The 54,533-nt window shown below is 42.8% G+C and overlaps 1 protein-coding gene across 2 annotated transcripts; it reads left to right on the plus strand.

The window, feature by feature from the left end:
* Nucleotides 1-11,574: 11,574 nt before the first annotated feature.
* gpm6bb (glycoprotein M6Bb) lies at nt 11,575-49,732 on the plus strand. Of its 2 annotated transcripts, none has more exons than XM_080456554.1 (7): nt 11,575-11,714; nt 39,770-39,956; nt 41,284-41,440; nt 41,735-41,906; nt 42,445-42,518; nt 43,008-43,073; nt 46,298-49,732. In XM_080456554.1, exons 1-7 carry the CDS (start codon nt 11,711-11,713, stop codon nt 46,451-46,453), a joined length of 816 nt encoding a protein of 271 aa, XP_080312680.1. In that variant the 5' UTR covers nt 11,575-11,710; the 3' UTR covers nt 46,454-49,732. The 2 variants fall into 2 exon arrangements, with proteins under 2 accessions (XP_080312680.1, XP_080312681.1); XM_080456555.1 differs by lacking the exon at nt 46,298-49,732 and adding an exon at nt 44,300-46,271.
* Nucleotides 49,733-54,533: the final 4,801 nt, after the last annotated feature.

Raw genomic sequence — 54,533 nt, forward strand, 5'->3', positions numbered from 1 at the left:
ACACAACCTATAGGCTGACAAATATAAAAACTAAAAGTTTACACCTGTAGACTAGCTGTGAAATAATCCACACCAGCTGATATTTTACCAATTTAGTTTGAAAGGCTTCATCATGGCTGTAGTCAAAACAAAAGTACAACCAATCTGCAGAACCAACTCTGAGGTTTTCATTGACAAGAACATCAGTGGTGTTAGCTGTTACATTAGAGAACACTTCTGAGTCCACACTACACAGGTTAAACATGCTCGGCTTTACAGTGGAATTCTTATAAAGCCTATTGGAAGACCTGAAAGCTTTTTATCTTTTGATATCAGAGCCACTATTCTGTAATGCCTACATGTGTAAAGCCCACTGTATGCATGGCAACCATTAAATATGTTAGACATATTCAACTATCTGTGTGTGTGTGTGTGTGTGTGTGTGTGTGTGTGTGTGTGTGTGTGTGTGTGTGTGTGTGTGTGTGTGTGTGTGTGTGTGTGTGTGTATATACCCATGTGTGCGCACACGCACGTGCACACACGCGCACGCACGCACGCACGCACGCACGCACACACACACACACACACACACACACACACACACACACACACACACACACACACACACACACACACACACACACACACACACACACACACACACACACACACACACACACACACACACACACACACACACACACACACACACACACACACACACACACACACACACGAACGACATATATACATGTTTCATCCTGTTGCTCTGCTGAATGTCAATCATTGTTGGTGAGATTTACTTATTTCTCTTTGGCAGGTTAAAGGCTCTGTTTTTTAATGAAGCAAGGCCCTAAGAAGAAGTGATGACACACTATACTGCCACCTGGCACAGAGTGCAGGTAATGTTTAATTTCCCCACTTTCAGCGTGTGACACTGGTGGGACGACGTATAAATCAGGCTTTAGCCAAGCACACCGTTCATCTGCAAACCTCCCTTTGCACTGTAAGTACTTGGAGTAGAAAATATGACCATATTATTCAAAGACGTGAAGGTATTATCAACCTGAAAAGGCCATTTTCCACAGCCAAAGAGGTGGGACAGAGAACAAGTAGTGTAAAATATGTTTGAGATAAGTTCTTCTTTTGGAAATCTTTGATTCTTAAATTGCTATATCAAAAGCAAATAAATCTAGGTCAGAGTTGTACTTTGTCCCACAGATTGAAATCACAGCAACATTTAAATGCTTCAGTCAGCGCTTTGTAAAAAATAATTGAAAATGGCAATGAGTGCCTGCGTCAGCCAGGTCAGCAGAAGACCAACTATTTTTTGCTCACAACATCAAAGAGATATGTTTCCATCCTTCCCTCCATCACACACCAGCATTAATGTATGCATACCCTGTAAAGTTGAGAGTGTACAAATGAAACATTTATTACATTGCTATTCACCTGTTTCCTAGGCTTTCCACTTCCTGTGTGTTTTCCACTTCCTGTCGATTTGATCCAATGAAATCCAATGAAACTGGTCAGATGACTAATGATATCCAATGAAATCCAACAGGAAGTGGAAAACACACAGCCTAGGAAACAGGTGAATATGTTTTATGTGTACTCTCTCTGAGATTCAAATGGACAAATTAACACTGAGGATTATATTCATCATAAATAATGTAAGGAAAAACATGGACTATGCTGACGACTTCACAAAGACATGCTTTTATAAATTGATTTGAAATGCCCATAACGAAGACCCAAATTAGTTTCCAATCCCAACAGTTCTTGTACATCATATTGATATTAATTGTGACTAACCGACACAGATGTAGCCATGCCTGCATTAGTGGCTCTTTCCCTGCAAACAGCACACACTTTTATGGCGCCTACATTTAATCTTTGGTAAAGCAGTAATCACTTGACACAATGTAAGGAGCATACAAACTGCACCGTAATGGTTTGCGGCTTACTGATGATCTCCATTTCTCAGAAGTATTCCCAGTTCCAGTAAGTACACATAATCAGACTGCAGGAAACACCATTTGGAAGAGTGTTCAACAAACCGTAAAATGAATAAAATATGAGAGGCATGCATTTATCTCTAATTAGTATTGACATTAAGTTTGAGAAAGATTACCAACACTGTTGGGAAATTATGTTCAGGAGTGACATTTTATAATTACATTCAAATGGATGCTATGATGTATTACTTTAATATAAAACTTGAATTATTGCTACTATTCAATTTGACAGAATTGCAATTGGGCTGAAGTAGATTCAACGATAACAAAATGTTTACAGAGGAACAATTGATGGCTACATATGTACAAAACTGTTCAATACATGTAATCATTAACAAATATCTACATTCATTTTTACGTACAGATCATTGATTCTACAAACCTACATAATAAATCTACAGGTGAGTTGAAAAAATTATGTTAACGCAAGGTCAACCTTGTTACTTCAGAGGTGATCTAGAGAAGATAAAGATATAGAAAAACTGTGAAATATGTCAATAGAATACACAACTGTTTGATGGCTTCATAATACAGGACACCAAACCAAAGTGGAGTTGCCTGACCTCTTAGGATGCTTGAGGAGGTGCCCAAAAGCTTCATAGATTTGCTCTGATTTTCACTTTTCATATAAATGTACATACTGTACTCTACACGTTATATTGTTGTAAGTATCCCTTTCTCCCCTATGTTGTAAGGCTGGGGGCCAGATTGCATCTCACTGTGATAAGACTCACTTCTTATGTATTCTTATGTGGGATGTATACTCCCACTGAATGAACTGATGAAGGAACTGAAACTGGATAAACACAAAGCCTACCATTGCCTGACTCCGCATTACAGTGCTTTGCTGTCACATGTTTGTGTACATTTGTGCATAAGCATGTGTGCATGTTTGTGTGTATGTGTGAATGCATACACACAACATGTGTCTGTATGAGTAAGGACCTTGTAAACAACATCAAGTTGTCTCTAGTATTTGCCAGCATACAGACCAATGTGACATGTCTCTCATTGTTAAATGATTATATATTTCTTCCCCACAGGTAAAAAGTCCTCCTTCATTTTGTGGATTTATTTGTTTTATTTTATTTTATTTATCTTTGATGTGTCAATGTATGTACTGTATGTGGCAATTTACCACTTAAACTCTCTAGTCTTAGTGAAATGGACTTGAGTTACAACTGCAGTACTTTTTGAGTCTACACCACATCTTTTCACCAAAAACAGCCGATCTACATTGTAGATCGGCTATCTGCAAGGCGCTGTGAGCTTGCAGATTGGCTATTTTTGGCAAATGTTCCCCCCAGAATATGGATAATGGGGTCCAAGGATTAATAATATACTAATTTTTCAGAATTGGAAGGAGGTTGTGAGATATGGCTACAGTAGGTATTAGCTGAGAGACCCAGAGTGACAGCTGAAGTCTAAGCTAATAGCCATCCATGTGACAGCTGGCCCAGCAACACTCCTGAGGCCTAGAAGAAGAAATGGTTCTAATCTTCTTCAACATTGTAATTTCAGGTATAAGGACATATTTATCTGTTTGTCTGAAAGAAAGAAAATGTCTCTAGGTTCAGTAGTTAATTTCATGTCTGAATAATGATAGGCAGAAGAGTAAGCTTGAAGATGGGCTATTTTCGCGTTGTGATGAGTTTGTAGAGTCACTATTTTCACAGCATGTTTGCCTATCTTCGTCAAACGATGGTCTATTATGGGGGGTTCTTGTGGTTAAATCGATGCCCCCGTCTATGTAGGTAGCTACTCAGCATGGCCAGAGGGGTCTGTCTCCAGCTGTCAGTTGACAGTCTGTTAGATGCACAATGCCATCAGACATCCTGAATGCCCCCCCCCCCCCGCACACACACACACACACACACACACACACACACACACACACACACACACACACACACACACACACACACACACACACACACACACCATCAGGATTCTTCAGGGCGACGATAAACATTCAGAAGCGATTTCACATTTGATATCTTACGATATAAGCAAAGTATTTGTTTACATTCTAAACTTAAAACCAGTGAAACCAAGAGCATCAGTGAAACCATTCAGATAATAAAATGCATTGAATGGCCTACAGTACATGTTATGATTGATAAAATGACAGGCGAAGTACAAATCTCAGCCTGGCTGCACACACCATGTTCAGGCTATGTTACTGAACATGGTGTGTGCGTGCGTGTGTGCGTGCGTGTGTGCGTGCGTGCGTGCGTGCGTGCGTGCGTGCGTGCGTGCAGATTGGGGGAAGGGGGAGGCAAAGTCACATACAAACCTACACTCACACGCACGCACGCACGCACGCACGCACGCACGCACGCACGCACGCACACACACACACACACACACACACACACACACACACACACACACACACACACACACACACACACACACACACACACACACACACACACACACACACACACACACACACACACACACACACACACATTCTTTCATTCTGTGGTAGACTCTGAGCTGATGCAACAGGAGAGCGGCTGCCGGGAGGTGATACCATTCAAGTAACATAAGTCTCCTTTCTGCCAATAAATTGATAATTTCCCTGAGGTAAACTCAAGTGTGCTAGTTTATTAATCCATCTAATAACATAACAGGAGAGAAATTCAAATTATGACTGTTTAGGTGGGAAGAAAAGAAATGCTTTAATGCCATTTGTTACATTGAAATGCTGACTTCACTATTGACAAATTTAATTATACTTATGTGTAAACTACAGTACATGCACCTATTTAGGCCTGCAACACGACTAATGAGTGAGTAGTTGCAAAGGTTCAATACAGACTTCACACATATTTCCACTTTATTACACCTGCAGTTTTTATTCTAGAATATCTTGGTGAAAAGCTGTATGTTTTTCCCTCTCTCTGTTGTGTTTGGATCCAAAGAGAATGGTAACTCTACTTGCCGATATCCAATATAACCACAAGATGGCACTATGGACTAATGATGATAGATATCTCCCTTCCAACACAATTGGCCAAGAAAGTCACATGGTAAACACACACACGCGCGCACGCATGCACGCCCCCCCCCAACACACACACACACACACACACACACACACACAGTAAGTTAAACAGCATAACAGAGGCATATCATAAGGACAAAAGTCAAGAGATTGTCCCACAATAGCACAAGACCAACTTTCTACCATGTGAAAACTAAACACATGTTGATCTGCTGGAACTGAATGTGGAATCTGATGGCTATATTTGCCAAACAACAAATAAAAGGAGAGGTCGGGGAGAATTCAGCATGGCTCAGAACTAGGCTAATCCTAATTGTCCTGACAGGGCATATGAAATACACATCTATCCAGCTGAGATTCCCTCCATCATCTGTCAGAGTGTAAACACTTAAATGACTAAACAGTCAGCCCTAAACATTCAAAACAGTTTTCGTTGTGCACAATGCAGACTGGTAGAGCTGACCTGATTATCTTTAGGAAGAACAGTCACAAGGCTCTGCATAGATACTCTTTGTTTTTGTGTCCTCAGAGCAAGGCTGTCTGTTGATTTCTCAGACTCTTGCCACTCTGAGCCCCCTTTTGTCCCCTCTGCTTGCAATCAAGGGCAGCATGCAACAGGATTTTTAAGTGCTGTTACATTGCCTGCAGCTGGTAATGTTTTCTCATCATTCTATCCTTGGACTAAGTCTCTTCTGCCTCTCTCTCTCTCTCTCTCTCTCTCTCTCTCTCTTTCTCTCTCATGCAAAGCACGCATGCAAGTACGCACGCACGCGCACATGCACATGCACACGCACACACACGCACAGAAGACTCCACTCTATACTTCAACTTTGTGCATGTCAGGAGGGCTCATAGCAGAACCTTTACACACACAGGGCCTTGGATATAGAGATGCTGCTAAGATATGACTTCCTCCCCAGCCCCCAACTGTGGAGCTCCCTGGGGCTATATGGGTGCAATAAATTACATGAGCTCGGCTCAGCATATATGAACACCACTTCCTCCTGACCTCTTGGAGTAGGTCACTGCCCCCTTACTACTGTCTCTTTTGACATTCACACAAACCACCCCTCAATGGTGCTGCTCTGTGCTGGCAGAATGTGTTCCAAACCGCTTTCAGATATTCAGGGAATTTTGTTATGCTTTTCCTCCACGGGCTAAAATCCTACCAGAACTTAGTTTTTGGAATGCCACATGAACAATAGCTGTTCCTCGCAGTTAAAATAGGATTATATGGTCCCTTGTTGGACAAAGGCTCACTCTTCAGTCAAACTCTGGTGCTGACATATGTCACTCATTCCAGAGTTTCAGCCTTGACCAATACGTCAGTACTCCAAAAAGTATTTGATTTTTATCCAGCACCTCAATTACTAACTTTCAGCAGCAACTAGCAGTATTAAGCTCTAAGGCATCATGTTCAATTTCAATAATATGTAAAAATTGAGGTTCAGTGAAGCTTCTCAATATCATAAAAACAAAATTAAGTTTGCAAGACAATTGGACAAAACATTCTGAAACGATAACGAAGCAGCAGATGTTTTAAATGTATGTCTTTTTATAGGCAGTTTGCATGTATTCGTTTGATAGGCTATTGTGGTAACTAGTAAACAATATATTTTCTCTCTCCAGGATCTGGTTTCAGCGGCCAATGACACAATCTTTTCCACTTGTTCTCAAATGCTAAACCAGATGTTGGTTCCACGCTATACTTCATATGTGGTTTACTTCAAAAACTAGGTCAAATCTTAGAATTGTTGTAATATATTCTCTGTCATACGCTGTTTTTCTTCATTCAGAACTATTCAGACATTTAATGCCATGGTAACTGGTTTATATAGTTATTGCGGGGGTGAAATAAGCTCTCTCTGTCCCTCCCCCTCTCCCCCTCTCCCCCTCTCCATCTATCTATCTATGTATCTGTATCTGTCTGTCTGTCTGTCTGTCTGTCTGAATTGCGCTGATGTCGAGGGATATGTTATGTTAACCCGGTTACACAGACACACAAACCTACAGAAAGACAGACAGACAGAGAATTTTTACTTTATATCATTATTGTTTGAACTGGTGCAATACCAGTCGGAAAGCATATCCCCCTTTGGGTCCTCAGTAATACACATGAGTCGATTGGTTGAACAGTTCTTGTGATACGTGAAGGACACACACACACACACACACACACACACACACACACACACACACACACACACACACACACACACACACACACACACTGTGCACACATGCAGAGATTCTATGAATTTATTGATAAATTGTCCTTTTGTGTAATTCCCTTATGTTCAGATAAACAAAGTAATTCTTTACATAAAATGTCATGTCATATGTTCCATGGAGTTGGGCTGATGTGATGACAGCCAGCAAAAGTGATTCATTTCACAAAATGAACTCTGTTCAAGAAGGAAAATAACGCAATTCATCAACATTTGCAATGAGTCATAATATGCTATAAACCTAGTGACACTGTGATAGAACACTTTTCATGTATTACTGGAAGAAAGTATGTTTGATACCATTGTTGTGTTTGCAGGATCTTTCTTGTTCTTATACTCCGTCTCTTTATGGAGTTTGGAAACCAGTGACCTTACAAAATGCAAGGCCATTGGCTACGTACCAAAATATTTCACTTGGAAGAATTTTGTCCACGCTTAAGTCATTATAAGTCTTACATCATTCAAGGGAGTTGAGTAAATTAACAGTTGATGAGTCATGTAGTCTGTGTTGTAACTCTAACCTCTGGTGTCATCGAAAAGAATTAGGAAAAAACAAACCTGGGGAAATTCCATGGCACTTATGGCACTTATCTCATTAGCCTTCGTGCTTGTACCAATCAATAATACAACGCACACCCAATAATTATTACACCAAATGGTGACATTCTTTGTTTTTGTGAAATTAGACACCCTTGTGTGTATAATTGGATATGGGAGAACACACAAATTAAAAGAGTGTATGAATTGACCCTACACAGTCTGAGTTAAATTAACAATGTGTTTTGCTTTGCAGACACAACAGCTGAACAGACACGTTACAGTTTGAGGCACAGGGCTTTTCTATTCTCCCCATGCAGGCCCATAAGTTGTTCAACCAAGTCATGAAATATTCCGTCTGATTCCAAGTTCAGCTCAACAAGTGTGCATTAAGTCACCTCTTGCGTCTCTGCCATTCACCATGTCTGTGGCCTGTCATTTTCTTACAGGCTTTGTAACCATGGTGTATGTTGTGTTTGGTTCAGCATTGCAATAGTTCCTTTTTCTTCCTTTGCATGCCAATTACAAGTATAGCAGGATTACTTAATTTTGCCCCTACTGCCTTCCACCCTCCATGTTTAGCTGAACTTACTTTTAATCAAAAACATATCTACAGTATATTATCTATATAATAGACTAGAGGAAAAATGTTTTAACCACTTAAACCCTGGCATCATAGGTGAATATTTTCAAAATTCTTCAAAACCTCTTTGAAAATGAGCCTGTAGATACTGACCATGATACTGTCATGATACTGACAATGATACTGACAATGATACTGACCATGATACTGACATCATACTGACCATGATACTGACACATCTATTTGGGTAAACTAGCATCATTAGAGAATGTATCACTTAAGGTTACTCATTAAGTGGGAATGTTATTGTTCTTACATAGTTAGGGTTACCGTCTGGTTCACCATAAGGACAATCCAATTTAAGGTCACTGCCTTTGTGTAATAACAGCATGTATTGTTTTTGTCGGGTGGAAACCTTGTACTGTATGTCCAAAACCATAACTTTTCATGACATGGAAAAAAGAACCTGCAGTGTGTTCCAATGGATCCCATGTCGTTATTATTTAGTCACAAGCTCCTCAGCTTGTAGATCTGCTCATTTCGCTATACTTTTGTGAGGCACTCTTGAATGACGAAGCAGTAGGGCATTGGCATTCATTTAAACAGTAGAAATATGTAGATAAGAGGTTTCTGCGCAACACGACAGCAACTATATGTATTCCACTGTTGATTTGACATAAATATGTTTTCTGCACCACTGTCCCTCCTACTAACAGTTGCATGACTGCTGTCTCACAGCTGTTGGGTCCTACTAACAGGCAGCATAGTGCTGGAATGTTCCCATGCAGATCCCCTATTCACACACGGTACATGCAATACAGGGTGGAAGCCCTAAAGCACACCCAGACATTACATGGAAATTCCAGTATTGGGGTGCGGAATCAAAATCTTTTCTGACATAGTTATATCAAATCCATTTAACGAACTGTACTGAAGGTCCACCTCTTGTTCTTTGAGCACATACTGGGAATTATTTTAATCTGAATGTTCTTTCATTTTTGGCAGTTCAAGGCAAAGGGGAAAAAAACTGTTAGTTGAAGCAGAGTAGCTCTGCCTGTAGTCCAGAATCATGCCTAATATTTCCAAGGGGGGATTCCCCTTTGTATGAGCGGAAGATGTTTGGTTTCAAATGCAGGTGGTTCTATTAGAGGCTGACTAGGGTGGGTTTCCCCGTGTCTATCTGTGTGTGTCTGTGTGTGTGTGTGGATGAACCAAAGGTGTTTGTTTGGGAGACAAGTGACATAAATTACAAAACATTATTCATGGCCATGACGACTTTTTATCTAATAGTTTAATTTTATGAACTGCAGATATCTGTACTTCTATTTCCATCTGTAATTCTACAGTAAAATATTTGCCTTCTATAGAGGCTGTTTTCGTTGCCATGTTGGGCAGATGCCCTGCTTGACAATGAAACAGCCCATTGAGAGTTGCCCATTTGGCCACTACTGAAAAGACCTGGATTGGAGACCTCCTTGGATACCGGATACCAGTGCACTGGACTGGTGGTGATTGCCATTGTTCCTGTCCCTACACTGGCCCCATCTTTATGAAAAGCAGAAACACTGGAATTTATCCCAGAAACTAGAAATAACATCAAAGAAGAAGACAGATATGTACAAAATATGGAGTGCTCTTTAATGTGACATTTCTACCAAACAATGAAGCTAACCTTTTCTGGAAGTTAAAACCCATCAGAAAAGGCAAAGCACACTTTTCCTGACTCTGCAGATTTAAGGCTGACCCCTGATCTGGGTGATCTGTCATCTGTTTCTTGTTGACAGTGTTCCAAAGCAGACCACAAATGACCTGATAACACCTTATCCGGAATAGAGGATTACAGGGGGCTTCTGGTGAACCAGAGACACAGCCTGCTTGTTTGCTTGACAAACATGGTGCAAGAAGCCCAAATGTTTCTTTTGTCATTTATCAAGAGGGTGTGTGTATGTGTGTGGGTGGGTGTGGGGAGTTAACATCTTCCTCTTTTAGGAAAAGAACGTGTTTGGATTTCTGCTTATTATCTAAATGGAATTTGAGCATGCTGTCATACTGGAGGAGTATTTCAAGATAAAGAGTTCATGAGCCGGATGACCGGCCGAACTTTCTCAACGTCCTGGTTGAGGTAATGGGCCAAAGCCAGTGGTGGAAGAAGTAGGCCCACTGACAGTAAAAATATCAATACCACAATGTTACAAGTAAAAGTCCTGTGTTCAAAATTTCACTTGAGTAAAAGTACAAAAGTATCGGCATCAAAATGTAGGCTACTTAAAGTACCAAAAGTACTCAATATGCAAAATGTCCCATTTATTTTTTATTTTTTTAATTTATTTTTTTATCATTTTTATCCCTCAATTTTGTAATCCTTTTTTCACCTGGTGCGAATTTGCTAAGTGATCCTGGGCACTACACTCCCCCCACTAGCCTAGGGAGGCCAGGGCCGAGCTCATGCCTCCTTCAATGCATGAGAGCCAACTGACCTTCATGTCACCTGACAGGGGGGAGTTTCCCAGGTTGGACGTAGCGTGTGGAAGGAACACGTTATTCCAACCAGTTCCCTTCCCCTCCATCAGGCGCCCCGGCTGACCAGGGGGAGGCAGTATAGTGACCAGGATTACTACATGTTTTTGTGAGGGTATTAACTACCCTAGGAGACATGGGGAGAACATGCAAATGTCCCATTTCAAAAACGTGAAAAATAGCAGATCTGCAAGCTCACAACGAGTCGCTTTGCAACGCGTTGTGAGCTTGCAAATAGCCGAATTATATAGGGCTAAAAGTGGTTAGGCCTAATGTATGTTTTGTAATAATAATCTACAAAATCTACAAAGTAACTAGTAACTAGGGGTTACGTAGGTAACCCCAGTTTTCTTAGTTTCATAGTAAGATATTAGTTTCTTACAGAAACGAAAGAATAACTAATGTTTTCAAATAATTGTAGTTTAGTAAAAAGTACAATATTTGCCTCTGAGATGTAGCCTAGTGGAGTAGAAGTAGGCTACTGAAAAAGTACTGAAATTTGGAAATACTCCAGTAAAGTAAAAAATACCTCAAAACTGTAAGTACAGTACTTGAGTAAATGTACTTGGTTACTTTCCCACCACTGGAGGACAGTGGAGGTATAATGGGCCAAAGCAAGCACCGTGTCCTCTCTCTCATCAGTAATCTCCTCACGCGTGACGTCACGCAGCCTGTCTCCTGTCGGGGCGCAGCGCCGCACACACACAGTGTGTGGACTAGCTGGCGGTAACAGTGCATCCTCCTCCCGGACGCAACATCCCTGTCTGTCGCTGTGGCTCAACTTTCCTTAAAACATCCACCATAACTTCGGGACCACTGGGAAACAACTGAAACCATGGGTAAGTCTTCCGATATTCCAAAAAAGGTTTGAAAGACAACTAGCAAGTGTCACGCGACACCCAAAAATAAAGTAAAGTATGGGAACAGGCAGCACTATAGTGTGCCTGTTCCAATACTTTACTTTATTTTTGTGATAGCAGTCCCTGCCTGTGTCATGTGAACTAACTGTTAAGCGTGTGGGGCTAGTGGGGCAAGCAACTTGTGGAAAAGCGATTAGAGAGATAAGTCTGTAAGGATTTCCCTACAGAGAGACAGACCGCCGTAGCTCAGCATAGAGTGAGTGAGAGGAGAGCCCAGTACCTCACTGTCTCACTCCCAAAGCCCTTTATTAGGCTGCTGTTGTTGAGTTGCCCCACACATTGATTATTAACAACATGAAATAAGACATTTAATCAGAAGTGGACAGTGGTGGAAGAAGTACTGAGATATTTTTACTTAAGTAAAAGTAGCAATACCACAATATAAAAATACTCTGTTACAAGTACCAGGCATGTGTTCAAAATGTTACTCGAGTAAAAGTACAAAAGCAGTGGCATCAAAATATACTTAAAGTAATAATATAAACAAAAATAAACAACATTTTGAAAATAGCCGATCTACAAGCTCATGATGCAGGCGTTGTGAGCTTGCAGATCGTCTATTTTCAAATAGCCTATGTATGAAATATGGGCTAAAGTGGTTAATGTATGTTCTATAATATAATAACGTATATCTGCAAATTAACTAGTAACTAAAGTTTTCAAATAATTGTAGTGGAGTAACCTACAACATTTGCCTCTGAGATGCAGTGGAGTAAAAGAAAAAGTACAGAAAACTGGAAATACTTCAGTAAAGTAAAAGTACCTCAAAATTGCACTTAAGTACAGTACTTGAGTAAATGTACTTAGTTACTTTACACCACTGGAAGTTGAACTCATTAAATCTCTCTTCTTTGACACTGATTGATGATGTCTTGTGTCAAAATATTCCACTGTTGAAATTTCATAGCAAAAGTTTGACTGGGTTATTCTTGGGGAGAAATAATCAAGAAAGTGAAACTGCACCAGAATTAAATGTAGTCAGATGCTCCACCGCATAGCATGGCCTACTACTAGTGTTGTTGTCACTATAAGGCTGAACTAGGAGAGTTCTGTAATGGGAGTTATGCTTCTCTGACTCAGAGTCTCAAGTGTTGGCCATCTGTGTTCTCCACCCTGGGGATGCTGCTTGGGAGGAGTGTGCGTTGTTCATGCCATGGATGTTTAGTAACTTTCTTGAAGGCAGGCTCCTAGCTGATGTGAGGCTTTGAGACGTTAACAGGCTGTGTAGACCAGATGGGATAGTAGGGAGGGAGAGCATTCAGCTTTCACTCCCCAAATGTTCTCATTTATAGGCTTAGTCTTCTGTGGATATTTAATTGTCAAGCCATTAGGGGTCTAACATGTTTAGGGAACATTGTTCACTGTGCAAACTAATTTCACATGTTGAGTCTCTCGGGGAGAACCAAAGGTAGCTTTGCTTACTCCCTCACACACGCACGCACGCGCGCGCGCGCACACACACACACACACACACACGCACACACACGTGTGCACACACACACACACACACACACACACACACACACACACACACACACACACACACACACACACACACACACACACACACACACACACACACACACACACACACACACACACACACACACACACACACACACTCTTAAGCGTGTTTATTTGCAATGGTGCAGCAGCTCTTAGAGTCTTCTTAAGCTTCATTTATACTCCATCACAGGATGTAGTTGCTTGCTGTTAAAAAGATGAGGTCTTTTCGGCAAGCGGCACTGTTGTACTACAGAGTATAAATTAAGGTGGAACACTGGCAGAGTGAGAATGTGAATCAGTGCTCATTAATTCATTTTTGGAGCGTTCACAGTGGTGTCTTTGTGCTCCTAATTTGGAGCCGCTCCTTTGTATGACTCCAGTGCCTCTTAATGTAGGGAGAACTTCACTGAATTGCAAGTTTCAGAGTTTTAGACACAATGTGAACTAATTCCCCGCAGCCCCTCATTCACAGTCTCATGGCGGATATTGCCCTGCATGGCAAATGACCATTGTGTATTGTCCACTAGCTAAGACTCCCTTCATATTCAAATAGTTTCTGTAAGACTTTTGAAACAACAGCTTACCTCGGTCTGGGTGGAATGACTTGTCTTAGACTTTTTATCCTTTTAGGTCTGCCTTTGAGATTAATTATGAGTTGTAAACCCCTTATAAAGAATGTTCCTCACCTCTGTTTTATTAACCACTTAGACCCTCTACACTTAGGCAAACGGACCTGAGTTGCACTCTTTTCCCTGTACACCAAATTTCTTTGCCGAAAATAGCCAACCTACAACCTCTTTGCGATGCGTTGTGTGCTTGTAGATCTTCAATTTTCTGCGAATGCTCCCCCCAGATTAGGGATGCCGGGGCTCAGGTGGTTAATAACATCTGTAATCATATATGCAATGCAGTTGCCTGTTATGTTGAAAGTCTAATGGCTAATTCATATTTTGTCACACAACTGTGACACGGTTGTTGACAGAAAGTGCAGGCCTATTATGTGAAGCTGTGTGGGTGGAATGGTTCTGCCTGCCCACCAAAATAAACAGGATGTCAAAGAAGCTGCTTGAGTTTGTGGAATTGGAACTGGAAAATTGAAGATGTCCCTTGGAGGTTATAACTTTATCATGTGCCTGACTTTCATTGTTTTTTTTTCATTGGTTTCATAGTGACTTTCACCTTGGAGAGAGGTCACACAGCATGTTCTCGATTCTTTTGGTTAATAGTTCAACAGTGCTTTGGCTTGTGCCTGGGATGTGGGAGGATAACTTGGCGGCGTGTCTGCTGCACTCGGGTCCGCGTCAATATGCCGACGGCGCATTATTCCGACGGTTACTAACCCTATACCTAACCCTAACCCTAACCGCACGCGGAAGCCACGTAGTCAGAGTAACGGGATGTCGGACTTATGGGCAGTCCCCCTGCACTCAAGGTGGTTCTTAACACAGAGATACAGCAAAGGGTGTCATTTTACCCCTGTATCCTGTTAAGTTCTTAGTGTTTCTACTCTGGCAATTACTTGCACACGTAAACAGTGTGTGGTCACCAGACTTCTGTGATAGCGACAGCAGTGGGCTTGTGTGTCTATCTACAAGTAAGCATTTTGTCTTTTGTCCAGATACTCATAGTGTCTGTCTCTTGGTGCATTTCAGTAATATCACCACCATACTCACTTTAGTGAAAGAAACTAGACTGAATTCTGCATAGTACAAAATGAGTGCCAGCTGCTTTTCTACATACTGTAGCATATTGGTCCATAGAGAATTAGAATTTAAGAAGGCTATTTGTCATTCAGAAGTTCTGCTAAGGGCAGGTTGGGAGGTTTAGCAGCCTGTCAAATTATGTTATCTTTTTTAAATTGCCACAATTTAATTATATGCCAATTAACATTAAGGACTGTCTTGTGACTGGAGGTGAATAGCCTACTAATCAAATACAGCAAATTATGGACTTGACTGAACAGTGCCTCTGTTCCTCTTAGAATCAGTTGCTTGGTAGCCAAAAGAAAAAAGGAAAAGAAAGGAATTACTTTTCCTCATGGAAACTCTTGAACCCTCTGCTTGAAAATACTTTCACCAATGTTTATAGCCAGTTTTCTTCTAAGCAAGTTTTCTATTTACTGCGGTCATTCTCTGGAAAGGGTGATCGCCAGTCACCACAACTAAATGCAGGCGAGATCTATTCTATATACGGTACATGTTGTACCTTTGTTTTGCTGTATCTTTTTATTATTATTAATGATTTTAATTAATTAATTAATCACTTCCCTGACAGAATGACTTTGCTAGCATGAAGGCTATGTTGTCATGACCCAGCCCCTAAGCCTGCTGATGAATGTTAGTGTGAAGCTGATGCTCATTGGAAACTAAAGGGCCTAGCTGCTCATGGAATGCAGCTAAACTTCCTTCCATCGTTCGTCACAGACCTACACAGAGGAGTCAGCCAGTCCATTTGGTAAAGTAATACACATTTAGAGTCAGTGTTGCCAGGTCAGATTATAATTTTCCCCCAAGATTTTATTTGAAAATAGCAGATCTACAAGCTCACAACGCGTCGCATTGCGATAGATCTGCTATTTTCAAATAGCTGATGTATATGTTTAAAGTGCTCATGTGGCCCATATGCCCTTCTTTTTGGCTTGCTTTCCTAGACCTGGATGCTCTCACAGAATCTGGCAACACTGTTTAGAGTGATTATGACAAAAGCATCTGGAAAACACTGTGGCGCATGGAGCACCTCGTTCTTCTTCTTACCTAACTGTGCAGCATATGCCCGCCTGCCACTGTCAGAACAAGTATGTCTGGAAAGTGTCTGATTATTTGGGTGACACATACAGTACGTTACTGACACGCAAGCGGGCTGAATGCACGTAACGTGACCTTGCATCCTGAGTCTCTGTGCAGAGAGGAAAGACCTAAGGTTGCGAGCGCTATGCCAAATAGGGGGATGTTTTCGCTCTCCGAACCAACAGCTTGTCAGGCGATGTCTGAACAATAACACAGTGAGATAATGTTTCGCCGGCTTTGAGTTGACTCAAGGTGATCTCAGTTAGAGGCCATGTGGCAGAGCAGCGCAGCTGTTCCCCAGAGATCTGCATGCATGCGCTGGAGGAAGGACAGAGGGAGGCTGTAGGAATGAATCTGCAGAGGCACTCTGTCTGGAGGATGTAAACACACGCTCACACAGAGAGATTGCGGTTTTGTTTTGATTGTTGCTTTCTGTCCTGTTCAAAGTATTTTGTCTGTCATCCCAAATGAATCCCCCCAACTCTGACCTATTTGATCAAATCTCCACTGGACTAGGGGACACCAAAGAGCCCAGGTCCTGGTCATGACGTCATTGGCAGCCAAAGTATAGGTTTTCCTATTACACCTGATGATTTGTTTTGTTGGCAAGCATGCGTTAACATCGATACTTTCTAATTGACTATTTTCCATGGGTTTTGCAGTCGTTAGATATACTAAACATCAACGCTAATGAGGTAGTTGCTGTCATAATTTAATGATTTCTGGGCTTTTTTCCATCTGGCAGAGGATCTGACTGAGCATCTTTGGCAAATAATGCGCTGGAAGAGGCCCATGCCAGAGAAAAATCTTTGTTGTACCAAAATCAGACCACTTCAGACCACTCAACCAACCTCCGTCATCTCATGCGTTCCTCACTGTCGCACTTTATCGTTAAAATCTCATTTCTTATCTCTCTCTTCTGTTGTTTTAGTTTTGCCTTCCTTGCTGCATTCTTGAAATCTTGAAATCTTGATTTTGATGAAGTTTTCATCTCTTTCTCTCTCCCTCAGTTTATGATATATTTTTAGAATTAGTTTTATTTTATTTTCATAATTAGCAGATCTACAAACTCGGCTTTTTTTTGCTATTTGTTGTAGATCAATTATAGGGCTTAAGTGGTTAAGGGCCTGTTCATTGTAGCAGCGTGGAGGAGGAGGGGGAATGGAGGGTTGGGCGGTAGGGGTGAGGCTCAACAGCCTTAACCCCTAGATCTCACCCTTGTTAGAGCGATGTGCGTCACTCGGCTATATGACGGAAACAGGGTGACATTTAAGAAACTAAAAATTCTCCCAACATGCAAATGAGTACAGGGCTTCCGACATGCTGGGAGCTGAATACATGTCCTGTATAATATATGCTAATTATACAATCTGGCCATTTATTTATATTCAAGCCTACAGAAAAGACATTGTCTAAGTTGATCAAACGTGGTGGACCAATGGACCAACTTTTAGTCATAGTTTCCATGATCCTGTGTTTGCAGTGTCTTTTTTTCTTCCGCTCTTACATGACATGTTGGTATATTGCTGGCTGTTGACTGAATAGGTGATATTTGTCAGTGGAACAACAATGTGTATCAGAGGTTTTGTTCAGAAAAGAATGATTGTTCCAGAAGGTCTGCTAGCAGAGAGACACAGACCTGCTGCTGATGGGCATTCACTCACCCACTGACCAGGCATTATACCCCTATTGCATGAACGGCCACTGCCTAAATCCAATTATACCAACCTGAAAAGACACATTTTCCATAGCCAGAAACACAATATGCATTTTATATACCCTGGTCATATCACATGAGGGAGCACATTGATGAAATGTTAATCAATAATAACCATTTGTCCCAGATTGACCTAATTCATTTTGCCAGCACATAAAGCAAAGAAATAGATTGCAGCATAATGGGATGTGGAAGTGACTGTGTTTCAAGGTCAGAAGTGGTAGGTTGATGTGATTGGTCCATTTGAATCCAGAGAGAGAGAGAGAGAGAGAGAGAGAGAGAGAGATAGAGACAGACAGACAGACAGACAGACAGACAGACAGACAGACAGACAGACAGACAGACAGACAGACAGACAGACAGACAGACAGACAGACAGACAGACAGACAGACAGACAGACAGACAGACAGACAGACAGACAGACAGACAGACAGACAGACAGACAGACAGACAGACAGACAGACAGACAGACAGACAGCATGCTCTCCAGTGTGTTGAGACTAGTGCCAGGCCTGTGCAGCTGATGCCACACCTCTACTCTCTAGGTCAGGATCTGGGCCAGGGTTGGAGCAGCTAGGTCACTGGGTGAGAGCATGGAACAACAGGTGTCAACAAAGCTGATGCTTTTACCACGGTGCATTTAATTAAAGGGGAATGACCTGGATTAGAAATTGACATTTGGTAATCAAGTGAGGGGTCGCACTCAGAGTGGCAAGACCTTTGAGTTTCTTTTATTTCTCCATATGCCTTTACTGCACTAGAAATTGAGCACTTTCTCTTTGTTATGTACAAAACTGATATTATTTATCTATTTATTTATTCTTCCAATGTAGTTGTTATGCCAATTACCCCCTTGTGTACATAATCCCTGTCACTGCTGTACTAACCCCTGCTGCTTGGTCTTGGGGAGGGTGTAGACAAGCACATTTGTCTCCTCTGATACATGTGACACGACACCAACCGCTTCTTTTAACACAAGTTTCACTGGGAGGGCGTATCGCATGCGGAGGAACACGCTATCCTAGGCTGATAGATCAACCTGTAGGAGTCGCTAGTGCAACTTCAGAGATTTCCCTACCCTGCCTGGGTCTCACCCACAAACATGGCCTATTGTGTTCGCTGGAGTGCCTAGCCAAGCTGCAGGCACCGTGGAGGATTCGAACCCCAGTCTTCACGAAGGTGGGCAGAAACTTTACCAGTTACCACTGTGCCACCTGGACACCACTTGATTATTTTTTCATGACTTTTGACTTAGGATATTTCAAATTGTCAATGTTCACCAGGTTCCCCCTGTTATGAGGGATACATATTTAGGAACTGAAGGAATCTGACCGCACTTTTTATGCTGTGGCATCGGATAGATAGGAGATAAGCCTACAGTAAGTGAGAAGAGAAATAGTTGTGTTCGCCAGCTAATCTGCTGCAAGGTCATCTTTAGGGAGTGCGAGGGCAGAATACTCTCAGAATACACTTTAGACTGCTTTTGAACTGTGGGAGTGCAGTGGTGGAGGACTGTTAAAAAGGGAGACTGTAGGATTGAGCTGTTGGCAGGGTGCCCATGGAGCACATTCAACCCTCCACAGATAGCTCTTTGTCCTCGTCTCTTTTGCGCAGCTGCTAAACAACCGTAAGACAAAAGCATCTGGGGCGCCCCGTCACACTAATAAGAAGTGTTCACCATATGAAGAGCTGAGCCGAGCCGAGCTTCGACAGCTTCGGTCCATTTGCACGCAGCCAACGGCTACGTGTCGAGATGTATTGCAGACTTTTAAAACGTTGAACCCATGTAACCCTCTTACTTCCTCCCTGCCTCCTCAGGGCTCTGTGAAAAGAAATCCTTTTACCGATTTGGTGTACATCCTTAGCAGCTGTAGTAGTAGTTGTGTTTAAGAGAGAGCATGAGAAAGAACTAGAAATAAGCTAAACAGAGCTGTTAGTGTCAAGCAAACCGGACCACCATCAACAACACTATGAATTCCTGCTCCACAACGACCTCCATTCTTCAGAAAGCAACAGCTGTCAAAATGAAAGACACTACTCACATCTTGCATCTCGGAAATCCTAATATACACCTACAGTAAGATATTTAAAGACTTTTTGTGACAACGGGGTCACAAAGGCCCATCTTATGTGCATACAATGCACATTTGTTCTGTGCTTCTGAAAACAGTGCAGCTCATCTTGGATGTTGCGTAACATGCACATGATGCTTCCTTACTCATATTGTGGGGACAGTGACGCATGTGACATCCTGGAACTTGTGTTTTGAGAGGGCAATGACCTCGATGGACTCACTGTCCGGGAATCCTCTTTCTGTTCAGCGAGGCTTCCAGGCAAGACTTGGAATTCTCCGCTTCTCATCCTCCAGAGAATGCGTTGATAGGCATGAAAAGGCACTTCTGTCAAGCAGATGAAAATCTGGATTGGCTGATTATTTTTCCCGGATAAAAGCGACAGCTGCAGGAAACCCAATAGCCGGGGGAGAGGGTGTCAGTGGGGAGCGTTCGGTTCACAGACTTTCGGGATCGAGGAAACGGGGTGAAAATGTGTGCGCCTTAATTTGCTTGTTCATTAAATCTGTTAGTAAATGAACTTTGAGCACTTCAAGGCCAAATACAAGTCTGTCTCCCAAGGGCAATAATGTGTTACATTAATGCCATCGCCACACCTGTTGTTTCAGTATTAGAGGGTCTCGTGTCACTTACGGTTGCGTTACAGAGGAAATGAGAAGTGAAAATATCGCAGGGCAAGAGGGGGAAGTGGTAGGGGGTGGGGGGGGTGTTAGACCAAGAGAAAATTAACCAAATGAACCCTGGCGTCCCTGTTCTGGGGAATGTCATAATCTGCCGAGGGAGGCAAGGGGAGGTAGTCCATCAGAGGCCGCGCCACCAGTAGGTGAGCTTGTAGATCGGCTATTTTAGATCGGCTATTTTAGATCGGCTATTTTCAGCAAAGTCATTTGGTGTAAAGGAAAAAGAGAAGAGGACCAAGTATAGACCCCTGGGGTACCCCAGTCAACTGAAGTAAAGACGGTTTAACGCATGGGAACCCACCACAAAAGTGCATGGCCAGTGAGAACGGCTACATTCATTTCAACATGGAGCATCCGTGCGCTTATGCTTGCGCGTCCTGTGGGTTTCCTGCTTAAGTGGTTAATACAAACTAGCAGGAAGAGGGGGGGGGATCCCAGATGTTCTGAAATGCAGCTTGATCCCATTATTACTACACAAAGACCAGGGGAGAGCGGTTAGCAATGTAGAATATCATATCTGCACCACCACGGAGGGGTCTCGGAAGTCATCTTAGCTTTTGACCTCCACGCGATGAGAAACTAATGCTGTAATACAAAAGAGGGGCCACAGCTGAGGATGGGAAAGAAAGACGTTGGTGAAGGAGGTTGAACATCTGGAGTAACACGGAGCTTCGCTCTCACAGGGGTTGGAACAATAAAAAAGCTTTGTAGAACTAGACTGTCAACGGTGCACCTTAGTAACCAGATACACATGAAAAATCAGAGTACGTGTTTCCTTACCAAATGCCACGCTCAAGCTGTGTGTGTGTGTGTGTGTGTGTGTGTGTGTGTGTGTGTGTGTGTGTGTGTGTGTGTGTGTGTGTGTGTGTGTGTGTGTTGTTGGTCTATGCATAATGCATTTCAAATGCTCATTTAACTGAAAGTGTACAAATGGACCTGTAGAGGCCCGTTCATAGTCCCTAGATGGGTCTAAAACGTGCGTCAGGGGGTGAGGGATTCCGTCCGTTCTTTACGGACGCATGCATAGTCGCTCACGTTATTTAGGGGTTATTTTATTTATTTTAAAGTGTACAGGCGTAATACACCTATTCATCCACCAGATGGCAATTGCGAGAGTATGTACCGGTACCTATAATGTTGCCATGTCTGCTTACTATAAGCGACTTTGGGCTTATTTTTCTGTAAAGTTGCTTGTAAACAAACAAGCAATTTTGTATTGGTGGTTGCGGTTTTATTTGGGCTTGTTTCTAAAGTGTAGTTGCTTATTTGGGCCAATTATTATTTAAACCAGTGATTCTCAAACATATATATTGTAGATCTGCTATATCTTAGTCGATTCTTTTGGGCTTGTTTTCATAGACCTGGTTGCTTATTTCTCTCACAAAACCTGGCAACACAGCCAGCTGCAGCTAACAACATGAAGCTACCATTGTAGCATCTAGCCAAAACAACGCAATAAAAGACACAAACTAGTCCACAAACTAGACAAAAACAATGGTTGTCTACAAAACGTGAGTTTCGACCCCTACTGCACTGTGCTATATATGCTATATATTGTCACAGACCGTGGATCGACCATAGGGATCGACGGGTCTAAGTGCTTAAGTACATTTACTCAAGTACTTCCACCAACCAACGTGGGTCTTTTTTTTGGAGAAAGAGGGCCCGAGGAAAACTTTTTTTCCTTATACTGCCAACGGTCTCCACTGGTACTACAGGCAACGTACAAACGAACGTACGTCGGCCTGACGGTGAATGTCGACTGCACGGACGGAAATCCTGGAGCCGTAAGTGACGGAGGGGGAGACAAAAACGACAACGCAAGGAGCGCTGGCGCTTGTTACGTCTCCTTACGTCCGACTATGAATGATACTTAAGAGTGATTGGACTATACAGTCACTACTGAGTATGACGGAGTACTTCGTTTTTACAGTATAGCCTTATATCAATAAAGTAATGATGACCCTGCCACAGGTCAGCCGTGGACTGTCCTCTACCAACTCGCAACGCAGTAAAATCCACAGTGTTAATTTCTCCATTTGTAACTCTGAGAATGTACAAGTTACATTCGGACATTCTCACTGAGGATTTTGCTGTCTACCAATTAGCAATTAGGTCCCATCTCTTTCTAGTGACGCTCGTTGTGGCCCTGTAACGTTTATGTTCCACTGGAAACACTCTCACAGTCACAAGGGTCCGTCACATCAGTTGGTTCCTACAACATGGCTCCCACTACCGCCGTGACTGTCTGGACTGGCACATCTGTGCTGGGGGTGGAAACGTCAGGTTCAGGATCCAGCAGTGTTCTTCCCACGTCCCGGACGCAGGGTCTCGGGAGTCGGACCCATCGGAACGCCAAAGGAGTGACCCTTCGGCAGGACAATGGCATTAAAGCGATCCATGTCGTCAGCTGTTGTCATAGTGTTGACGGTGAATCCTGACACGGCTGGTGGGGGGGGTGGGGGGGGGGGGTCAGGCCTGTTGAGAACCCTGGCTAAGCTGAATGAAGAAGGACCCCCTCCACACACACACACACACACACACACACACACACACACACACACACACACACACACACACACACACACACACACACCCCTTGTCCCAAGGCTAGAATAGGGTAAATTTAGGGGTCAGGGGTGAGAGGTTGGCAGTGTGACGTGGAAAACAATGGGGCTGGCTGGGGCTGGGAGAGAGACGGAGAAAAAGACCCCAGCAGCTGGGAGAAAAAGAAGGGTGGAGTGAGGGGTAGAGATTCTGGGGGGGGGGGGGCTTATGGGAAGCCCCCGAGATTAGTCGAGTCTCTGCTGTCTTCATGCCTCTGTGCTTCATTACGTCTCTATTGTGTGTGTGTGTGTGTGTGTGTGTGTGTGTGTGTGTGTGTGTGCGCGTGTGCGTGTGTGTGTGTGTGTGTGTGTGTGTGTGTGTGTGTGTGTGTGTGTGTGTGTGTGTGTGTGTGTGTGTGTGTGTGTGTGTGTGTTTGCGTATCGGCATGTGTTTGCATGTGTGTTTGCCATGCCCATGTGCCCTGCCTGTGTGACAAGTGGGAGAATGAAAGAGCTCCTTCCCCAACTTAATGTTATTCACCATCGCAGCAGCTGGAGCGTGAGAACCTCTGGGGTGCAAACAGTTCTGAAGTCGTGAGAAACACGAAGAAAAGCACATATGGAACCTGGAACATCGACAACCATAAGAAATGTCACGCACTCAACAATATTTCCAGAAATGGAACGGCTGCACTGTTATATAATCTGTCACTCTCACATATAAGCATGGCAAAATCTGCCACTCTCTCACAAGTCAGCTTGTTATTGTTTGTCTTTCTTCTTAATTTTGCTTGGTACAACATGCTCTATTCATATGTCATTGTGTGTGTTTCATAAGTAGTGTTATTGTTACTAACATGATATCTTCATCAAATTCATGGCTCTTTACAAGTATTCCACAGGAGTAGCTGGCTCTCCTCCAAGCCAAGGTCTTATTTAGGTATTTATTTTTGGGGGCTTTGTCAAGCCTTTATTTGACTGTGACAGTGGTGAGAGACAGGAAATACAGAGACGCAGTTGGTCTGCCTACACACTATTTACTCCTGTCCTGCTAATATCTCTATAATTGTTGTAGTGAAAATATTTTCAACACCTGTTATGTTAGTCTCTCAAGACATAAAGGCCGCTCAATGAACGGTTGCACAATCAGCTAAATATAACACAGCTAAGGATGATAGACAATGTATTTAAAGGATTAACCTTCCTTTGGTGAGATTTATTCCTGCCCCTAATTATGTCCAGCACCATTGTTTCAGATAGTTGTAATAGGCACGCTGTATCAGAATGACTGATTGGCTGGGTGGGGGCTGATCATAGTCGTTTGTCAGCGTGGTGGAGCTCATTTGTAGAGCTGCTGCTGCTGAGTGTGGATGTGCTTTCCTCCCTTGAGAGATAAACCTGATTTGATACTTTGTGTTTTTCTTTGATCTGTAAGCTGACGACGAGTTGCGATGCGTCGTGAGCTTATAGATTGGCTATTTTCAGCAACACCATTGTACGATGGAGTATAAATTAAAGAGTGTGGAAGGGACAGTCTGAGTCAGACTAGAGGAACAGAGAGATTACAACATGTAATCACAGCATGGGGGCCGTGATGATTACATGTTTCATGCCTCTACATAAGGAGAGCTATCTTGGAGGATAGTGTGAGGTTCTTAATCTGAAATAAATGTGAAAATGATCTTTTTGAGAAATGTACAAGTATGTTGGCAAGCAAGAATAGATATATTGAATGTACAGTATTATGTCTGTAGGAGAATTATTGAGGTTTCTATAACCCTAGATTTTGATATGTGATATACCGAGGTATTGAGGCCTTTCCTGCCAGTAGAATGGAAAATCTCATACAAATGTTCTTTCAGTGGGTTCTTTGATTCCAGTGGAATTATTGAAAGAGCCGCATTTAGCTATGTGGGCTAAACCGTATATTATAGGCCTTATTTATTCTGATAGCCTTATGTTCTCTGGGGAAATGAAATTCTGCAGTGTTAATTTCCTTGGCAAACTAGTGTGACAGTAACTTTTGTCTGTTGGAGAGGTGCGTACATGTGTACTTGGTTGATCTATTGGGTTGGTAAAGTCTAATTTGTACATTGCTATATGACAAAGCAATGTGATCTGATCGCACAACATACATCATGCCTTAAACGTGGTACACCATAATGAGACTGGTGCACCTCCCAGAAGAGAGGCAACGTTTAAACATTCATGTTGTCTTGCTCTACCAGGAAACAATAGAGAATTATACCTTAGTTTTCCCACACAATGATGTTCATGACCATAGCTAAACAAATAGCAAAAAATACTCCAACAACAATAAGAAATTGAATTGACTGCTTTCCATTATTACTAAGTTCTATTAAAACCAAAACAAAAAACACCCATTCTCCTATTTCAGTCTCTCTGGCTGTCTCTCTCTCTCTCTCTCTCGTGTTTCTGCTATCCCAGCCCATAATTGTTGTCATGACTCCAGCATGAAAGTCTTGTTGCATTGGATTTTTCCACCCGTGCCAATGTTCCCCAAGTCATGGTGGCAGTTCCAAGGTAGAGAAGGAAGCCTGAGTAATATGAAGCATCTGTGCCTCGCTGAAGCAAACAGCGTGACCAGTCCAAAACCACAGTGGCGGTGAAGGTGCCAGAGAGCCAGAGTCTTCAAGTCATTTTTAGAGGAAAAATATGGCCGCTAAGCATCTCTTGAGTGTTGCTTCCTTTCCAGACCTAGCACGATAGCACCAAAAACATGCAATTATAGAAGTGCTGAGTCAGACGTCCTGGGGATTATTTGGTCAAACACTAGCAATTACACTGAAGGGAGAATTCCAACCGGAGAATAATACAACGGAAGGTATTTACATGCCAAACCATAGAGCTATAGCATGTCTTGCAAGTGGTTAAAAGAGAATACTTGCTAGGGCTTTTTATTTAGCAACACATTGCGTGAAGCTGGGTGGCATATGATGATGTTATGTCATGCCCTTACTACCCCACTGGATTTGGGTGAACAAGATTTCTTCCCCTGCCTGTTTAGTTGCTCGTTCAGAGAAATCTCCGCTTATTGAAAAGTCTGGGGAAATCTAAATGAATTGAATGGGCTTGGATGGTGGATAAAACCAGCACTAACGAACGGACACCGTCACCTACAGTACTGCTTTGAAACCCAATCCTGATAACGTTCACTTCCAATATGGACCGCCCTCAATTATTTAAAATGGTTTAAATAGCAGATCTACAAGCTCATAACACATCGTGATGTGACACGTTGTGAGCTTGTACATCAGCAATTTTATGACAAAGTATATAGGGCTTAAGTGGTTAATGTTCTTTAGTTGAGCTACTGGGAAGCTCCTTTGTGTGGGTGTGTGCATGCTGAACAAATATTGGATGAGTAAGAGTCATGCTGAAATCTAACCGCTTAAGGAATTAAAAACAACAGCAACACAGCAGCACTATTTTTAGCCAGCTCTTTAGAAATCCCCTCAAACATAACAGTTACTCCTCAGATTAAGTTATTCTTTCCATTGTGTTAAGAATAGTGTATGCGGCAAGGCTTAGCAGTTTGCTTTGCAATAGTCAAGGCATGTGACATTTTAAATGCAGATCGCTCTTGAGATGAAAGCTGTAAACAAACCACAAGTTTCAAATAAACTATTCTTCATGGCATAAATCAACAGGCCTCGGATTCAGAGTCTTTGCTGAGCTTACTGCCTTTTGTCTGACATAGCAAACAGGAAGTAATAGCCTCATTACGAGGATGCCCATTGCAGTTTCACCTCTTGTTCTCCAGGCGTCTTGCTGTAATGAATGAGGACAGTTTCTCTTTAATGGCCAAGCCTATCAGCAATTTATGAAGAGGAATTATCTCTTGGGGGCTTCAGACAGTGTGTTTAGTCATTATGGGGCAGTATTAGCTGGACTTCTGGCTCCTGGGATGTGCTGGGAGCATAAGGCCTGATCTAGTATTACTCACATGGCAGACTTTCATCTTCTGTGAAAGTGTCTAATTTGCTTGGAACAGCTTTGGGAGCATTTTTCGTCAATGAGTCTACATGTGCTAGTTGAAATTAAACGTACTGTATATCATGTAGACTTTCACTTGTTTCTGTTCTTGTTCCGGCTCATGGTGTAAATAGGTCATCAAACAAGTGAATGGGTCTGTATAATGGGTTTGTGGACTAGCCTTTTTGTGAACAAATCAATGGCTTGGATGCCAAACGTGAAGTCAGAAATATAGAATGCATTGACGTATGAATGGGGCCTACATACCAAACTAGGTCAGTGATGCAGTTAGTTTCAGGCCAGGGAGGCCCTCAGCATGCCACAGTACAGTAAGATCAATTCATAACATGCAACATAACATGTTACACATAGTAGAATCGTTTGAGGGGAGGGAATACTTTATTTGAATAATTTCCCAGTTCTGATTGTCAAACATTTTCAAGTACGTTGTTTACTAATATATAATAATATATAACAAGTACAAATTTCTCTGGTCTTCTTCAAACATACAGTGTACTGTAAATGTACATTAAATTGTCCAAAACTGTCTCCTTGACTTGCTTTCTGCTCAGTTTAAGGTGTTGGCATAGCGAGTACTTTTGCAGACTGTGTATTGGTGTGTGGTGATGAATGGCGTTCAGGCTCAGGCATATCGGCCTGGCTCCATGAGAACTCCTTCCTCTGTATGGGCCAAGCAGGGCGCAGATTCCTCACGGGTGACTGAGCACAGAGGAGCATTCAAACCCGCGGTCTCACCGCATATAAAGACTGACCCACAATGAGCCCTCCGTTATTTGACTATAGGCCTCATCATCATTCAGACCGTGGCCTTGACAATGGGGGTGGCACTGTGTCTTAAGGGCTGAGCATGACGTGCTCACGCTATGCTTTGCTTCTGCCACCTATATGGTTATTCTCTCAGCCATTCATCCAATCACAGCTGTTTCTCTGCCCTGCACACTTTTTTTTTTTTGGGGGTGACCCTTTGTTTGGCGAGACATTGGAGGATGAAAACCGATGTATGTTGGTTAAGGAATGACTGCTTTTCGCTATTAATGCGTTATAAATGTGTTGATGACAATGCAATCAGTGACGTCTTGACCATCAGCTATCAAAGAGGAAGATTTGACTCACTGGTTCACGTATTTCATAAGATAATTACCAGGCTCAGTATAATGCTGAAGCTTCTTGGCTAACTCTGCATTTGCAACGGGCTATGGTACCCCCCCCCCCACGCCCCCTCTTCTCTCTCGACAAAGATAATGTCAACTCTCATGGTGGTTTTACAGGGCTGACAGCGAAGAAGCTGGCAGATTAGAGTGTTGGCGTTTGCTGGGGTGGGATCCCTGCTAAGTTCACTTCCCTGACCCCGGAGGCACTCCTCCCCTGCTGCTTACCCCCCCCATCCCCCCCCTGCCCTCCCCCCGCCGTCCTGAGCTCATGGTATCCGTGAGAAGACCCCACTGCAACACAGCACTCCGGCCAGCGCTCCCCTCTGAAAGCCCTCTCCCTCATTAGCATGCCTCAGGGGTCTCCTCCTGCCTGCAAACACAGCCTCTCCTCCTCCGATGTCTCCCTCCCTCCCTCCCTCCGTCTATCTTTCCGCCCTGTCTGTTTGTGCTATACTCGCCGTCTCGGGTTGCCGCTTCTCACCATATCCTCGTTTGCTCGTTTGTTATTTTGGCCTCCTCTTCATGTTGTCCCCCTTCTGTCCCGCTCTTCTTTTTTTGGCCCTCTTCAGTTCCTTCTCCGCGTCTCTGCCTGCCTGCCCTCCCCGGTCCCCTTCTTGTTCTCTGGCTTTCAGACACCTCTTCCCTCATCTGTTTGTACTGAGCTGTCCCTCCCTCTCCCCTTCGCGCGGCGGAGAGGTGGTCAGCCTTCCCTTCCTGTGTCCTTTCATGTGAGTTGGTTAAAGTCACCAGATGGAGGGAAGACAGCAGTCAGAGTTTGCTAATGAATGCTGCAGGAGCAGGGGGCATATGGTGCAAATCAGAGGATGAAGGGGTCAGGCTCTGCACCCCCTCGGCTCCCACACACAGGCACAGCCCCCCCATTCAGCCCCCTCCATCCCTTGCGCTGTAGTCAGATGGGAAATAGAGGAAGGTGATTGTGGGGCTGACATGCATTCTGCCCCTGCACACACATAAACACACACACACACACACACACACACACACACACACACACACACACACACACACACACACACACACACACACACACACACACACACACACACACACACACACACACACACACACACACACACACACACACACACACACACACACACACACACACACACACAGCACAGCACAGAGTAGGGCTTTCATCCACTGAGCAAAAGGGGAGGGCGACTCTCCCACACACATCCCTTCCTGTGATGTAACTAACAAACCCCATTCTCACTGGGCATGCAGCCCCTGATTGCCATGGTGCCACTCTGAGACTCAGACAGGGACGCCTCAGAAGAGGGAGCGTCCTCAGGGGGTGGTAAAGGGTTTGTGTGTGTTTGTGCACCGGCCTGTACGTGTGTGTGTGTGTGTGTGTCTGTGTGTGTGTGTTTTTGTGCACCGGCCTCTGTGTGTGTGTGTGTGTGTGTGTTTTTGTGCACCGGCCTGTGTGCGTGTGTGTATGTGTGTGTGTGTGTGTGTGTGTGTGTGTGTGTGTGTGTGTGTGTGTGTGTGTGTGTGTGTGTGTGTGTGTGCGCGTGCATGTGCATGTGCATGTGCATGTGCATGTGCATGTGCATGTGCATGTGCATGTGCATGTGCATGTGCATGTGCATGTGCATGTGCATGTGCATGTGCATGTGCATGTGCATTGTGCATGTATACAATATGTCTCTGTACCCAAACTGAGTCCCCCAAACACCCAGTGCAAATAGGACAGATGCTCAATCTTTCCTGTGCAAGTGGATTGCATGTGACGTACGGCCGGAGCAATAGGTTAACAGGCGGCGTGCACAGAGCTCAGCCTAATCCTGTCTGACAGGAAGCATCTATGATCTTGGAGAGGAAGAGTGACATACAGGGGAGACCCTCAGCCCTGCCTTGAGTCAGTCATTCAGGACAGAGCGACAGGGCGGACGAGAGAGAGAGAGAGAGAGACAGAGTGGTCGGTTAACGTGCGAGGGAGGAAAGAGCAAGTGAAGGAGGGCGAGTGTGTGTGGGGGAGAGATAGAGAGAGAGAGAGAACAAGGAGAGAGATAGGAGGAGAGAATATTGCTGAAAGGAGGCATTTTTGTAGGATTGGATAAAAACAACCATGGAAACTACATCAGAGGAGAACCAAGAGCAGAGCCTGGACAAAAGAGGTACCAATGAGCACCGACAAAGAGACAGTTTAGTTCTTTTCACTGCTTTGTTTATTGGGGCTTTAACCTACTTGAGCAGGCATGGTTTCACGTCACACAATAGAAGGGAGACTCTGTTCAGCAGGGGACTCATTCATAGCCATTGTCTCAGAGAATTTCTCATTTTGCCCATAGCTTCACTGCAGACTCTTCTACCGGCGATGTGATGTGAGTGGAACTGTTGATATTTCACTTGCACCTCGTGCATCATGCAGCGTCGCAGTTGAGGGCACGCTTCAAGCGCTTTCTGGAGACAGCTGTCCATATGCTTGTTTGTGATCTATTTACTTTCTGCCTCTTTGTTGTTGTCACATCTGTCCATGTCTGCAGGATGAGGAGGGACGTTTGAGATTCTCACTGCTACTTCCACTATTAAGGACAAAAACTGCCGCCGCATCAATAGTAAATCAATGAATCGATCAGTCCTCGGGGCATGTTTCTGGGGGGGGCCGGGGGGGGGGGGTCGATGATTAATGAGGTGCATGAGAGGCTGGCAAGGACAAAGACAGTGAGACACATTAGGGAGTAGGCATCCTGGTCCCACGCGCTGACAGTAATGATGATGATACTCACACCATAGAGAAAGGGAGAGAGAGAGACAGCAAGAGAGGTTCCACTATTGGGGAACAAAATTCACTAAGTGGTTACAAACATGCAACCCCCATTGTTAGAATCAACAGGATTCATTGATTTTTTCCTTTGCTCTTTGAGGGGACTACATCCAGGTCAGGATAATGGTCACACTGTTCCACGCACACATTCCCAAGTAATGATGTCAGTGTGTTTATGACTTTTATTAATGATGTGGAAGTTGTTGTTTAGAATGATGTTCAGAACATCACATTGTTGTTGTTCAGAATGATGTTCGTAACATCACATTGTTGTTGTTGTTGTTCAGAATGTTGTTCAGAATATCACATTGTTGTTGTTGTTCAGAATGTTGTTCAGAATATCACATTGCCTTCATTGTGTTTTGAGCTGTCTGATGGAGTTCAGAGTTTTGAAATTCCATTTGAAAGGAGTGTTGCTCTGGATCGGCTCCACTGTTGGCAAGGCTACAGAGGAAAACTAGGTTTATTGCAATTTGTTTAGCATTGTGCCTTTGTTTACCACATGCATACACTCATAAAGACAGGCACGCGCACGCACGCTCACACACACACACACACACACACACACACACACACACACACACACACACACACACACACACACACACACACACACACACACACACACACACACACACACACACACACACACACACACACACACACACACACACTCACACACACACACACACACACACACGCACATAAACTCTCTCTTTCTCTCCCTCTCTGTCTATCTCACACTACATTTAGGAGCTATTGTGTCCATTATTACCCCCTTACTGGTGATGATTAACCACTTAAGCTCTATATACTTTGTTGTATGACAGAAATAGCAGATCTACAAGCTCACAACATGTTGCAATGTGAGGTGTTGTGAGCTTGTAGATCTGCTATTTTTGCTCTTTTTGAAAATAAAATGAAATATTTGAAGGGGAAAAAAATGAAAATCTGCCCAAAATAGGGATGCCAGTGTTAATGTGGTTAAACATAGTGTGCATCATGCCACCATCAGCTCTGCAGTCTGCATCTCTCATGCAGCCATGGGTGAGCTGCAGTCACAAGCCATTAGCTAACAGAGTATATGTTTCCCTTGTAAGATAAGTAACAGTATATGTTTCCCTTGTAAGATAAGTAAACAGCAGGATCGCTTCAGATGAGTTCGGAGGGTAAAGGCCCCCCCACAACCCCCCTGAGAATGGCTATAGCCATTAGGGTGTTTTAAGTGGCGTTCCTCTGCATGTGTGGAGTGTGGAAAATCCAGTACTTCTCATAAATTGTGTTTTGGCGACTCTCCCCAGCAGAGCAACAACAAACAGCAACACATCGCATTAGCAGCGAAAAAAACACATCTGCTAGTAATGATGTCTGATTTAGGACTTGATCTTGGTATTAGCTGGTTAGAGTTGCCTTGAAGCCTTTTTTTAATGGCTAAGAACTCAGTGGGAGAGACAGAAGCAGGAGACTTGGGTTGTCCTCATCATAAAGAGAACTGTGCACACGAGTGTGTGTGTGTGTGTGTGTGTGTGTGTGTGTGTGTGTGTGTGTGTGTGTGTGTGTGTGTGTGTGTGTGTGTGTGTGTGTGTGTGTGTGTGTGTGTGTGTGTGTGTGTGTGTGTGCGTGCGCGTGTGTGTTTGTGTGTGTGTGTGTGTGTGTGTGTTCGCGCACACAGGTACTGTAAATAGTGAGACTGTGTAGAAAATATAGGCTCTGTTTACTTGGCTCTTTCCAGTGACGGTCCCAGCTGTTGGAAGATTGCAGCGGTCTGGCGCTTTGTAATGCTGTCAGGCTGTGTTCACGTGACGGGCTCGGTTGCCGAGGGGATGGAAGGGGTTTTGATGAATCTGGGCCAGCTGTGTGTGTGTGTGTGTGTGTGTGTGTGTGTGTGTGTGTGTGTGTGTGTGTGTGTGTGTGTGTGTGTGTGTGTGTGTGTGTGTGTGTGTGTGTGTGTGTGTGTGTGTGTGTGTGTGTGTGTGTGTGTGTGTGTGTGTGTGTGTGTGTGTTAGGGGGAGGCTTGTGTGTGATGGAGTGGTCTGAGTAGCATGGGAGTCATGGTGATGAGACATAGCAGTGCAGTTTTGGGGGACCTGCTGGGTCCAAACCCTCCTCCTCTCTGCCTCTCTGTGTCTCTCCCCATGTTTGCCTATACACTGTAAAATCTTGACTGTTAATTTAAATCAGAGAGTGTCCAAATATAACCAAATGGACCTGCACAGGTTTGGACACACTATGTAACCTTTGTTTGTGAATTTTCAATTTGTATGCTAGCTAGAGTACTGTATGTTAATAAAATAGAACTTATATACAATTGTATTGTGGTTGTATTTGGTCTTCCTGCTCTTCTATTGAGACATTTATATGCTGTGGTCTGGTTTGACCACTATACTGGTTGACAATTTCTCACCTGAGCAAGCAAGCAGGGAGGCTATATTAGCTCAGTGGTAAAAAATGTCAGCAGTTGTGCAGGGGACCTGGGTTTGAATCTGGGGTAAGGACATAAAACGTACAGAGTGAAGCTCTGATGTCGGTTAGCTTTTCCCCTTATGAGTACATTTTTTTACCATCACAGATATGAACACTCCAGATTTCTGACATACGGTATCCTCCTGGAGGAGGGAATGTGTGGTTGGGTGGGGTGGCTTCTCAGTGCCCACACTGCCCACCCATCTTCACCCACCGTATAGCCCCCCCATTGTGGCCGTGCTGTGTGTTGGGCTCACAGCAGTGTTGATTTTGACAGCAAATTTTGATTTAGTTTTAGTCATAGTCTTTTGAATAAAATCCCATTTAGTTTCAGTCATGTTTTAGTCATCTGAAATGTTTAAATTTTTCTCTAGTTTTAGTCGACTAAATATCATAAGTAGATTGTAGATCTGCTATTTTCAGAGTGCAACCAACATAAAATGACTTGTCTTTTAGTTCTACTGGATCTCTTCTCCACTAGTCCTTCACTAACATTTTAGTCTAGTTTTAATTTGACGAAATTGTCAATATAGTCTTAGTTTTAGTCATTGTAGCTTTTTTTATTTTTTTCGTTTTTATTTCGTTTTCGAAAAAAGTTAGTCGACGAACATTTTACGTCATAGTTTTAGTCGACGAAAAAAATCAACACTGGCTCACAGAACAGAGGTCTGCATCGCCGGTGACTCTGTGAGGGGGGGTGGGTCTGTCCTCCTGCAGCCACGCGGGCCGGAAGAGCAGGGCAGTGGATCGGCGGTGCTCTGAATGGCCCCCGAGAGCCCAATGTGATGAACAGCACTTACCACTTCACACACTGGCTCTTTGTAGCACAGCCTTCCTCTCTGTGTGTCCCTGAGGGAGAGTCTGTCCTTCTGTCTGTCTTGTTTCTCACTCTCTCTCTCTCTCTCTCTCTCTCTCTCTCTCTCTCTCTCTCTCTCTCTCTCTCTCTCTCTCTCTCTCTCTCTCTCTCTCTCTCTCTCTCTCTCTCTCTCTCTCGTTCTCTCAGCATCACTCTCCCTCCCTCTGCATCACATTTAGCTCTCTCTGCCCCTCTCAGCCTGCTTGTTATCCGAGGCCACAACAACTGCAAAAGCTCGAGACCATCATTAAAACCTCAGCCACAACAGATTGTCCCCGTCTCTTTCTCTGTTTGCTTCAGCCTTTGTTTATGTCTCTGTTTGTTTCTGTCTCTCTCCCCCCCCTGGTTTCATTCATGTGGCGATGAGATGTTGAGCGGAGAAGAGTCTTGAAGTGGCCCTTGAGGTCTAAACGCCGGCAAATCAGCTGGGGCCTGGCTGGGAGCATATGAAAGTCATCAAAGAGGAGGATTCAAAGAAAGATCCAATGTGATTCTCATTTGCAGCGCTCCGTTCATTTCAGAGCGTGCCGGGCAGGCCGGCTCCATTTTGTGCGCCTGCGTGCACGTTGTCATACAGTGAGTAAACAACTCCTGCTGACCTGATCACCTGCGGGGGAGGAGGACTGCTGTACAGGACTGTAATATCCTGTATGCCGTAAAGTGAAGAAACAGAGTATTTTCTGCTCCCCGGGGGAGCGGAAATTGCTTTCACAGCTTCACCCAGCTGATTGCTGCTCAGATGGCTTTGATGAGCTCACCAAGGGGGGGGGGGGGGGTGGGTAGGCAGGGACAGGAGGAGTTAAGTGTTGCTTAGGGATACTTCGACGACACATATACTGGGGTCGAACCTGCTACTTTCCGATTCCCAGACGGCCTTTCTACTCACTAATCTATGTTACTGTAGTGTCTTATACTGTAAGCCTGTGTTGTGCAAGTGTGAGTGTACACAGTAAAATCCTCAGTGACTTTTTATCCATTTGTAACTCTGCGGGAGTGTACGAATGTAACCAAATCCATTTGGTCCTGTATCATATCACAATATGTGATATAGGCTGCCTGACGACAGTAATATTTCTATAGCGATCTTAAGATTACTGCAGGAAGCCCAGGTTCACTGTAAATCTATTCACTGGGATAACCAATGAACATTAGTCCAATCTACCATCTATAGTCCTTTGTGTGTGAATGCTAAGACTTTGTGTCGAGCTTTGATGTTGTTTTTTTTGTCTCGCTCATTAAGTAACAAGAAGAATTCTTTTACAGTGGTCCTGTGTGAACAGAGGATCATTCGTGAGGTCACTTAATCGTTAAATCCACGTTAGTGGGTCTTTCCTTGTGTTGGTTCAGTTAGCCAAAACAGTATTATTACTAACGAGCCAACTTGTCGACTCCAGCTGTGAAAATACCACCTCAGATTTATAGAGTTATTAAACATAACACCCAGTCAGAGGCACAAGGCTTCTCCATTGAGAGAAAAAGATCTTTGTTCATGACAGCAACGCCTGTGTGTGTGTGTGTGTGTGTGTGTGTGTGTGTGTGTGTGTGTGTGTGTGTGTGTGTGTGGGTGGGTGGGTGGGTGGATGGGTGGATGGGTGGGTGGGTGGATGGGTGGGTGGGTGGGTGGGTGTGTGTGTGTGTGTGTGTGTGTGTGTGTGTGTGTGTGTGTGTGTGTGTGTGTGTGTTGATGACATCATATACAGCGTTATCATGTGTGTTTAAAACACATTGCCACTACGGGCTTGGAATTTGGAAAGCAGGCCACTGTGGTATAGAGGACGGAAATCAAATGGATTGCCCATTGATTGGATCGTTAGCTTTTAGTGACATACACGTTCCGTCTCGTGCTGGACCGCGTTCGAAACGAATGGCAAACATTGATGCGTCGTTCTGACCTTCTCTGTGACAGGAAACTGGGGCATAGGGTCAAGGTGTTGCTTCATAGCATCAACTCATTCAAGCACAAAGCCGCTTAGTCCCCAAGGTAGAGATTCACTGTTTGTTCAGTGCCCCAGTTTGTGATGCATTTACTTGTAGGATACATACAGGGCAAACTGTGGCAGCGACACATTTTCACAGTCAGATCCATTTGGATGGAGGTTGTCACACGATGCTGACTGTCTGTCATGATAATGTCACAGTCACAGCAAACAGGGCCACACTAGCTTGGTTTCAGAGTGTTAATGTAATCAAAGTTATGATGTGTTTCAAGGCAGCGTTGAAAACCAAACAGACGCTTAATGAGTCAGACAACCTTGCTTGCTTTCTAAATGAAGCTTGTCAGAACTGTCAACTTGTAGTTGTACCCCACTGAATCCATCATAATATCAGTGTGACTGGTGTTGTTGCCTCTGTCACTCATGAACCGTTTTAATACAGGCGTAATTTGGCTGCAGATAAACCATTGTCACGCCTCACATCAAAAAAAGGATTTAAATCTCTTCCAGAGGGATTTGTTACATCCCTCTCGAAGAGCTCATGGGTGTGAGTGCAAATATGGAGCCTTCTCAAACCAGATCCAAATCACCCGACCCAACCATAACAAGAGCAGAGCGTTTCACCAGACTATTTTCATTTCATGTTTAGAATCAGTGGTTCTCAAGGTGGGGTCCAGGGACCCTCGGGGTCCCTTGAAGGGGTTCCAAATGGACCCTGACAGGCAGTGGTGGAAAAGGTACTCAAATGTTTTACTTAAGTAAAAGTATCAATACTGCAATGTAGAAGTACTCCGTTACAAGTAAAAGTCCGGAATTAAAAATTGACTTGAGTAAAAGTACAAAAGTATTGGTATCAAAATGTACTTAAAGTACCAAAAGTAAAAGTACTAAAATGTTTGAAAATAGCAGATCTACAAGCTCACAACGCGTTGCGATGCGACGCGTTGTGAGCTTGTAGATCGGCTATTTTCAAATATCCTAAGTATAAAATAAGGCTAAAGTGGTTGATGTATGTTTTATAATGTAATAATTTAGATCTGCAAAGTAACTAGTAACTAAAGTTTTCAAATAATTGTAGTGGAGTAAAAGTGCATTATTTGCCTACTAGATGTAGTGGAGTAGAAGTAAAAGTATAGACATTTTGAAATACTCCAGTAAAGTAAAAGTACCTCAAAATTTTACTTAAGTACAGTACTTGAGTAAATGTACTTAGTTACTTTACACCACTGCCTGTAACTCTAAGAGTTATGGGGGTCCTTGAAATCGAAAACGCTTGAGAACCCACTGGTTTAGATCAGAATCACCTGACACGACCAATACAAGAGCAGAGTGTTTGAGCAGACTGTTTTTATTTTATGTTTAGGCTCATATCCTCTGGAGCTCTGCTCCCATGCCTGCTCACCCTCCCCAACATGTTCATCAGAGAAATGTGGGCCGTGTTAGCGTAGCCACTCTGCCGCGGGCACACGCATTGGGTTGTAGTTATAACCTGCTGCCATGGCAACTCCTATTCACCAAGCGTGGGACAAAAATGTTTTCATCCCTCTTGTACCACACAAAGAGCCAAGATGAGCCTTCTGACTGTGAAACTATATTGCCCCGACCAGCAGTATGTTATATCTTTAAATTTACTTTGTCGTGGCAAGGGGTGCAAACACAGACAAACTTTAAGTATTCTCACTTCATGCAAGAGGCAGGAAAAGTATACAAATATGTATTTCTGTGCTTGCCTATCACTCACAGTGCTGTTTTAAATCGATAGAGGCTCAAATTCTTTTAAACTTGTTGGCATAAATGAAACGTTTCAATGTCTCAATTTCTGTCAGTGTGGTATTGTTGTGTCCTTACTTAATTGAATATAGGGACAGCAAGAGGTTCTAGAACGTAGTCCCCTATTCCCAGTAGGTAGTTTACAGTCAGATAATATATCTGTAATGATAGTGTAATATACTACTTTACTATGCAAACATGCCCTCAAAATGCCCCTGGTTTCCATAGGCTGCTAGCACCTGTCAGAGATGTTATATAGCCTATTCTGTGAAGGTCAATGTAGTTCTTTCAAGGCTCAAATAGTGTTAAGTAGATGAATTTGGATTACGCCGATGTCAAACACTTACTCTGGAGACTTGCTGTAGATATGAGGTAATCTGGGGAACACATAAATCTCATCCCCTTTACCGTGATGTCTTATAAATCTCAGCCTGTTTTAAAATACAACATCCCCTCTCAGACACGCATGTGGATCTGATTGGAAGCACATTGGGGACTGTTTACAGGTATCCACAGACTGTGCACTGTGGTGATTCAGCCTGTATCATCATAATAAGCTATACAGCTTTGGTTCTCAAAGTCGGGTCCGGGGACCGCCAGGGGTTCAAATGGACCCTTACGGGGGTCCATGGCCTAATGCATATCAACCTGGTTTTCATTTTAATTAAAAAGGTTGAGTACTGTACTATACAGTACAGTACAGTGGACAGAACTAGGCAGACCCAACTGGCTCACTTAATTCAGATATCCTCTGATATCATGCATCGCCATTGGTTTCCATTACAGCTTGGCTCCTGTGACAAAGTTTGATTAAATGTTAGATCAAATTGCGATAGATCTGCATTGTACTGAAAACAGGAAATGACCACAGACAAAGGTTATGCCATCTGGCATACAGGCTTCAAGATAGTAGCCTACTTTGATACTTAGTAGAAGTATAAATGACTGATGAAGATGTAGCAATCAAAACGTTGTTGGTTTCCACATGCAATAAAAAGGCTTTAACTGCCTGAGTGCTCCAGGACATTTCTTCATCTTTTTGCTACATGCACCCTGGCCTGCCTGTTATAGCGGAGTTATAGCGGAGGTGCAGAGGAATAGCTCTTTATTTACATGACTGTATATCTGTATGTGATCAGCAATGAGACTGCTGTGTTATTCTGTTGAGTCAACAGTTCTATGATGATGCCATTCTTCTCACTGTCAGTATCATTCCATTCTGTTTCCCTGAGCTTAGTTATGCTGTTACTTCTTCCTATACGTGAGTGAAGGGTAGAGAGAAATACAATCCCTTATATGGATTTCTTTGTGCTTGTCTTAGCACGTGAGACTGATAAATGTGAACGCAGCTGGTATGCTGTTTGGCAAAAGCTGTAAATTGTGACTAATTCATAACAGATCAGTCATGTTATCTTTGACTGAAGCTTGATTAACAACTTGGCGTCCCTATTTCGGGCATGTCATTATGGGTGAAAATGTTAAAAGATTGTCAAGAATTTGTGAAAATAGCATATCTACAAGCTCACAACAACGCATCGCATCACAATGCAACGTGTTTGCGAGCTTGTAGATCGGCTATTTGCGCCACTTGGCGTAGTCGTATGGTGAAGTATAAAAAATGGTGAATTATACAGTCATCTGACAATTCTTTCCTATTTTTTGTTTTGTTTTTTCCATCCAGGTTGCTTCGAGTGCTGCATCAAATGTCTAGGAGGGGTTCCGTATGCGTCGCTGGTGGCCACTATCCTGTGTTTCTCCGGGGTCGCCCTGTTCTGTGGCTGTGGCCACGTGGCCCTCACGGGCACAGTAACCATCCTGGAAACCCACTTCTCCACGATCACCAGTGACCATGCCATGCTGACTGACATGTGAGTGACCACTCTTCTGATAAATCTCCTACTGTTTCTGCAACCACCTGGATGCTAACCCAAGTCCTCCGAAAGGGGAATCCTCCGTTGGTCAAGGAAGATAATAAGCATCTGGGCATCAGGCAGGGATACTTTGTTATATGGATGTTGGGGTGCGATAGTTAATCAAACATGATCTATTTGAATAAAATACAAATATAGCTCACACCACATCACAATTTTACATTTTGCGAGCTTATAGATCTGCTATTTTTTTCGCAATTTTTCTATGTTCTACGAAATGATGTACTACTGTTCTAATGGTGATCAGTTATCCGCAATCAGTGGAGTCTTCCTTTTCCATCACAGTCAACAAAGTGAGCTCAAGATGCCTCAACCCAAGGCAGATCATTTTAAATTAGGTTGAGTTCATGTGAGTTATTTTTAGATGATAAAATGTCGCACAGCTTCACCTTACCCTCAAGAACAGACCTAATATGGACTTTTGTAAGTAGCACCCATTAATCTAGACAATGAATCTGGAGCGAGAGAGAGAAGAGACAGGGCCCTAGCTGCATATGTTTAATGTTGGGGTTTAAGAGTACTCTTGGAGTGCACTGTTTAATTTAAGATGTCTACAGACTGAGGCGTTCCATCTCTCAGACAGATGATTTCACCAGACGTGCATCACCTGTTATCTCTCTCTGTCTCTCTCTCTATTTTTTGTTGTTGTTGAGTGAGGGGTTTAATGTCACTCTGCTCTTCTTTTTGGAATCTATTTTCGTCTATTTTAGCCATGACCATCTGCTTACAATTCATCAGCATCAAACTGTTAATGAGTTCAAGATTCCACTCGATCGCAAAAAAACAACAATGGCATGCAGCACTTTTCCATCGCAAGCTGTGCCGTGTCAGACGCAATAACTCCACCTGACACTTTTACCATGTCTTTCCAGCACTTGCATCGGAGGCATACAAAATTGTCACCGTTGTTTAAACAAGAGTGCTGTGGAGAACACCCTGCGTGTTTTCTCCACAGCCATAAACGTACCGACTGTGGTTAAACTTACAACGCTTTATACTTCGTCGAAATGACGGTGTCTCAGTGTATCTTGTAGATCGGATAATATTTCTGTTACTATTGCTAATGCTGCTACAATGTCGAAGCCGAACAAAAATAGATTTTACTTTTATGTAGCTGTACACGAGACGTAACAATACAAACCACCTTGAACCTCGAGCTAGAGCGTGGCAAAGTGTTGAGGAGAAAAAGTACGTTTAATATGATAAAGAATAGTGACAATAATTATTGTGCAAATTTTTGTGCGGTGTCGTCTGTCCTTTACAGAGTACAGTTGATGCAGTATGTCATCTACGGCATTGCCTCCTTCTTCTTCCTGTACGGCATCATCCTGCTGGCCGAGGGCTTCTACACCACCAGCGCCGTCAAGGAGCTCCACAGTGAGTTCAAGACCACCATCTGTGGACGCTGCATCAGCGGAATGGTACGTTACACCATGCAACCACCTCCCCAGGGCTACAATAACATAGTGGTTCTCAAACCTTTCAATTTCAAGGGCCCTCAAATTAATATGTTTATTTGGCCGTGGACACCCATCTGAAAATGTTTTGTGCCAGGGACCCCGACACAAAATGTGTTGTTTTCAAATGTTTTCCCAAATTCCAAAGCCATTTGACGCAAGAGCAAAATGGTCAACAGTCATCATGGTGCTGCAGAATGAATGTTATGTTGACCTTATTATGCTAATAACATACCCTCTCTGTTCTATGGCGGTCAGTTTGTGTTCCTGACGTACATCCTGGGCATTGCATGGCTGGGCGTGTTCGGCTTCTCCGCTGTGCCTGTCTTCCTCTTCTACAACATGTGGTCTACCTGCGCCGCCATGAAGGCACCCATGGCCAACCTCACCATCAACATAAACACCATCTGTGTCGATGTCCGTCAGTACGGTGAGAGAATGACACACTGTGTCCGTCAACATAACACATTCCAGACGCATTCATTCTACCCTAAGCCATTCTTCCACCTTCCATGTTGCATTGTTAAGTGGTTCTAGTGTTCTAGTGTCTTGTCTTGTCTTGTTTTGTTTTGTTTTCTTCAGTGAGTCAAGCTCAGGTCAGGTTGAGGTGCTGCAGAGTTAAATAATGAGTGGAATAGAAAAACACTGTTGTCATTTCTTTCCCCTTGCTCAGCACCATCTCGAGCTCCACGAGGCAAGACCATAATAGTAGCAGTAAACCAAAACAGATGAAAATGCTCTTTGTGACATTTCATTGTGCTTTGATATGGTTATGGTCATGTGACAGTGTAACAGAAATTGTGTGCAGATTAAAACCATCTTTGTGATATAAAAATAAAAAGCGACCGCATGCTGTTGACTCAGTAGACTTTTGGCAATCCTTAGTGTCTCATTCTGGGTTTTACTAAGGCACAGTGCAAGAGATTCTACTCTGCGTAAATATAAAACTTTTACTTTCACGACTGCAGGAATTATCCCATGGAACGCTACACCAGGCAAGGCTTGCGGGGAGGCGCTAGGTGACATCTGTAACACCAGTGAGGTAAGAGACCCTCTCCCACCCAGACAAATAAAACAGAAAGGCCATGCGATGGAAGCAGAGAGCGAGAGTCCTATCAGCCGCGGGGGAATTCCTTGTGAACTACTTAACCCATTAAGACCGGGAACTAATCTGTGTCATTATTTTAGATTTCTTTGGCTATTCAAAAATAGCAGATATACAAGCTCATATGAGCTTGTAGATCTGCTATTTTTGTTCCAGGGAACCCCCCAGAAGCAAAGATTTAAGTTACAAATGTTCGCTTTACAAAATATATATTGAAATATTTGCGCACATTTTCACGATTTTTCAAAAATAGCAGATATACAAGCGCATAGTGCTATGAGCTTGTATATCTGCTATTTCTTAATAGCCAAATAAATCTAAAATGACAGAGATGGGTTCCCGGATTGAATGAGTCAACACAAGGAAATGTCATTCCTGAAATGTTATGTAATACAAACGTTTTCTTGCCTTTTTTCCCCCCTTCAGTTCTACCTGTCCTACCACTTGTACATCGTAGCGTGTGCCGGGGCAGGAGCCACTGTCATTGCCCTGGTAAGCATTTCTCAGCCTCTCCACTCATCCTCTCCTTTTAGCCTATCCTTGCATGGTTGGTTTGTATTTGGTAGATCATGAGTGCAATGCGCCCTCTCCTCATTTCTCACATGGTTTATGCAATCACGCTAAGGGAGATGATTACACATAGTCTTTCTTTCCACGGCTCAAATTCCATTCGCTGTTGTTCACCATCTGCTTAGAAGCACCCCGGTTCCCTTTTGCCTGATTTATACTCGCTTGTGGATCATGTGGCGCTCCGGAAATCGCAGATCTGTGAGCTTGTTAATCGGCTATTTTCGATTTGTGCGACACCGCACGCAACAAAGTATATTAAAGGAGTAGTTCACCCAAAACATCTCTTATTTTCTATCAATTACACACCCCATGAAGCCTTGAATTCAGGGAGATTTGTTTGTTTTTGTCGCATTCCTAAGCCAATAATTTGATGACCGGCGGAGTCTCCGGTAGAAAATAAGTAATGTTTTTGGTGAACTACTCCTTTAAGCCCTGTTCGGATTTAACAAGGGATGGAATCAGAGTAGTATATCAGGTTAAGGTTATTCACCTGTACATTAGCATTTGCCTAAAATCCAGTTCAAAGAAATAAATAGAAACCCAAATCTAAAGTTAAAGTAAAGTGTAACAAACTAAAAGGCCTTTTTTTCTGGCCTTTTTGTCTGGCACTGGCAGTCAGATATGGTTTATGGTGTATAAATTATACAGTATATTGTATATCAAGAGCACAGCTCTATGTTGTTATGAGTCTTACATCAAAAATGGCCATTTTACAGATTACATATTTTACAGGCTTCTGGGGGATTAAACAGTTACAGTGTTTGGATGGACAGGTGTAAGTAGTGCAGTTGCTGATTGTGGTTTAATCCTGGACAGGGCTGGTGTAATCAGCAATTCTTATGAAATAAAGTTATTTATTTGGTTCTTCTAACCAAACTCAGAATCAAGAGTTTGATGCCATTGATCATGAAAACAATATCTGAGATGTTACAAAGTAGGTACTGTACTAAGGCCTGATTTATACATCGTTGCGTGCCGGTGTCGTGCGCTCAACAAGCTCACAGCATGTCACGAAGCGAAGCACTGTGAACTATTCTTGGCACGCGACACCATTGTTACGACAAACTATAAGCTAAGCATTACATGGTATTGGAGACTAGTTACTGGAGTGTTCTCTTACCCACCTTTATTCTGTTCTCTTTCACCAGCTGATCTACATGATGGCTACCACTTATAACTTTGCTGTTTTGAAGTTTAAGAGTCGAGAAGACTGCTGCACTAAATTTTAATTTCCATTAAAGAGCCCAGTACGTCTTTTTTTTTTTTTCTTTTTTTTTTTTTTTGGGACACCGTACTGAGTAGAGTCAGTGGCCACTGACAACAAATATAAAAAAAATAACTAAAAACCTGAGAATAGAAACCCAACATCTCTGCATTAGTATTCACATGAAGTGTAAATAGCTGACCGTACAGTATGCATCCTTTAGCCTTTGATATCCAGGGATATGCCTGTCACAGGGTCCAACTGTAAAATCCTGAGTGTTCATTTAACTCAAATGGGTAAATGAACACTGAAGATTTGACTGTGTACCTGATGTGTGTTGTCTTCAGAATGGAATGATATGGTATAATTGACTGGATTGTACTACTCTCTTGGGGCCTTATTTTAGAGAAATATGTTACTAAAATTCACAGAAACATGCACAGCAGGAAAATCACATCAGTGTTATTTATAATCCTTGAACCTTAACGTTAAAAAGTTCTGTGTCAGCGCGTGACAGTATTTTTGCACACAGTATTCCACGTTACACAGAAAAAGAATCGATCAGTTGCAATCAAAATGAGTTAAAGGCGTTGTGTACTTGTAAAATACAGACAGCTTTTGCGGATTTATTTGGTGATAGTTTTTTTTTATTATGAATCAGATGTACAAATAGTTTTAAAAGGAACTTATTGAACACAGAAAAATAGCTCTTAATTTTGTCCATAGACAGGAGGAGAAAAGCTAAATGATCTCATACAATGACAGTGTTCTCAGGCATTATATTTTTGATAGTGGAGGTTAGTGTTTTGGGTGAAGAAGAATTCTAGTGAAAATACAATTGTAAATGGACTTGCTACAGTAAATAGATTTAACACTGGCTAAGTGCCTTGTCCTTACATTTCTTTCGTTTCTTCACCGATAATTTACATTTCTTTTTTGGTGCCAACCAGCAAAACCGCAAAGTATTACACAGAACATTTTCAGTATTGATTATTTGCAGCCTTTAAACCTTTGTCTCAAACCAGGTCCTAAACTGAATGAAAAATGTATCTACAGAATTATGACGATGTTGACAAGCTGAACAGTTGTGTATAGTAAAGTAACTGCACATATCTAGCACACCACTATGAAGGGTTAGGCCAGTACCAGGGGTAAACCTCTGCGTGAGGCCATTAGCCTCGGCTCATTTCTTCATATATTTTATAAAAGGACATTTTCCTTTTTTAGAGAAGAAGGCTAAATGTATTTTTTTTCCTATGAGATCTGATGCTGTTATAGCTTCAGTTATGAAGTTGATGTTTTGTTTCATATTTTTTCCTTTATTCATTCAGAAAGTGCCATTAAAGAGCCATTTGGTTATTTTTTAACACTGAGCCTGCATGCTTACAGTTGTTCTTTCTTTGATTTGTTTATGATTACTTATACTCCATTTTTCATATATTTAATTCTCTCCTACATTTTTGAAGACTGTAGTTGTTTCCTCTCTTTCTATACAAAATAAACAATCTTTGTTTACAAAATATCCCCAAATTGTCTATTTCTTATCACTTTCAGAGACAGAGAGTATAATGGAATAATAAATCATAATATTTACTGTGGTCTACAATAAATAGGCTCAGACTCACGACACTCGTGGAATTTAATTTGCTTTGTACTAACCTCCACAGCCTGCATGTGTTAACATCCAGCACCATCCCTATCCTATTCTCATCTCTTCCCCTTCAAAGTGCCTTTACCTGTAACACTGTCAGTAGCATACTAGTGACTCCAGTACAGTGATTTCTATAATAATCTTAACAGTCAGTAATTTTGTTTGTCACGCTTTCGTGTAATGTCCTTTGACAAGCTTAACTTTTGTTTGTGACGTAGCTCTGACTTCCTGTAGCTCGCTTTGCGTCTTGACATGCTCACGGGCCATCCCACCCCCACCCTTCTCTTACAGATACACTTCCTCATGATTCTGTCAGCAAACTGGGCCTACCTAAAGGATGCCAGTCACTTGCATGCCTACCAAGACATCAAAATCAAGGAGGAACGGGAGCTGCAGGATATGACAATGACATCACGCTCAAAGGAATGCCTCCATTCCTACACATAAGGATACCAGAATTCCACATGCAGCACACATGCAGACACTCAGACACTCAGACACTAAAAGGCTTGTTTGCCTTGCTTAAATTTGCGCTCCATCGTATGATGAAGTCGCGTACTGAAAATAGCAGAAGTACAAGCTCACAACGTGTCGTGATGCAACGCGCTGCGAGCTTGTAGATCTGCTATTTTCACCGTGCGAATCCGTTGTACGACAACGTGTAAGTTGGGCTTAAATTAGTCTTAAGGGGTGCCCCTCTCTGGACCAAGAACACATTCAGCTACAATAACCTGCCAGTCGCACTCACACTGTGCAGTACAGTACTAACCAGGCTCCTAACAAACTAATGCATCACTGTTGCTTTCTGCACTAACTTGCCAAGAAGTGTGTTTGTTGGAACCTCTGCTTTGTGTTGCATATGTATCTATGCGACGAACGCTATTGTTTACTTTTTTTCTGGAGGAAATAGTAGCCTTGAAATATGATCTTGATTCATCCTTTTCTTTTCTGTAACCCCCCCCCCCCCCGCCACACACACACACACACACACACACACACACACACACACACACACACACACACACACTCACACACAGTCTTTGCTGGTGAAGCTTGAAACGTTGCACTATTCTTTTATATGTAGACAAAATTACATTTTGTTTTACAGTGTCGTTGGCAGTATTCTGGTGTGTGGTGGCAAGTTTCGAATAAGGGAACGCAGAACATTTTGTATATGACACGATACTTTCTTCCTTTTGTCAAATCCGAGACGCAGTCCTCATTTAATTTCCCAGCACAACATGAAACGCCTTACTTAACAATGAAGAATCAATTGTAAATAAAACGTCAGACATTTTGGATAGACATTAGATGCAATCCAAGGCCTACACATTGGGTACAGCATTCCATTCTAACACAGTGCCTAGATGTGGTGTTACTGTTGCTTTCTGTAAGCTATCGTTCTTCCATTAAGTATTAGGATCAAGCACACAACAGTTAGGTATTTTTAGTGGTCATAGAGCTTAAATTAATAGACAGTTGAATTACCTACTACATCATTTAAATCTTCACATTTATGCAAAACATTCTAAATAACACTACCTCAAGTACAATAGAGCCTGTAGAACATTGCAAACCACAACTTCTCCACTTATGTCCAGTATGAGCAGTTTGAATGTTACCCATAAGCCTATTTTGTACTTCGTCGTACGGCGGTGTCGCTCACCCATAAGCAACGCTGTCGTACGGCAAAATATTAATTAGGCTTCAAGGTGCCTCAAACGAACACCTGTAAAGATAATTGGAAAGAACTGCACACTCGGGCCTCTACTGCATGGCAGTTTGATTGTGGCTGTGACATCACAACTTTTGCGAAAATCATCATTACAGAATGTCAAGCATGACTTCATGAGAATAACTTGCTTTTTGTAAGTGTGGACTGCTGCCAATCTTGGGATGAAAGGAGCTTTTTCAATGGCTTTTTTGGACCTCTTTGTATTAATTTACATATTAGAACACACACACACACACACACCCCACTTCTGCATTTGGATTCACAACTTGCAGCCAAAATATGAAATAGCCTAAACTACTGATGAAATCCAGCCTAAAGCCTCATTCATTTCTACTTTGTTGTATGACCATGTCCCTCGTTGAAATTAACTGATTTCAAACTGAAAGACATGACCCATCACGTTTCAGTTGGTGAACGACATGGTCTTACAATAAAGCATAAATTAGGCTTAATTGGCACTTCAGACTGGGACGGCCTGGTGAGAGTTGAATCACACCCATTCTACTCTCCACACACTCAACTGCCAGCTTTCCTCAAACCACAACCATTTTGCAACCACTCATCTGGCGCACTTAAATATTATGCCTAATTTATACATAGTTGAACGACAGTGTCCTGCGCCGAAAATAGTAAATCTACAAGCTCACAACGTGCTGCATTGTGAACTTGTTGATCGTCTATTTGCGGCACGGGACACCGTTGCACGACAATCTATAAATCAGGCTGTATGGTGCTTCAAACTACCCCTAGAATATGCAAGTGAAATAGGTGCATAAAAACCTTAAAAGAAATACATACTATATGTAGAGACTATCTTCTCCCCAATTGTTCTAAACTCCCATTTGTGACAATTACATATAAATGGGGTTATGTAACAAAGTTCAAAATGTATGTAACTTGTTTTGTTACCATGGCAAATGTTTAGAAACTGTTTGTATTTAGTCACCTTGAATATTAAGTCCACATCTGGAAGACCTGCAAAACTGTTTAGATGTGAAAAAAGTTGAGATGGTACAAATCAGGATTTGTAGTGATATAAACAGGTATATATTTTTTTTGTTATTATTGGAGATAAAAACCACTCAAAAAAAAACAAGACTTTTTTTTTTTACTTTGGAATTGCATGTGTTTTTGATGTGCAATTGTTATAATACTGACATAATTACTTATGTAATCTTTGATTCTGTTAGATAGGAGAATTACAGGGATATCTTGTTTTTTTCTTTATTTGATGAAGAAAACCTTTCTCCAGTGATGTAAATGATGTACCATCATTTATACTTACTTAAATAGTAGGCAGTGTTTGCCTGTTTCCTCTTTTTTATTTTCTAACCAAATACAAATTAATCTACTGTACTGTATGTCTGTAGCATAGTCATTATAGATGTTCTGTAGTTTCTTTTTACCAATTTAAAGGTATATGTATGGTAGAGTGTCAAGGGCTTCTTTGTGAATTAATTTAAGGTAGACCATTGTGATCCTTTTTTGGCCAACGCACAGTAAATGCTCAGTATTACTTTATCCATTGTAACTCAGACTCCCAGAGTGTACAGATGTGGACCCTTACGGGTCCATTTGGTTACATTTGTAAACTCGCAGAGTGAAACTAACATTAAGGACTTTACTGTGGGTGTTGTAAGCGAATATTGAGCTATTCAGTAGCAAGCCTGTGATAAGCAGAATAGTCACAGGTGTACAGTGATGCCTGATTTATACTTGTTGCACATCGTGTTATTCACCTAAAATAACCAATCACGTGTATACATACAATGGCCTAGCAGCAACATGACAGGTTTACGTACACCAATGCTATGTATGTTTGTACATAACATCATATTGCCTCATGCTGTTTCCTGTGTAATGAACCAAAAACAATAGAATCAAGGCTACCTATCAATCACCAGGAAAACGATGTAGTGTCCTGTCTGACTCGAACACCCTGTATGATGTCACTCAACCAGTCTGTCAACCATTTTTATGAAAAAGGCAAATAAAATATGAATGCCATTCTGTTATGTTATGTTGTTGTTGTTTTTTTTATAGTAGAGAGTATGCATGATGGAAAAGTCTGTCTACTTGTGTATCATCACTAATAGAGACAATATTTCATTTGATTGACTTTATTGTCCCACATGAGGACAATATGGCCTGTGGAATCCACAGGCCATATTGTGTGTGTGTGTGAGGGTTGTTTTTTCCATTGGTTTTGTTTTGGTAGCTTAAATATGAGATCCACATTTGGTCCACAGTGTGGACCAAATGTGGATCTCATATTTAATCTACCAAAACAAAACCACTGGAATGTATTTGTGAAATTGATTTGATAAGAAAAACAACACACACACACACACACACACACACACACACACACACACACACACACACACACACACACACACACACACACACACACACACACACACACACACACACACACTCAAACACGCACGCACGCACGCACGCACGCACGCACGCACGCACGCACGCACGCACGCACGCACGCACGCACGCACGCACACACACACACACACACACACACACACAACGTCCCTGGTTTGAATCCACTACTTTTTTTTCACATCATTTTCACATCTAAATCCTATCGGGACATAACTCGGACACTGAGTCGCAGCGTTCGGCATGGCGACTCGCTCGCCTGAGCTCGCTCGGTGGTGCCTCTCCTGGCTCAAGTCCGTTTCAGACGGCGCTCCTCCGTTGCAGACAAAAACTATACTTTATCTGCAAAAAAGAATTGTCTGGAAAAATTGTGGTGAAAGCAGGATTCTATCCCGGGAGGCTGAGATTGGTAGTCTAATGATTAGCGAGGCACACCACGAGACAATTGCTGGAATGGGGTTTCGGGCTGTATTTGAATGTGACCCCTGTTGTCTCGTTCTTGCATTTAGCCAATCGCAAGACAGGCGGGCGGGGCTTGGCAGAATCTAGTTACCATTAGAATTATACGCCCCTTGCATTCCTTGGATTATTGCGCAACTCTCCGAATAAGCCACGCCCACCTGACAAGTTTTCCACCATGTTTGCGTTTTCTTTCAACTTTGCTGGCCCACAATAAGCTACCTGGCCTGACGGAGACCTGTGCTCCAAGGAGCACATTTTTCAAGTTTTTTATTTGTTTACAGTTTCTCCAAAGATACCTTACCTATGTTCACTCATATCACTACGGTACATACACATGTAAATGGACATTTAGTTCATAAATCGATCAAAGTTGACTGTTTTCAGCTAGATTTTTTAAATCAATCTTTACTTTCAAATTGATTAAAACACAAGTAAGTATGAAGTATTGGCAACTTTAATTTTATACAGGGCGCAGCTGGCCTAGTGGTTAAGGCGCATACCACTAGGCTCTAATGCAACCTGACAGTCAGTCGCAAGTTCAAATCCCGAGCCTGATGACCTTTCCAGCGTATCTCTCCCTGTTTCCCATCTCTCTCTACTGTGTACCATCAATTGAGGCAGAAAAAGTTTATTGTTATACCGTCATTAAATTAATATGCAATCCTATGGCATTGTCAATCCACTGAAAAACAAACCTTTGGAAAATGGCCAGCAGTCAAATATACCGCTAAATCATCTCTTCATGTCCTCTTCTCTCTTTCGTCCTCACTGCACCGCTTCTTCAAAAGCCTGGTCAGGTGCACATGGTGTTGAATCATCAATCATCTTTTATTATCTATCATCTCAACAAAACAAAGTAAAATAGCTAGAGGCCATTATGGGGGAACTTGGTTCCACAGCAAACAACTTCAGTTTCAGTTTAGTCATATGATAGATGTGTTATTCTGAGCTACACCTGCCAGCATGAGACTGTGATGTATTGCATGAGACTGCGGTATGTATGGATGTGATGCATGAGACTGTGGTGAGGATGTATTGCATTTATGGATGTATTGCATGAGATACTGTGGTGTGAAAATCGAAATCGACGGCCGTGCTTGTGAAGGGTCAACTAAAGAGAACTTAAGTGACTCAACTCCTCCGTGTGCCTGCGTGTGGATCTGGGTGTCTGGGAGGTCCCGCGGAGCCCGCAGAGGGGCGACAGCGGGGCCATCGGGGGGCTCCTCTGAGAGAGGGATGGCCGTGTCCAGGAGCGGCTCTGGAATGCGGCTGGGCTCTGGAGGGAGACAAACACACAATGAGATCTTTTATGCTCCACCATAATGCGGCTTGGCCAAGAGGACCCGCACAGAATACATAATCAGCTGCCCTTCATCTCCACCATTGTGCAGGGGCCACTGAGAGGACACTTTGGAGGCCAGTCACACATTCATTAAAAAATAAACAGCCGTGTTGAAATCCAAAACCACCATTCCAGATTGATAGTTAATTTCTTTTAATTCTGAACTGAGGGAATTCAGGGAAATTAATGGAATTTCCAAATGTACTTTACACATATATTTATATATATATTTATTTATTTTTTCCTGGGCTTCGATAGGTTCCTCAGATGTCTAGCTCTCATTCATTAGGCTAATGATAAAATATAGAGAAGGTCTTCATATCATCCCCAGGCTCTGCGATCATCCCAGACTCTGATCACAGCTTCATGGAGTCAGACAGCACAGGAAACCTGCAGGCGGTACAGCAGGATCGAGACCTTAATCATCATCTCTGTACCACATCCTAACAACACACAACTATCAGTGGTGCTACTTATTAGTAGTGCTTTACAAGGAGGGACTGCAGAATTTTAAGCAGATTCAGTCACAATTCCGGTCAATACCAGGCATTTATATTGAATAAAATGTGAGTGAATTCATTAATCCATAGAACTGTGATTAAATTAACAGCAATGAGAGAAAATAATTGTGACAAAACGCAGTCTTTTTGAGAACACAATGCAATGTTGTGTTGTGTCAAATAGTATGGACAACTCAAGAATGCATAACCTACTACTGTACAGTATAATCCAATAGCAATGTGGGCTACCTGGCAGGGCCTCTGTGAGAGGCTTAACTTCTCAGGCTGTGGTGAGGACTGAACCTGTGCTGGACAACGAGGCACAGACAAGGGCAATTAGCATAGACTGCCTCTCTGTAGTTACTAATACTGTCCTGTTCTCATTAAAACCGTGCCAGCCAGGTGTTAGCTGCGCTGGTCTTGAACTAGGGGCTACGAGGTGGGCTGAGGTCAGCAGAGGAGTCCCCTGAGGATGCTACACCCCCACAGGGGGCTGGAGAGGGGTGTCTCTTGGGCAACAAGTCAGGGAATGGCACAGGAGAAATGGGGAGAAAGGGGTTTAAATGTTGTTTAACATTCACCACTCCTAGAATATGAACAGGATTCCATCACCTGACGTGACAGGATAAGGGAAATGTGTAAAACGTTCTTAAGCTGTACTAAATACATAGACAGGGTTAAACACATTTACAGTGATATTTTCCCACAGTTTAAAGTGGATTTTGCATAATATCTATTTGCTTTGAGTGATTTCACAGGATAAAAGAAAACCACTTCAGTTCCCTTTGAAGCTACTATGGAAAGAGAGTGCGGGTGGATGACAGGCGGTGGAGGGGAGAGGAGCTGTCCTCCCTATAGGGCTTCTGTCTGCTCTGAACTCTGGCTCGGCAGACGATGGCACACCTGAGATCTGCTGCTGGGCCTGCTCTGCTGAGAAGGTTGCTTTCTGCTGGGGGGCTGGGCAGGAGGTTACAGTGTGCAGGTGTTGGGTAGAGAGCGGCCTTGGAGAGACCTGAGGTTTCTGGAGGGTGTGATGGGAGAATGGCATGGGATGCACTTGCTGTGGGGTCTCATGGAGCACACTGCCCTCTGCTGGTAGTTCCTGTACACCTCCAGTTAGAGTCTGGACTGGAGGGAGTCACTCCATATATGATATGCTGTACACTCCAAGAAATAAAACGTATAACCTGTTTGTTTCTTTTTGGACAGCCTTTTGCTATTACTTTTTGATCATCATTAGACGCCGGCTTATATTTGCCATGCATTGGATAGAAGACAGAAGAATGGCAAATACATTTCCTGATTGGATAGAATCGATCCAATAAAAAAAACAAAATAAACAAACCTTTGCACAAATGTCCAGTCCTATGCCAAACTAACTCAACTGGCATTGTGGGCTAATAGTCCTGATGGTGGCGCTACAGTAACCGTCAAATGTTTACAGGTTTGAAAATTCATAATAAACTAGAAAAGTGTGCTCCTTGGAGCGCAGAACTCTGCCAGGCGTTATTGCGAACCCAGGGCTGTGTTCGTCAGTCATGGACGTGGTAAAGGTTCTTCCTTGGCTTACTGGGGTAGTGCGTGCAAAGTTCCACACCGATTGGTCCAGCGGTGTCCAAGATTATCTGCTCACGGACAGACAGATACACACACATGGACAGACAGGAGCGAAACGTAATCTCCCACCCTTGGCCATTCAGGCCTGGTGGAAATTATAAGCTCTCCTTGTTGCGAGGTGGAGTTGCAGAGAATAGTGGACCATATTGTTTCCCACACTATGGGAAGGCAAGGGTGTCACTGACCTCACTCTGGAGCTGCACCTGTCTCTGGTTGTCAAACTCCTCCTCATCCAGCATCCGGGCATTCTTCAGCCTCCGAAGCTCTAACGCCAGCTGCTCCAAGGACAGCTTGCCCAAATCTGAGAGGGATAATATGAGAGTGAGACAGAATCTGATGGTACTAGCTATGTCTCAACTTATGTTCAAATAGGCAAGTAGGCCTACTATACTTCTATTGCAAGTATTCTGTGCAAAAACTCATTGATTAATAACTATGCCAAAAGTAGGATCTTTTGACTTGGTGGATCATTGT

The sequence above is a fragment of the Gymnoscopelus braueri genome (genome assembly GCF_963280865.1).
Source record: "Gymnoscopelus braueri genome assembly, chromosome: 18".
In the NCBI taxonomy this organism is placed as follows: Eukaryota; Metazoa; Chordata; class Actinopteri; order Myctophiformes; family Myctophidae; genus Gymnoscopelus; species Gymnoscopelus braueri.

What these genes read in the sequence shown, in the direction of transcription:
- gpm6bb (XM_080456554.1), top strand. An exon ending in TGTCGATGTCCGTCAGTACG is followed by an intron (nt 41,907 to 42,444) that starts GTGAGAGAATGA and finishes TCACGACTGCAG; the next exon opens with GAATTATCCCATGGAACGCT. An exon ending in ACATCTGTAACACCAGTGAG is followed by an intron (nt 42,519 to 43,007) that starts GTAAGAGACCCT and finishes TCCCCCCTTCAG; the next exon opens with TTCTACCTGTCCTACCACTT.